At 41.0% G+C, this 71,923-nt stretch overlaps 2 protein-coding genes across 6 annotated transcripts; one reads left to right on the top strand and one right to left on the bottom strand.

Annotated features, from left to right (window-relative positions):
* The first annotated feature begins 843 nt into the window (after nucleotides 1-843).
* On the top strand, nucleotides 844-17,324 carry ASNS (asparagine synthetase (glutamine-hydrolyzing)). Its single transcript, XM_039711725.1, has 11 exons — nucleotides 844-1,888; nucleotides 5,088-5,325; nucleotides 6,764-6,949; nucleotides 7,393-7,494; nucleotides 9,345-9,472; nucleotides 10,229-10,355; nucleotides 11,711-11,817; nucleotides 12,156-12,256; nucleotides 14,039-14,120; nucleotides 14,378-14,533; nucleotides 15,838-17,324. Exons 1-11 carry the CDS (start codon nucleotides 1,640-1,642, stop codon nucleotides 16,045-16,047), a joined length of 1,686 nt encoding a protein of 561 aa, XP_039567659.1. The 5' UTR covers nucleotides 844-1,639; the 3' UTR covers nucleotides 16,048-17,324.
* Nucleotides 17,325-27,687: 10,363 nt separating this feature from the next.
* On the bottom strand, nucleotides 27,688-34,018 carry TAC1 (tachykinin precursor 1). 5 transcript variants are annotated; one of them, XM_039708783.1, is made up of 6 exons: nucleotides 33,894-34,018; nucleotides 33,043-33,180; nucleotides 32,866-32,962; nucleotides 32,240-32,263; nucleotides 30,566-30,619; nucleotides 27,690-28,316 (listed from the first exon to the last, which is right to left on the bottom strand). In XM_039708783.1, exons 2-6 carry the CDS (start codon nucleotides 33,163-33,165, stop codon nucleotides 28,267-28,269), a joined length of 348 nt encoding a protein of 115 aa, XP_039564717.1. In that variant the 5' UTR covers nucleotides 33,166-33,180; nucleotides 33,894-34,018; the 3' UTR covers nucleotides 27,690-28,266. The 5 variants fall into 5 exon arrangements, with proteins under 5 accessions (XP_039564736.1, XP_039564717.1, XP_039564698.1 ...); XM_039708764.1 differs by having other exon boundaries at nucleotides 33,823-33,939; XM_039708792.1 differs by lacking the exon at nucleotides 33,894-34,018 and adding an exon at nucleotides 33,803-33,843.
* Nucleotides 34,019-71,923: the final 37,905 nt, after the last annotated feature.

The following is a 71,923-nucleotide window of genomic DNA, read 5'->3' on the forward strand; positions in this document are numbered from 1 at the left end:
ACAGGGAGATACGGCTCTGGGCCCGGGCAGGACGGGGAGGCGCATGATGAAACTTCGCGGCGTGTTTCAACAGCAGCCTCCGGCGGGGGCGGAGCCGCGGCTGCCGGGGCCGCCTCCTCCGTCCCCCGGCGCGGCGCGGCGCGGACGGCGGCTCTCCGTGCGCCGGCCCGGGGGGATGCGCGGCGGCCGCCGCCGGAGGAAGGGGCGGCCGTGTGGAAGGGCCCGCGGGGAGCGGGAGGGAACCCGCCCAGAGACCGCGGGTTGCCGGGAGGATGGTGGGAAAGCCCAGCTCCATGTGCTGAGGCGGAGGTCCGCAGCGCCATGGCATGTGCAGATGGGACAGATGTGGGAGGCGGAGCAGTGTTGCAGGGCTCTCCTTGGCACGCTTCGCATCCCCCGCGTCCCCAGCTGTGGGCTTTGTGGCGCTCTGAACCTCAGCCCCGGGGCCGCGTTGGGCTGCTGTCTCCAGGGATATCGCTGCTCGGCGGTCCCAGCTGGAGCACACGTGCTCTGGGGCAGGGCTCCGAGGCTGCAAGGCCCGTGTGTGCCTCCGGGGACACCGCGCTGCTCCGCCGCGCCTCTGCCTCTGGGCCGCTGCCCGTGGGGAACTCCGCTCCAAACCTGTGCTCCTTGGGTTTGAAACAGTTCCCTCTTGTCCTGTCACTACAGGTCTGGCTAAAGAGCCTCCCTCTTTGTACAAACCCCCTTTGAATGTAAAGGCAGCAAACTGAAAGGATGTTTAATGTTTCTGCTCAGATGATGTTACTGCTATATATCATACTCTATGACCAGTAATGATTTGTTCTGTTTGTGCTCTATAAATAAAAAATCATAAATAGTCTTGCTGTATCTAAAGGCAAAACTTAAACCTATTTTCTTGCTGGCTAAAATTTGCTTATCATACTTTGAGCAAGCCAGGTTTTATTTCATGTTAATAAAGTCTGCTATTCTTTTTATCAGGTGTCTTGACAGTTAAGTGATTAATAGCCTATATCTTTATCTGTGGTCTTTAGGTGAGTGGTGGGTTGACCTTGGCTGGATGTCAGGTGCTCACCAAGGCACTCTGTCACTTCCCTCTTCAGCAGGATGGAGTGAGGGGCAAGAAAATATTATGAGAAGTAAAAAACCTTATGGGTTGAGGTAAAGGCAGTTTACTTTTAAGGAAAAGTGAAGATCATGCACGAGCAGAAGGAAAAACCAAAGATTTTATTCTCTCATTCCCATCAGCAGGCAATGTCCAGCCACTTCCTGGGAAGCAGGGTTTCAGCACACGTAGTAGTTGCTCTGCCTTTATGCTCCTTTCCCTTAAATCTTTTATCTAGGTGGACATCAGATATGGAATATCCCTTTGGATAGTTTAGGTCAGCCGTCCTGGCTACGTTGCCTTCCAAGATCTTGCCTGCTCCCAGCCTTCTGGTGAGAGGGAAATGTTGGCTTGCATTGATGCTGTGTGAACCCTGGTCAGCAGCAGCCAAAACAGTGCTGTGATACCAGCACAAAACACAGCACTCTGAGGGCTGCTGAGGGGAAAATGAGCTCCCTCTCAGCCAGACCCAGTACAAAGTGTCAGCTCCTGCTTACACTGATCGTGTCTCCATTGAACAGGTTCTCCACGTGCAGGTAGAACACAAGCCTCACAATGTGTGGTATCTGGGCCCTGTTTGGGAGCGATGAGTGCCTTTCTGTGCAGTGTCTAAGTGCCATGAAGATAGCACACAGAGGTCCTGATGCATTTCGTTTTGAGAACGTCAATGGTTTCACCAACTGCTGTTTCGGTTTCCACCGGCTGGCGGTTGTTGATCAGTTATATGGCATGCAGCCTATCCGGGTCAAGAAATTCCCATACCTGTGGCTGTGTTACAATGGAGAAATCTACAATTTCAAACAGGTAAGTGTTGTATACATGGTAAGGCAATTTAAAAAAAAAAATTCTTTTTTTTTTTTTATTTCAAGACTAGTGGATATTCAGAACATCTTTAAAATGTGTTGGATTAGCATATCAGAAAAGAAATGGGAAAATTAGCAAAGAACTAGTATTTAAAAGGAAGTAAATTATCTCAATGAGCTGTGAATCTGTAGCTTGTTTAGCAACATACTTTAATACTGAAAAATCACTTTTTAATTAAAAAGAAGGGCAATAAATACATCTTCAGGTTTATTCAGTTGAAAGTTAAGACACATTCTTCATTATCTCTTGGGGAGAAGAATTTCAAGCCTCTTTCTCCCCTTCTTCTCTCTTCATAATACAAATGCTTTTAGTCTGTCTTGTTCTTCAATTATTTTGGGTTGTCATTCTCCCAAGTTGTTGGGTATTGCATTTTTATTATTGCCTCCCAGTCTAGATGGGATATGTCATTTGAGATATAGTGATGCATGGTATGCATGCTTACGTATTTATATAAAAGCAGTAAGCCTTGAGGAGATGTTTCCAGTATACGTGGAAGTCCTTAGGTGTCTGCAGCAGAAGTCAGTTTTTTTTGTGAGGTTTTTGAGAGCCACCTAAGTCTCTTAGGCACAAAACAAGTAGCAACTCTTACATGGTTCCTAAAGGTGCTAAATGTCTCTGGTGGATGTGATGCTACTGCTCAACACTGTCAGTGTTCCTCAGTCCCTGTGCTGAGATGTCCATGGTGCCTGTTATTGGCAAGATGATTCAGATCATCTGAATTTGATGTAAAAAGCAGCTTAAAATTGTGTCTGATTCTGACATTGAATCATATTTTACACATTGAATCAGGCTGAATCAATGTATAAAATGTGACCCATACGAAGTGTAGCATCAGAAACGTTTGAATAATCTGAGATATTATAGTACTTCTAATGCTAATTTTATAGCATTTCTAATGTCACATTTTTTTAAGTCAGGTCAGGACAGCAGATGACACATCAGTGACGTCAGTAATATCATTGGGAATTTGACTGAATAGCCAGGAGATTTCGTTTTTCCCCCCAGTCTTCAAGTATCTGGCTGTTTGAAGGGTGAGACTTTGTCCTGCAGTACATGTGAAATCTGTTGTACCGACAGTCTGTACTACTTGCAGTGTTTTGCTCTGTGGTTTTTCTGCTGTTGAAAACAGTAAGAATTACTCTCAGTCATGCTACACACAGTCCTGAGGGGACCTTAATTGTACAACACTTGCATTGCCATCTACAGAAACTTGTTTGGTTGTCGTCATTACATTATGTACTCTTTCTTTATAATGAGATTTTTCTTTCAAGTTTATGGCTGAAAAGGATCCTAAGAAAGGATCACTGGTGAAACAGGTGCCTTCCTCAGGGCAATGACTTACTCATTTTAACTTTGACTCAGTTTGATCTAAGACTGCCAATTGTTACCCATAAGTGACAGTTAAAACCAAGGAACTTAAAATGTAAAAGCATTGGTTTTGTGGGTTTTTTTGGCTTGTTAGAGTTTTAGTGAAGCCTTTTCTTTCCCTTTGTTTTGTATGTATTGAAAGGACAATTAAGAGTAGCACCGGAAGAACATGAAGAATATTTGATCTGACTTAAGTCTGACAGCTAATTTCTTCCTCTCCTATTCTATATGCATAGTCACAGTGAAAGGAATGGTTTGAGGAGTGGAGGAAGATGAGGCAGAAGGAAATTCTCTGCATAAAAAAAGCTGAGGAATTGCAGTGACTGCATAAGTAAACCAAAGATTATTTCCAAAGTACTTTAGTCTGCAGAGAGGTTGCATCTATGTGTTTTGATTTGTTCAGTGGTTTTTCTTACACAATGGCTGGCTAGTGCTTCTGAAGACCAGGGTCATGGGTTTGCAGTTTGACACCTTCAGAAGTGTATCCTTGAAAACTTGCCTTAATATGAATTGCTTAAGACTGCATTGTCAGTCTCATTGCCTAAGAAATGATCCTGGGTAACATTTTTGTAGTGGGTTGCCCCTGACTGGATGCCAGGCACCCACCAAAGCTTCCCTCCAAAAAGGGGAAGGGGAGAGAAAGTACAACTAAAGTTTCATGAGCTAAGGACTGGGGGAGATCACTCATCAAATACTGTCATGGGTAAAATGGACTGAACTTGGGGAAATTAAATTAAATTTATTACCAACAAAATCAGAGCAGGGTAATGAGAAGTAAAATAAGCCTTGAAAAAAGAAACTTTCCCTCTACCTCTCCTCCCCAGCAGGGAAACAGGAAATGGTGGTTATGGTCAGTTTATCACATGATGTTCCTGCCACTGCTGAAGGAGGTTTCTTCCTCTTCTCCAGTGTGAGGTCCCTCCCACAGAAGACAGTCCTCACAAACTTCTCCAGCATGAGTCTGTGTCACAGCAGCAGTTCTCCACAGACTGCTCCAGCATGGGTCCGTCTGCCACAGGGTGCTTTCCTTCAGGCACAGCTGCTCCAGCCTGGGTTCCCCACAGTGTCACAAGTCCTACCAGGAGACCTGCTGCAGCACAGGCTCCTCTCTCCAAATGCCAGCAGGTCCCTGCCAGGAGCCTGCTCCAGCATGGGATTCCCACAGGCTCACAGCCTCCTCTCAGTCATTCACCTGCTCCAGCATGGAGCTCCTCCATGGGCTGTGGGCGGATCTCTGCATCCCCGTGATCCTCTGTGGGCTGTGGGACACAGCTGCTTCACCTTGGGCTGCACCATGGACTGAAGGGGAATCCAGCTGTGCCACCTGGAGCACCTCCTGCCCCTCCTTCTCCACCAACCTCTGCATCTGCAGGGCCGTTCTCATCCCCCTCTTCTCTGGCAGTTACATCTGCACAATAACTTTTCTATATTCTTGAAAATGTTATCACAGAGGCATTACTCTCATTCCTGACTGAGTCGGCCTTGGCCAGCGACAGGTTTGTCCTGGAGCCACCTGACTTTGGCTCTGCCAGACATGGGGAAATCTTCTGGCAGCATCTCACAGAAGCCACCCTTACTGTCCCTCCGCTACCAAAGCCAGGCCACGTAAACCCAGTACAACCTTGAACACAAAAGTATCATTTCCTTCTTTGGCAGAAGTATTTATATAACTTATTTATGTGATTTTACATGGAAGATCATTGTTATGAAACAATAAGCAGACAATGTTTGCAAATACTTATTTATGTTTTTCTTTATATTTCTTTTTTAGCTGCAGAAGCAGTTTGGATTTGACTATCAAACATTAGTGGATGGTGAGGTGATCCTTCATCTCTACAACAGAGGAGGAATAGAACAAACAGCATCCATGCTAGATGGTGTATTTGCTTTCATTCTTCTGGACACTGCAAACAGAAAAGTGTTTCTGGCAAGAGATACCTATGGAGTCAGACCACTATTTAAGGTGCTGACTGATGATGGATTTTTGGGTGTCTGTTCTGAAGCAAAAGGTAAAGCCAGTTGTGTTTAGTAGCTAAGTAATCTTAGGTATTTCTGTTGGGAGACAAACTTCTTTGTTGGTCTTTTGTTCTTAGTGTGAAGATAAAATGAAGAGTAAGTTCAGTAATATATCAGCTATATATTAGTTATGTAAGAACTCCACATAATTAAGATAAAAACATCCAAGATGTTTAATTGTCCTTAGTATTTCTAAAATAACTTGCTTGTTTAACTGGAATTTTCTGGAGTCATAGCAGGATTGAACTCAAGGTGTTTTATGTTAGGCCACGGTCATAGTCTATTGACTTAGACTAGCCTTATGCTCCAATAAAATATGTTAGATTTTGGTCTTGGTGTTATGTAGTGAACCAGGTAATTATACCACAAGAACTTCTAAAAACCAGGAATTTTGAAACCCTACTGAAATTTATTGTAGCATTGGGTTATTTCCCAGAATCACATACTTGATTTGATGATGATTTTTTTTCTTTGAGATGACACATCATTGCTCTCTCTTTTAAAGTAATTATCTCTAATCTTGGCACTATCACAAACAAATCCAAACAGTGTCAAAAGGGAGTTTATTGCATAAAATGCACTTTGGCTAAAACTGACTTTCATGATTATTTCTGTCCAATATATTATATATCTATTTTATTTCATACTCCAGTGTAAGTTGACTCTTCTAATAGTACTGTGTAGTAATACTAAGAGCTGCACCATTTCTGTTGTGTGTGAAGAGAGAAGGGAAGTGAATGTTGTGGGGACTGTGTCCTGTAACAATCACACCAGTCCCTCTCTAACAGCAACTCTGTCCCTTTTGAGGATGTCCTCAAGGGGCATCCAGGTGACCAGTAGGTGCAAAACATCCTCTTTCACAGGGGGAATGGAAATGAGGTTTGGCTACAAGTTATACCTGGCATTCAGTTGCAGTGGAGTAGATCAGTCTAGAGCTGATGAGTTTTGAAATTACTAAATATATGTCAATTAAGCAATCACTACAGTGATGTTGTTTATTATTGCAAAGTCCTTGTTAGGTTGACTACACTTAATTTTAAACACAAAATTAATTAATAATTGTCATTCAAATTCTCCTAAACATATTATACTTTGACCTGGCCATAATGTAGTCAGTTAGAAAAATGCTCTTCCTAGTGCTCACAGGGATAAGTTGCTACTTGCCAATTAGTAAAACTTGCTGGTTTGCTTTCTCTGCTATCTGCCTCAGCTTGAGAGGGCTCAGATCTATGTGTACATCCTGCTGGAAACAGAATTGTGCTCTGGCCAGGACTGATGGTGACTCAGAAGGATACTTTTTTAATACCAGATTTAGGATCCAGATAAAATATTTTTATATAGTTTTAGTAGAGAGGCTGTTGAGTGAGGTATAACTTAACCATTTTAAGTCAAGAACTCTGACATTTTTCTTTTTTCCCATTTTATGTGTAGGACTTATCAACTTAAAGCATTCAACATCCTTATGTTCTAAAGTGGAACCATTTCTTCCCGGTCATTATGAAGTGTTGGACTTAAAGCCCTCTGGCAAGGTTGCATCAGTGGAATTAGTAAAATTTCATAGCTGTAAAGATGAACCACTCCATGTTGCATGTGATACAGTGGAAGCTCTGCCTTCAGGTAGTACAGCAAAGATTTTGCTACTTGCTCTGATTTAAAAGTGAAAAAATCGTAATCTTGGAATGTAAAATTTGCATTGATTGGTTTTAAAAAGTACCATTTAAGAAAAAAAAACCAATCTGTAAGAACATTTAAAATGTAAGGACTTTAGAATTGTTTTTGTAGGCATTCATGTACAAATATGGACTCGAGTGTCCTTGTTATCGAAGAACATTCAGACAAATTTTTTTTGTTTCTGAGTTAGCATCATCCAGCTAAGTCTAAGTAACACTTTTGGACATTTTTTAACCTTCTTTTCTTTTTTTCTGAGCAGGTTTTGATGAGTGTCCTTGTTATCGGAGAACATTCAGACAAATTTTTTGTTTCTGAGTTAGCATCATCCAGCAAAGTCTAAGTAACACTTTTGGACATTTTTTAACCTTCTTTTCTTTTTTTCTGAGCAGGTTTTGACCTTGACACAGTGAAAAGCAACATCCGTATTCTCTTTGAAAATGCTGTTAGAAAACGTCTGATGGCTCACAGAAGGATTGGCTGTCTTCTGTCAGGTTAGTAGCAAGAACCACAGTGATTCTGTACCTTTTCTCTCTTTTGCCCATCCTCTAGTATTTAAAGGAAAGTATGTTGGCTCTTCTGCTGCAGTGTACCTGGAGTGATCTGAATCTTCACTTGATTTTTAGAACAGGCAGCAGAGAACTTGCTAGTTTGGAATAAAGTTTTCCAGGTTACAAGTATCTTGAAAGTCTTATGTTTTTAAAGTTTACTGTGGGCTGGGATCTTGGCTTATTGAGACACCGAACATTTTTAAATAAGACAAATATAATATTCCTGTTGAAAATCACTCAATATTCTTAAATACATGAGTTTTATGCTTAGGTTGGTCTAAATGAAAATTAATTACTACATTCGCTTTGCACAGATTGAACCTAGAAGAAAGCCTTAGCATGTTTCAGAAGCAGGAGAATTCTCACTTGTCAACTTTGCTTTAGTCTCTATCCTAAACTTCCTTAATTTACCATATTACAGGAGACCATCTGGGCCAAAATTATTTGCTACACTCTTTTGCAGATAAGGTAACAGCTTGTGTTACAGGAAGTTGTTCACTCACTTAGCTGATCACTATTGTGATCAGATAGTTCAGTTTTACAGAGGTAAGGCTCTGTAACCATGGGTCTGACACCTTATTGCCTGTGTTTGTTTGGCACTCGGTACTTGTGGTTAGAGTTCTGGAATGCTTTTCATGCATTTGCTGGGCAGCAGTAATTACACTCATTTGTCATGAATCCTATTAAATGTGCATCTGAATGAGAGAGAGCTGACCAGGAGATGCTGCTGGACCATTTCTTTACTATGCAATCATAAAATGTAGGAAGAAGGTAAATTAAATAGGAAGATATATAGAGTTGAAAGATCTCAGTTTCAGTAAAAAGCTTGTTTAAACCCCATATTTCAAATATCAAATTAGAAGGCAGTCAGCAGCTCCTCAGATGCACATGCAGGAAGCAAAACTACATGCCCATGCTGGTATAAATAATATCAGAGTATCTCAGGGCTTCACAGTTTTGTGTATGCTTGGAACATCACAGAGAATAGCTTTTGTTTCTAATCACAGAGGGAATTCTTCAGTGTCACAGTGGAAAACCTGGATTTTATTTTCCTGATTTCTGCATCCTGAGCACTCAGTTTTATGTGCTCTCCTTTTCTCAGAATTTGTGTGTAATTTTAACAGGAAATATTTTTTCTAGATAGCATGTCCACAAAGGGGATCAGGGTGGGAATTGATTCTAATGCACTTAGCTGAAAAAACACGTGCAGACTATGGGAAACAAAGAGAAGAGGCTTTTGCCTCATGCTTTTCAGAACTGCAGGCAGATGTGGGCAAACAGGTATCCAAACTGTTCAAATCTTTTCACTCCCCTCTAGAAAGAAGAAAAGAAAGAATGAAGGAGAGTGGAACCCTTACACTAAGCATTATGTTACTTTCCTTACAGCAAACAAAAAAAAAAATCCATAGTCCTATCAGTTGATTGTAAATTGTGTAGGTAAAAGGAAGAGAGAGAGTGGTTTTAAAATGGACATTATAAATCCCTTTTAGTAGAGCTGAGAAGGGGCATATTCTCTAGTAGTAATGTGTTCAGTGTACTTTCTGTTTATCCTAAGTAAGGAGTTCCACTGATGCTTCTGACACCAAAAGTAATGATAACTGTTACTGTCGTTGTTCCACTAAAGTTGCCTGATTCTTTTATTAACATAGGTAAATGTGCACTTTTAAGAGAAGTACCTTGTATTCACACAGCTTAAAAATGAAGCCCACTCATAGGATTCCAGTATCTAGATTCCTTAAGGGGGAAGCAAAACATAATTCAAACATCTAATCAGATGATTTTTTTGTTGGCAGGGGGCTTAGATTCCAGCTTGGTTGCAGCTGTTCTTCTGAAACTCATGAAAGAAATCAACATCAATTATCCATTACAAACCTTTGCAATTGGAATGGAAAACAGTCCTGACTTACTTGCTGCCAGAAAGGTATTTTAAGCATTGCTTTCAGTTTGTTCTGAGCTACTGAATGCTAAACAGTGTATATTAATGGTGCTAACTTCATGGTATGGCATTAATAGTAACACTGAAAATTCATTTATTGCTATGATGTAAATCAGTTTACAGTAAATAATTTAGTACAACGCTTGCTGCTTAATCTTACAAAAGAGGCAACTGGAACCTTTCCTGTTTTCTCTTGGGTTTGGAAAACTTTCATGACAGAATCCCCTTGCTTTGTTGTCAAAAGGATAGTACTTTGGACATGTCTCAGTTCTGCCTCTGGGCTTTAGGGTAGGTCTCCCTGTTATGGTTCCTATACTAAAGCATTTGTGTATATGTTAAGTATTGTAAGTTAATTATTACAGTTTTGTACAAATCTTTTGGCATCTGGGGTACTGTGCAGGCTTTCATCACTTTTGTGATGCTGCTTTTTCTCCTAAGGGCAGATATCTGGAGTATTTAGAGCTTCTATAGATTCTGTTAACGGTTTAGGCAAGCAGCTGGATGATCTGTTGCAATCATGATTGAACACTGTAATTAGGAAGACTATATTCTCTCTGGTGAACATACCACTGCAAGTCAGAGGTCTGCTAAGTAATGTCTTTTCTTGGCCTAATGTCATAATTTTCTTTGTAGTAGAAGAGAGCTGGTGCTTTTGCAAAATGTGTTTACTTTAAACACAATATATGTTTGTAAAATGTTTTAGTTGAAAAGTGATGCATTATTTTGACCTTTTGCAAACAGGTAGCAGCACATATAGGCAGTGAACATCATGAAGTAATACTTAATACTGAGGAGGGGATTCAGGCAATTGAGGAGGTTATCTTCTCGTTGGAAACCTATGATATAACAACAATAAGAGCTTCTATTGGTAAGATATTTTTAATGGCAATCTTTGGTTTATATCACCCAAATAAAATTTTATGCAAACTTACATGGTCATCTACTAGATTGCCAGCTGGCACAGAATCTGGGGACTGGGACTCCAAAGTTCTGGTACCCAGACTTATCTGTGATACCACACTGAGTCAAAAGCAGTTATTTACAAGTCCCCGACTGCACAAAGCAACTGTCAAGAACTGTTCTTGAAGCTTTGAGATGAAAAGCAATAGTTACATGAAAAAGAAATGTTAGATCTGCAGGTCTAAGTTTTCTGCTCTAGTAAGTATGTACCTTGGAGGAAGGGAGAAATTCACAGGTTTTCTGAGGTACTGAATATTATGACAGCAAATCATGGTTACCCTTTCCTTACATAATTTTGATACTAATGTGAAGTATTTATTATTGCCCTTTGGTAACATAGGTTTAGTAATGCAGGTTCTTATAATGTACACTTGATTCTGAGAAGTGAAGGGAGTCATCAGCAGCTTCTAACAAAGCAGTCCCAGTCTGATAAGAGGGGAAAACTCCTAATCCAATGGAACCTTTTGGGTAATGCAAACTACAGAATTTTACCCAGTTAATCTTGTGTCATCATAAAAGAGTTATGAAGCCAAATAGGCAACACAGTTTTTGAAACTGAACTTTCTGGGTGGAATTGCCTCCATGAAGATGGGATTTAGCAATGTGAAGTAATGAATACATTTCTTTAAAAATTAAAGCATTTTACTAAAGCTTTTTATTAAAAAACTTCAAAACTTACTTTTTTCTGTCATTTTTTCTTTGAGATTTGCTGCTTGGTAGAATAATTAATTAGATCATTTTCTTTAGATTTGTAATACTTTTATTATAAAAACATCCCATTCAGAAAGATGTATTGAGTGGAAGGCATAATTCTGTTTTATAAAATACCCTTTACAAAATAAATTGAAAAAAGGGCTTCATCCAGTTCAACTCAGAGTGGCAGAGAGTTAAACAGCAACTTTTGCTTTTCCCCAAGGCTAGAAGGTTTCTTCAGCACTGTGCTGGAATTAATCACGCACTTAATTTCAAATGGAGTTAGAACAACTCCTCTCTGTGTTCCCATGGGAATTCTCCAGTGTTCCCAGGATCACAAGTAGACACATCTTTCTGATATTTTCAGGGCCAAGTGTAAATACACAGTTTAGATATATTTGCAGCACCAACTTAGTGTGGCTGTTGGTGGCTTTGAGTAACATCCTTTTTGTTGCTACAGAAGGAAGTAGTATCAGAGACAAATTTCTAAAATGCTAAATTTTAAACTACTAGCTGCATATAGCATCAGGTATGTGGATGTACTTTAATCACTTTATACTTTTTTTTAAGGTATGTATCTTGTCTCCAAGTATATTCGGAAGAAAACAGACAGTGTGGTCATTTTTTCAGGAGAAGGATCAGATGAGCTGACACAAGGTTATATATATTTCCATAAGGTAAATATATTCACTACAGAATGCCCTTGAGTTAGCTGCTTCTTCTGCCTTTCAACAGAACATCTGTAATACCTCAAGGTGTGATGTTCAAGAGTTGTTATAACTATATATTTGTTGAGTTTTTCTTCTGGGGCGGCATAAAATCCAAGGGATTTAATCACCTAAAAATAGCTTTCTTAATCTTCAGCAGTTCCTGAGAATGTTATTTCTTGTGTGTATTTTTTGCTGATTTTGAGATCACTTGGTGATCACTGCAATTCAAATGCAGGACAGCCAGCAATGATTCCCTCAGTGCAGCTGTGTTCCACCTGTGTGCTCCATGCTATGTTTGTTTTCAGGCACCATCTCCTGAGGAAGCTGCAGAAGAGAGTGAGAGGCTTCTGAAGGAGCTCTACCTGTTTGATGTACTTCGTGCAGACAGAACTACTGCAGCACATGGGTAAAACGTATTTCCTTGCATGCTGAGCACTCATAATTTAAAAGCAAAATAAGATTAGGCAGGAAAAGACTGCTGAGGATTTGTATGCCAACATGAAGTTGTTGGCTTAAGGAATTTGAGCAACAGTAAAGCATACTGCCAAATTTAATCTGATCTGTGACTATAGGGCTCACTGTGTTGCCAACTGAAATATTTTTTTGTCTAGGTCTGTACTGGTCTTTACAGAAGCAGTGAATTAGAAATACAAATATTCAGAATTAGGGAGGGAAGGCAAACTTGTATTTGATTTTGGGGTCTTTGGACATTTAGACAAAGAGAAATCTTGAATCTGATGATCATCAGAACTAAAGCAACATACTGAAAAAGGTATGTGCATTAGGTAGCTGTCTGTAATAAAGAGAAATTAGGATTCAATCTGTGTAACTGATACCTTGAAGAATCTCCAAACTGAGTGCTGTAGAAGATAGTACTGTTATACTAAACAGAAGCATTTTACTAAAAGAAATACGTTAATTAAACTGAGAGCAATGTTGGAAACTGTCTGTAGGTATGAAAAAATGGTATCTTTGGCAAAGCAAACAACTTATCTGTTGGAAAGCTTTTGTTGTGTATTGATCCTGCCACAAAATTACTTGCCCAGCTTTTTACAATTTTCTTATGTTTCTCTTTACTAGTGCAGAAGACCTGCCATTTGCCTTATAATTTGTTTTGTGCCGAAAATTTTCACCACACTTTGAAGGCTGTGTTTAATACCACGTGCTGGCTGCTTTTGTTTTTCTTTGGACCTGCTGCACACACTGTTAGGAAGAAAGAACCCTTGTATGAACAAATTAGAACAGAGTTTAAGAGTTCAGATTTATGGAGAAAAGGGAGAAGAACTAAGAGTAGAGAGGAAAGGATGAAACTACCATTTTCAGTTAGGAACAAGAATAACTATAAGGAACAATTTGCAGTGCAAATCTTTTTAGTATATGGAGAAACTGAGCCCTCAGTATTTGATTACTGAATACTCAGTATTGGGTTAATTTGGGTTTTTTGTAAGGTGGGTATTACCTGAAGTAGCTGCTGCTTTTTATCAGAGTAGAAACCAAAGAGACGATGAAATTCCTAGGATGCAATATAACATCTCCTTTCACTTATGAAGCTGGACAGCATAATGTCTCTTGAGCAGACGCACTGAGAGGGATTCTTTCTGCTGAAGATGCAGTTACTGTAATTTTGTTGCCTTCTGTGTCCTTAGAAGCTGTGGTACATGAAAGCAGGAAGGCTTTGTATGTATATATCTACCAGTAGTGTAGGAGAGAACTCGTGTGAATGCTGTAGGGCTCCTTTTTGTTGTTTCTTGACAACACAAACAAATGTGGATTTCAGAAATGACAGCAGAAGTCCTTGCTTGGTTCTATCATGTGTTTACAAATGCTGATGCAAATCCTAGTGAGCAACTTGATAGTTCTCTGAGAGGAAGAGGGTTTTTAAAAATGTGCTTTTGCATACGTTTTGCAATGGTTGTTGCAGATCCTATAGACTGTAGTCTGTAAATCCAGGGCATATGGCATTATAAAACATTGTAGTCTTTAATTTGTGTAGACCATATACCTCACTTCACAAATTGGTGAATTAAATTCAGGTAGTTGTAAATATGCAAGTGAAATTTCTTCCAAGTAAAAGCAGAAAACCTGGTGTTTATGTGAAAGACAGGGAAAGCTTAAAAGCTGTGAAATTTGTAAGTAGATGACTTGTTGGATTAATTCAGTATCTTTTCTATTTATTTCCCCTGCTTAGCCTTGAACTGAGAGTCCCATTTTTGGATCATCGGTTTACTTCTTATTATTTATCTCTGCCAGCAGAACTGCGAGTCCCAAAGGTACATAAAACTAGGGTGGGATCCAAATGTAAGTTTACAAATTCACTGATACATGTTCTAAGCATGACCAGATTGCTGAGTTCAATGGTTAAGTTCTCCACCCAAAGTCAAGCATGCTCTTAAATATTTTACTGAATTGTTGGGAGCCCTTTTCTGAGCAAAACTTTTGAAAAGAAATCAGTTTATAAGTCTTTAAATCCAGATCTTTACACTGCAGTTTCTGAGACTCATGACATTGTTTTTTGTTCTGCAAACAGAATGGAATTGAAAAATACCTTTTAAGATTGTCCTTTGAGGATTCCAATTTACTTCCCAAAGAAATTCTCTGGAGACCCAAAGAAGCTTTCAGTGATGGTATAGCATCAGTAAAGAAATCCTGGTTTTCCATTCTTCAGGACTATATTGATCAACAGGTAGAATACCACTTTTTTCTTTCTCTCTTAGATATTTTAGATATGGTTGCCAGTGTGAGGCAGCTCACATGCTTAGTTGGGAGAATAAATCTGGATATGGCAGTTAACTTGTGCAGGAGTAAGATAAACCTTAATCAATATTCTTCTAGATGTCTGAGTTGATTAAAGACATTTGTGATCCTAGTTAGAAAGAAATGGTAGACCCTGCCAGAAATGACTGTATAAGGAAATGAACATCATTTAAGTGTCTGGATTGCAAATTAGATTGTGTATCAACAAACACAATTTCTGGATTACAGACAAAGCAGCTGCTTCAGCTGAAGGCACTTGCATGAACTTACTCTGCAGCTGAGTAACAACATAATGACCTTATAATGTGCTTTCTTGTTTGAGTCATTCATTTTTCAAAGCCATCCCCAGCTATGCCTTTTTGCTTTTTAGAGCCTCTGTTTGCATTGTTAACCAGGGAAGACTTACAGCATTTTGACTCTGTACAAAGGATAATCCTCTCTGGAGTGCAGTAGTTTAATCATGGGGAGGAAGGAGTAAAACCCTCTTTACACCAGAGCTCGGTTACATGGAAATACATGTAGGCAAGCCTGTGGATGGGAGCTTGTCTGTCCTACCTCCAACTCTTTCTTCCCCATTTTCTTTCTGTCTTCTCAGGCAAGAAAGTAGTTGGGTCAGGCAACAGTGTTCTGCTGCCTGTTCTGAGCCTGTACTGCTGTAGGAGCAGCAAATCTGTTTCACAGACATGAAAAGTTAAACAGCATGATGGCAGCAAAAACTGCTAATTGAAATTGCCTCAACAGATGCAACTATTTATCCTTCCTTTCTCAGCCAACTTAGCAACTGCAGGTGTCTTTGCCTCTGTATCCCAGCTCTTCTGTTGCTAGGAGCCTGGTTACTGGTGTTGATTTTAACAGCCAACTCTTCCCCAAGCTACAAAAACAACCTAGGAAGCCACTTACATGGGCAAAATGACTGCTTTGAGTTTTTGCACTTTTGCAAAGGAAGGTTAGGAAAGAAGTGTCTGTGACCTTACTGACAAAGGTGGTTGTGTTCCAGAGAAATGGGCTTCAAATGTCATGCAGAGAAATACCAACAGCCCTGGAAATGTATTTACATATTCATAAAGATCAAGTGAGCTGGTGACACAGGTTTGTTTGACCTGTCAAACCTGTGTCTCTAGAATAGACTTTTTTTCCCCAAAACTGTGGATGTTTAGTTGTTATTGAATCCTTGTATATCTTAAAAAGTTGAAGATATTTGTAACTTAACTTGAGTTTTGCTTATGTCTGTAGGTTGATGACCTTTTACTGGAGAAGGCAGCAGAGAAATATCCTTTCAATCCTCCTAAAACAAAAGAAAGTTACTACTACCGCCAGATCTTTGAGAAGCACTACTCAGGGCGGAGCAGCTGGCTGCCCCACTACTGGATGCCAAGATGGGTTAAAGCCACTGATCCTTCTGCACGCACATTGAAACATTACAAGTCAGCTACCCAAGAATAGACAGTTCAAATAATCCCCAAATAAAAGTGCTGCAAGTGTTTTGTGTGCACTCTGCTTTAAGAAAACCAAACAAATTATGCAAACCTAAAGCTTAAATCATCTTTAAGATGTACTTTGACAATGCTATTGGAAATGAAAGCTTTCTGTTCTTAGTGTACTATTAAAAACTTATGCTGCTGTACCAAAACTTTGTATTTCATGGGAAAATACTTTCTGAACAAGGGATTACTTTATTTGACGGCTCTGTTCTTTATGTAACCTTGATTGTATTAGTTTTCCTTGAATTCATTTAATATATTTTAATGTGAGCTCTGTTTTGAGGACTTGAATCAGGCTGAGGGATGCAAACTGCTGCTGTTGCTCTGAGCAAAGGGGAGCTGGACTCTAGCTATCTGGTGATTTGTGTTCCTGACTGAGAGACTTGGAAGTATCTATGTTATTCTATTCTGAATGTCCTTCTATACACTCCTGAAAACCTTGGTCTGGTTTTCAAAAAGTATTTAGATATTCATAGCTATGCAGAGATGCTTTCTAGAGTTTTTTGAGATGGTGCTGGGTCTTAATTATATGAATGGCAATCTTATTTGTTACTATGAAGCTACCAGTTGGCTGTTCTGTAAATATACCATCAGTTGAAAGATATTGTGACTGTTATCAAAGAGTGTAATGGGTAAGGGAAGCCAAGTTATGTCTTTGTTTCTAACTCAAGGACTTCAGTTTTTATAAATGTATTTATTATTCTTGAAAAAATAGAGTGTTAACTGCGTGATGTGTATCAGTCTGATGGAAATTGCATGAGTAAGTATTTTAAGAAATTTTTCATTTATTGTGAGAGTTTTCCCACCTCTGTGATGAGGAAAGGTCAACTGTTGCTGCTGAACTACAAGTGGCCAACTGTGTGGGTGAACCAAACCTGTTAACTATGGGTTGTAGTTGGACAAAGCATCACTGACAACAGTGGGATCAGATGCATTGCTTGGAAAAATGGGGGGAAAACTGCTTCAGAAATCACAGGAACTTCTGATACTCTACTGAAGAAACACCTGAATTTTACCCAAGATAACTTTTTATTAACTACTTAGCCATGTGGCTTACTTTTGTGTAGGTAACTTAAGTATAAAGGTGGTCAAAAAATACATATGTGTGCTGCAGATTGATTTGATTATCATCATGCTCTTTATGAAAACTAGTCTTCTTTATTGTCCCTCTTGACTAGGAAACCAAAGCCATTTTTTATTTAAAAGATAAAATAAAGCTGTTCTGATTTAAAGCCTTGACAAAATGACTGGTTGTCTGTTTGTTGCTCTGCTGTAATCCTGCATTGAATCTCTATCCCAGAAACTTTACTGAAACCTTTTGGTGGCACCACAGCACTTGTGAGCTGTCAGTAATATGTTCCTGCAACCTTCTTTACTTAAGGGCCATGTGCTTGTCTTTTTGGATTTCTTTGAAACAGTTAAGAATATTTTGATTTGAGAGAGGAGTGTAGAGTACATGGTTAGGTACTGATGTGTACAGGTAAGATTTACTACTCACTGTAAACTTCCAATTCTGTCATAAGAAAAGAGTATTTGCCTGAAGTGAAAACAGGCTCAACATATTTTGGGATCACTGCTCAGATGCACTTTCTGCTGCAGCATTGCAGCATTCAAGGAAATTCAGCTAATTTTCAAAAAATTCCTGGTACATGGGAGATTTATATATCAGGACATTATTCTAGACTGATGATTTAGTTATTTTACCTTTTTACTGATGTGCACAGGAAGAATACTGTGCTTGCTGCCTTGTCAATGGTCTTGTGAGTGTTCATTCCTTCTCTTTTATAGAATTCTGCAGCCTTTTTTGTTTCTGTGATGCTATATTTTCTCTTTTCTTTCCATTTAAAATAAAAATTGAGGCCAAAAAAAAGACAGAAAAAATTTAAGACAAAAACATGCACCTACCCAGGATCGTTTGCTAGCTGCAGCCATGATTGTAGTTTGTCACAGGAAGGAACAGGATGCAGAGGCAAGGTGCAATGCTGTCTTGTCTAGTTTTACTCTAGCTTTCTTCCTGCTGTGGTGGCCTCTTTTCTCACTCTGCTTCTTTTGGATAAAATTAATCTGCATGGTTCTGACAGCTTGAATGTATTGGTTTGAGTATTGTGTCAGGTGGGGATGGGAATTGAAGTTGGTGGTCCTCATGGGGAAAGCAGAGATGAGTATTTGCTTGGCTTGCAGGACTGATGGAGGCTGAGAGAGAACCTGGAGGGTTCTAACAAAGTAGCTAAAAAATGTAGGGGTTTTTTTGTTGATTTGGGGTGGGTTTGTTCGGTTTTGTTTTAATTTTAATCAATTCAGTTATTAAATTTTGTTCTCACAGCAATCTTTCTTCCTTTTGAGAAAAGAGAAGTTAGCAGTTCTGAAGAGAACACTGCAGGGTATGAGACCTTCCAGGTGCTTAAGGTTGTGCAGTGCTCCCCATGCCTTTCATCTCTTTAATAAAGCCTGCATGCTGTTTTAGCCTCCTGTTGGTGTCTTGTGTGGAGCCTCCGTGGCTGTGCCACATCCCAGTGCCCCTGACAGTGGCTCTCTAGAGAAGTTCCCCGGTACAAACCAGCATGGAAGATCCAGAGAGCACTTGGCAGGACTTTAGGAGCCCTGAGTACATTGGTCAGGTTTTTTTAATATGGGATGGTTTGAAATCATGTAATTTTTTTTAAAACTCTGTTTATAATCACAGTAAAGTATAAAACCAGCCTATTTTAGAGTCTTTGGAAGGGTGGACTTATTTTTTTCTGATAGAGACCTAATTTTTGGCTCCCATTAACAGAAGTTGTGGAAGCAGGATTTCATACAAGGCAAGCCTGTGTTTGAGCTGGCTATGGAGCAGTGTCTCCAAAGGAGAGACCAGCTGAATTGTGGGAGAGGCTGCTTATTTCTGTAACAAGTTATGCTGTGTGTTCCTCAGTGCCTTTCCATGGGATAGCCAAAGCACATGCACCACCTGCACCATGCCTGTCACAGTTCCTCATTTTGGAACTTTGGGCCATATTGCTTTTTATTTATGTATTTGCAGAGACGTTGTGGTTGATGGAAAGGCTGCAGTTAAGAAAGTCTTGGTTTTGTGTAAGCCTGTCTCTGGATGCAGGTAATGCACAGAATTGTAATTGTATTTTTATTTTAATGGAATAATTTAAATTTATTTTCATTTAAAGGAGTAATTTAATTTTTTTATTTAAAAAAATTTGCTTGTTCCCAGCAAAGGGACAAAGAAGAACGAGGCAGAGAGGTGGTCTTTGCTGCTGTGCTTCTCTGCAAGTTGGTAGGGGTAGTAGCTAGGGGAGGTGGTACATTAACAGCTGCTTTCTAAGACCTGTTTCTGGTATTTCACCCACTCTGTAGTGCCACTTTCCGTCTTTTTGTTGCCTGGAAACTCTTTGAACAGGAGAAAACTAGCTGGATAGCCACTTTTTTCCAGCACTATGCTCAGGTTTGGACCTTTCAATCACCCTATGAGCAGCAGCAAAGTATGTTGACTGCCCTGGAGCCCGCCCGACTTTGTGTTTCTCCCGTGCAAGCGAGTGGGGGCTGACTGCGCCCCTTGTTCTGTGTCCCGGGAGGCCAACAGGCAGCCGCCTTTCCCCCAGCATGACACGAAGAGTCTGTCAAAACTTGAAGTTGCTTCCGGGACGATTTCCTAATTTTTTCACGAAATTTTCTTTTTCTAGCCGGCAGATGGCAGCCGCCAGTTAGCGCGTCCGTGCGAATGAGCTCCTCATCGCTGGGGAAGATGCGCTCCTTCCTGCTCTCTTTCTGCTTTTATTATCTTCCTTCACAAACGATTGTCACTGGGATTTGTGCGTGAGCCTCGTGGAATTTAATAAGTACTTGATTAGAATAAGGATAAAGCCACGCATAAAATAAAATGCTTTCAAATTGATCTTGCTCAAAAGATGTTGTGCAGAGCTTCTCATGCTGGTGCTGCAGGTAAGGTGGCAGCTAGGAGTTGAATTGTATTAGTATTGAAGGCATTCAGTATTCCATTTAGAGGTAATTCAAAACTAGTTGTATTAAAAATCAGTAGTGTGTGAGCTAGAATAGGTTATAAAATGTCAGTTCTAGGGAAGATAGAAGACAATGCCAGACTAGGGAATGACAATCAGTAGTGTGTGAGTTGGAATAGGTATAAAATGTCAGTTCTAGGGAAGATAGAAGACAATGCCAGACTAGGGAATGAGCAATGTTAATTTTACCTCTGAAGTTGTTAGGAATTTTCATTTTTCCTTTTTTGTTCATGATTAATATAAGGATCACAAGATTTCAGATAGTCATACAAAGAAAACATTAAGATAGAATCATAGAAAAAAATGGGTTTGAAGGGACCTTAGAGATTGTCTTGTTCCAATCTCCCTGCAGGGATAGACTTTCAGTAGACCAGATTGGTCAAAGTTCCATCCAACCTGGCCTTGAACACTTCCAGGGATGGGACATCCACAACTTCTCTGGACAACCTATTCCAATGTCTCACCATCCTCACAGAAAATAATTTCTTCCTTATATCTAATCAAAATGTACTGTCTCCAAGCCATTCCCCTTGTTCTATCACTAAATATCCTTGTAAAACATCTCTCTCGTAGGTTCCCTTGGGGTACTGGAAGGTGCTACAAGCTATTTTCCAGCCTGAACAGCCCCAAATCTGTCTTCAAGGAGAGGTACTCCTGCTGCCCTCTGATCATCTTCATGGCATCCTCCAGACTTGCTCCAACTGCTCCATGGCCTTCCTTTCCTGAGGGGCCCACAGCTGGGTGCAGCAGTCCAGTGGGGTTTCTCCAGAGTGGAGTAGAGGGGACAATCCCCTCCACTGATCTGCTGGCTACACCTCTTTTGGTGCAGCCCAGGAAACCATCAGCTTTCTGGGCTCTGAGCACACACTGCTGGCTCGTGCTTGTTCACCAGCACCCCAAGTCCTTCCCCTGGGGGCTGCTCTCAAGCCATCCTCCACCTCCCCATTTATGCTTGGGCTTGCTCCGACCAGGTTTGAGGCCCTGCCTTGGACTTCATGAACCCACCTCTCAAGGCTACTAGGAAGCTTTACATCAGAAAGGCTTAGGTAATTTTTTTATTAAAAACATTATTTAAAAAATACAAATCTCAATCCATCCTCCACCCAGCCTGTATTTATGTTGGGCTTGCTCCGACCAGGTATGAGGCCCTGCCTTGGCATAATTGGACTTCATGCACCCACCTCTCAAGGCTACTACGAATCTTTACATCAGAAAGGCTTAGGTAATTTTTTTATTAAAAACATTATTTAAAAAATACAAATGCATTATAAAATTAAGTACATCATATAAATTTGGAAAGTTTTCCTGTTTATGTAAATGGTCAATCCAGTGTTCTGTGAACTCTGTGATGATGAGCTGTGTACACCTGAGCATCTAGACTCGAACCCTGTCAGGAAAAACATCCCCTAGTGATCACAGGTGGTGTAATGGCAATGTGGAAACACACACAGCCTTTTGCCTACTCCAGTCATGTTCTGAGAGAGGTCTTCTGCCTTTTTTTTCTTTCTTTTTTTTTTTTTTTGTGCATGTGTGTGTATGGTACAGGGTGCTTAATTGATGAATTTTCATCAAGGAGAAGATAGAGCAATTGTGTCCAAAATAGTCCTTTAGAAGATTATAACACTGGGCACTTAAAATTAATTGAACTGACCTTAATTCCTTAACCATAATCATCTTGCAGAGGCCAAGAGGAGAGTCAGGTTGTCCTGGTTACAAAAGCTGCCTCCATTTTTGCTACTATCAAGGATAGAAGTAATTGTCTATATTAATAAACTGTCTTACTTAACATATCACCACTACTCTTGAAGACTGCCTTTAACACCTGGGGCAAAATGTATATTAATACAAATTACTTTTGATTAAAACCATTATTATTTTAGCACAAAAAGGAAGGGGGTGGTAGAAAGGAACATTCTCCTTTTAAATATTTAAATACTCATTATACCAAAGTGATACAAATTACTGGCTGACTGACAACTTGCTAATAATAGCTTAAAAATGCAAATAGAGCTATTATCCCAATTGACACTAATTGGAACTCCTTTGGCAGCCTGGGAGGGCAGGACAGGAAGGTTTGATTGTTTCCTCAAGCTGGAATTGGGCTGGTAAGGAAGTGTGGGGAAGATGTGCAGTGGATAAACAGGTTTCCATCTGCAGACATCAGAATTCATTATGCTGTATTTCAAGAAACTGCTCTGAAGTGCTGTCTTGTGCCTAGGTACAGTTTTGGTGAGGTTTGTGGTGCACTGGGTGGGTCTCACTCGTGCAGGCTTTGCCCAGGCTGAGTTGTCACAGTGGGAATCCAAGCTGTAAATGCTCAAGTCTCACAAAACAGCTGTGATATCTTTTGGGTGTTTTGAAAATTAATGTTTCAAAATTCACTGAATTATATATTTTTTCTAATTCAGTCTTAGAATAACTACACTGCATGTATATATTCCTTCAGTAATTAATGTGTATCTTCTCCAGGCCAGGTTTGCTTCCATAGCATGTTGGTACACACAAACACAATGTGGCTATTTTTGTCCAAGTGTTATAACTGTGAAAATTAAAGTATTTCTATATGCCAAAATTGGATATCTGTGATCAAAGATGTTCTGTTACTCAGCTAGATGTTTTTAATGCTAAGTAGTTCATGAAAATAAAATGTTGAAGGTGTATTAACATGTATTGGCACTGAGGCACTCCAGCTCTGACTGAAAATACAAGGCATGAATTTATGAAGCTCTTTACCTGCTCCACACAGTTCCACTCTCTCTTGCCTTCAGGTGGTGTCTCTATTGTTACATTTGTTTGACTTGATGATCTTAAGGGCCTTTTTCAATCTAAATTCTTCTGTGATATATTGGTGCAGGTGTATCATTTAACTCTTTTACGGCTGAAAGAGAAATGTAGGAGATGGTTTAGATAGGAAAAAAAACCAGACAAGGTACTTTTCCCTACCCCACAAATATTTTCTTAGCATTTAGCATTATTCTTTATAATTTGTGAAGTTTCTCTGCCCTGAAGTGGCTGGTTAGGTACATGGTGTGCACTGCATTTCTAGCTCAGCCACTGTTACTTCTGGCTGAGCCATCTCACCTTGCTGGGCTTCCTCCCTCCAGGCTTCTGGGAGAGCATGAAGCACCATGAGAGATAAAGTGTTTTGTTGTCTAACAGTCTGTTCACATTTCATTTCTTCCCTATGCAGTAAGTGGGAACATGTTTACTTTGGAAATGGATGTAGAAAACAAAAGGTGATGGTTTTTACACACTTTCTATATACCTCTCTTTAAAAAGGAGTTTCTGAGGTGGTTTATTCTGACAGAAATCAGATATCTATCAGGAATGGAGCAATGATAATTTTTAATAAATATCAAAATGATTTTCACACAACCTCTCCAGCTGACAATTTTTTCAGTCTCAATATCAAAAGTATTAAAATAATAATGCACAGAGTGTCTTTTTTTTCTTCCCTAAAAGATGTAGGTTCAAGGATATTTGTTCACTTGCTAACACCAAAAACAAAAATTTAAAAATTGCTGCTCTTTAAGTAACAATTATCTTCTGTAAAGGGAAGTGAGCTCTTTTGCAGATACCACGAGGATATGAGACTGTATCCTGGCACAGCACAGCTCCAGGGAAGGAGCCTGTGTGCTCTTGTCCTGTCACTCTGACATGTTTGTCAGTGCAGTGTGTCACGTTATGGCTAAGGGAACTGCCTGGGCTCTTCAGAAGAGCATTTGGTCATTACCAAAGTTTGCACTGGGACTTGCTCGGTATCTCTTTGGATAAAGCAGTCAGCCATCATTTAGGAGACAGAGCTTAAGGGACAAAGATTGCATTTAAATGATGGCTGTTGGCAGCTCTGAAGGAGCTGTTACTGACATACTCTGAACAAACAGAATTTTAAAGACTCACTTTAATAATTTTCAAAAAACCTCTTGGTGTTTTCCTGCTCTCTCATGATGGCTAGGGACTGGGTTCCTGCAAGATCCCTATGCCCAGACATTACCAGATCCTTCCTTTTCTTTTGGTTAGGACCATGCTGAAAAATACCAGTCTCCTGGCATGAACAGAGCACAGATTTGCCTGTGGCATCAGAATTAGGCAAGCACTGCAGAGCCTGAGCTCACCAGATGAAATGAGGTATGGGGGGCCAGACCTCCTTCCCAGCTCCCCATTTCATGGGCAGGGTTTGTGAGCAATGGCTCTGGATTTGGCTTGCCAGGTTAAATTTGGCTGCATTTCCACTGTGGACAACCAGTCTCCATGCAACAGCAGAGAGACGGAGATGATGGAGAGAGCTGCTGGCCCTTTGTGTCACTCTTGGGCAAGACAGGCTTCTGAGAACCTGTCTTCAACATTGCTGTTGGGTGAAGGGGAGAGCCTGTGTAGGGAAGACAGTGCCTCCCAGAAGAGCAGCCACATGTCACAATGCAGATGACTGATGCATTTCTGGGGGAAAAAAAAAAAGCAAAAAGGGTGCTAAGCATGTTGGAGGTGGGCTGTGATGTCAAACTGCCTGTGGCAATCCCAGTGGGGACAATTATCAGCATTGGGTTTACACTCTGTGCTGATTTCCTAGAAAGACTTTTATTGCTTTATTTAAAGCTTACTTGCATTTTGCTGCAGTGTTATTGATTAGCTTATGCAACATGATGGATGTCAGACTGCTGCCACCAAAAAGAGCTCAGTCAGTGTCACAGTGGTGGCTGGCTGTTGTGGAGACACTGAGGGATTTGGTGAAAACCTTTCCAAAGTCTGCTGTGGAGCTGGAGAGTGGGCACTGCCCAGTGATCCAAGGCAGGAATGGCCTGAGGCTGCAGGCAATGCTTTAAACACATAGAAGTGTTTAAAAGCTGATGGAGCCCTACAAGGGAGATTACAGACCACAGAAATTATTTTAAACTCCCTTTGACATACTCAATAGTCTATAGACTATATTGCTTAAGACTAAAGGCAGGTAAAACCAGACACAAAATCCCTTTTTCTGTCTCCAGGATCCCAGGATGCCTGTGAAGGCAAATATTGTTGTGGGGAGATGTTGGGAGTGCATTACTTAAGACTAAAGGCAGGTAAAACCAGAATCCCTTTTTGTGTCTCCAGGATCCCAGGATGCCTGTGAGGGCAAATATTGTTGTGGGGAGATGTTGGGAGTGAGTCTGTGGCAGGAATGGACAGCTGGACTGGATGCCTGCAGATGTGTGCAATTCATGCACCCCCGTCTCTGCCCTGGCACAGCCCCACAGCCCCAGTGTGGCATGGCCTGGCTGAGCCATCCCTGCCAGCACTGAGATCTGAGGAGAGTTTTTTAATGTATTGTTGGTAGAGTCAGTTGAAATATTTCAGGCTATGCCCTTTGGTGTGTTTGCTTTATTTCTAGCTTGGAATTTATGTCTATACAAACATATAAATCAATGCTAAATTGAAACTTGTCCAAAACCCAGATTAGCATAAACCTGACATTATTTTGCCACCAGAAATTAAAATGAGTTGTTTAAAATTCCAGATTGAAACCACTCAACAGACTGACATGTAAAAGAAGACTATTTTGGTGACAGAGGCTCAGCTTTTCCTTCTAGAGTAAATTGTGGTAATGCCACTGACATGCTTGAGGGAAAGGATGCCAAAAGGATTTTGACAGGTGAGGAGTGAACTTGTGTGAATTCCATGATGTTCAGCAAGGCCAAGTGTAAGGTCCCACACCTGGGTCAGGGCAATCCCAAGGACAAATACAGGTTAGGCAGGGAATGCATTGAGAGCAGCCCCGAGGAAAAGGACTTGGGGCTCTTTGTGCAACTCAACATGACCCAGCTCACGTCCCAGAAAGACAGCAACATCCTGGGCTGCACCAAAAGCAGTGCAGGTTGCAGGGAGAGGGAGGTGATCCTGTCCTACTCTGCTCTGATGAGACCCCACCTGGATCCAGCTGCATCCAGCTCCAGGCTCCCCAGCAGAGGAAGAACATGGAACTGTTGGAGCAGCTGCAGAGGATGGGCATGAAGATGATCAGATATTAAATTGAAAGAGGGTAGTCTTAGGTTGGTTTTAAGGAAGGAATTCATTACAATGAGGGTGGTGAGACTCTGCAACTTGTTGCCCAGAGAAATTGTGGATACCCCATTCCTGGAAGTGCTTAGTGTCAGTTTGGTTGGAGCTCTGAGCAAACTGGTCTAGTGAGAGGGCAGGGGGTTGGACTAGATGATCTCTGAACCCTTCCAACCCTCCAACCCAATCCATTCCATGTTTTTTTTCTAGAAAATTCAGTCCTATCTGTTTACTGGATGCTGTTATTTAGTATGTGTGCTGTCTTTCAAACACTTAAAGCCCGTGTATATTTGTGGGCTTTGCAGTGGTTTCTTCTGCAGGGAGGTTTTTGAGACATGCAGGCTGCAGGGAGTGAATGGTGAGGCTTTTTCTTTCCTCTCTATGTCTCAAAATTCAGCACACACAGACTGTGAGCTCTTGTGAGCACCAGGGTCCTCCAGGCAAGGGTGAGAGCATTTTAAAGTTTTTCTTTCTTTCTACCCTTCACCAAGCATTATTCAACATGATTTCCACAGTCCTTTTGCTGTGCTGCTAGCCCAGCAGTCAGCTTCTCCTCCTCACTGCGCTCTGTGGGAGTTCATACAGAAGTTTATCAGCCTGAAAATTAGCCCTGGGAAGACAAAGAGCTGCCAGAGTGCCAGTACAACCACTGTGTCTCACATCAGTGTGGTCCCTCCCACGAGCCACCTCAGCTTTCCCACCATGTAGCCCCCACCTTGCTAGATCTGGCTTCTACCCAGCTGAAAGTGGGATCTGTTTTAAGCATGGGCAGGCTTGGGTGCTGCTTCTAACCCAGAAGGAGTGAGGTCCAGCACCCACCTGCTCCTAATGGGGGTAGTTGTGACGATGCCTCAGGTAACCTTGAAAATGGATGTGTACGAGTTCATTTCCAAAATGGAAAACAACAAGCAGTGAATCCCTTTGTATTACTTAGTTTTAAATTTAGTTTGTATACACTGACTGTTTTTATTGGTGATTCATCTGCAATGAAAGTTTGCATCATAGCATCAGAGAAGTATAGCTCATAGCAGGGGCAAAGAAGATAGAACTCCAGATGCCTTGGCATCTGCTGAGATGGATGTAGCATTTCAGGCTATCCTGGATGTATTGCAATCAGATATTTTAATTAAAAAGATAATTACAGTCACATTTTTTTTCTTTTTATATTGCATGGATTCACACCCACAGGTGCTTTTATTGTGAATCCGAGGGATAGAACTTATTAAGAGCTTGGCTTTCAAATAATAAATCTACAACATTGGATTAATTCCACAGCAAATTATTGGAGCTGGGGGATACATCCTGCTCTCTCCATTCAGTAAATATGCTTCCTAATTTCCATCAGGTTTAGAAGGCATTGCACCTTGTGTGACCTGGAGCAATCCCAGGAACTCCTATCTCCAGTAGCAAATCCCTCAAACCTTCACCAAACACACATGAGGAGGTTCACAGCCTCCCTGCAAAAAGAAAATAATTTGATATTTCTTTCCAGTCTCAGACCACTGTTGCTATTTCTCATTCCAGACCCACATGGGAAATAACTCCACCACTATCACCAAAGGAAGTATGTTGCAAAAGCCCCAGAGTAGTTTTTATTTAAAATGTTACTATCATAAAATTTCAAACTATGAAATGAAGACCTTGGATTCCCATTCAAACATTACCCATTCCCCTTTTTAAAATATATTGATGCATAATCACAGGAACATAAAACATGCTGCAATGATACAAATATATTTTTTCATACAGAAATTACAGTGCATAATAAACCATGAAAACAAATTGAGGCACTAGACTGAACATCAGTTCTCTTCTGCACTAGCTGTGAAGCTGATAGACTCACTTTCAATGAACAAAAGAATACTTGCTTGTTTAGTAAACATGACTCTACAGGTCATTTCAAACATGTGCTTTGTTGTGAGACATCACCAGGGTTGCTGGTCCTTTCAGAACCACAGCACACCTACACAACACGTGTCACTGCCACAATATGAAAAATAATGCTTTTATTGAATGTACAACTCAAAAAAACCAAACCCCTTCAGTTATTAAATAAATAATTATTTCATACAGTGGTTAGTTTATATTACACTGCATTGGCCATTAGAACAAATGAAGTTTAATAAATATCACACAGGAACGTCTCATTTACGCCTCCGTTCGTAATTCTGTGCTATGCTCCCTTCAGAGGACCCTGCGAAAAACAAAGCAGATTGAAGCACAAGGTACATCCTTGCATGAACACCAGCAAGCACAAGAAGTGTCAGAGACCTGCAGCCAGCTGGCACCACCAGGCACCAGTGGCATGTTTGGAACAGGGACCAGGGCTCCTGGCCCATCCCTGAGCTGCTTTGGTTTCGCTTTACCCCTCAGACTACACTGTCCTCCAGAAGGCTGAAGGTCTGAGCAGTGTTTTCCACCTCTTGTCTGAGCAGTGTTTTCCACCTCTTGTCTCCTGAGCTGCTTGAAGCACCATTACCTCAGAGCCCCTCTACCTCCCAGTAATTCATCTAACTGCTGGGATCTAAGCCTTCAGGCCAATTTGTGGTAGAAGGTTTCTGCACAGACATATCCACCTTCATTCCTGTGCAGTCAGCTCTTTGCCAGCTCTTTGAAACTCTCCCTGTCCACAAGCCCTGCACACAGGAATAATTTTACTGTACACTGTGGCAGGAGCCAAGCTCCTCGGACATACTCAGACTACCATGCTGACAAGCTGCAGGCTAAAATAGTTTTTATGTTTAGTAGTGGTAGATCTCTCCTTCTTGCTCATTTAAAATGAAAGTAAAATCTAGAGAGCCCTTCTTGAGCAAGGCTGTCCCCAAACCAGGGACGGAGACACCAGCATCCCCTTACCCTGCTTTGGAACCTGAGGCTGTAAATCAGCAATGTGCTCACACCCAGAGGGACAGCAGGAATTCCTGCCCATTACCAGGGAACTCAGGGCTTTCTGCAGAAGAGAACCACAGCACAGGGTAAAGGTCCTGCCCAGTTAAATATCTTCCAAAAGGGAGAAGTGAGGGTAGTCCTAACACTTACTATTCCTGATCTTGCTTTGATTACACAGTCCTTAGGACCCACCTTCTCCTCTGGTGGAGCAGAAAAAACTTCTTATCATTTCCCCCTCAAGCCTCCCTGCAGAGGCAGAAAAGCTGTGAATTCTAGTTTTACCTGCCAGACAGGTGTTACATAGCCCAACAGAGTAAAACATCATTATTCTCTTTTGTCAGAAATACCACACAACAGTACCCTAACTATACCAGCAATTTAGAAATTAGGGTAATAACATATTTGCATTTTTTAAAACATTTTCCATATTTCACATTCTCATATTAATGTAAATGTAATCCCAGTGGAAACTAAACCAAATTTATTACTTACAGGCTATTTATTTTTGTGATAGCAGATATATTTACAGGTATTATGCATTTAATAGCTATTGCCACTGCAGAAAATTGTACAAAATTATTCATGATACATAGCAATTTGCAAAATAATGCAGAGAGCAATATTACTAGTCTTGAAGGGAGTTTAATTGAAAATAAAAGTTACTGACAACCGTAATTGCAGAATATAGATCACAGCATGTATCCACATAATGTAAAGGTGTCAGCTAGTAATTTAACTTTTATCATCCATTTAACAAAACAGTGAGAACTATTTCAGAGACATGAAATACATATTAGGGTTTTTATTTTTTTAATTCTTATCCTGGAGAATCAACTGATACTTTATGGTTCACAGTGAGGGATTTCCTCAGAGCAGCCCTAGAGCACAGGGAAGGAAGGTAGAGCTATGGAGAGTCTCCAGTTTCCCACAGGGGTTCTGCACATGAGGGGAGAGGAGAATTCTGCCCTGTATGGACACTGTGGGAAAATGTATTCACAGTACCCATTCAGAGTTTAAAATGCTTTAGGTGAAGTCAAAATCTGAAAGAGACTGTGAATGTTAAACAGCCTGATCTGCAGAATGAGGTGGTGTTAATGGCAAAGTTCTGTTCTTTCACCTTCTACTCCAAGTATTAGGAATAAAGGTCTCCAGAGAAGATATCCTTTTACCCGATGAGATCTGAATTTAGACCACAAGTTAAGTGACCCCTGCATTTTCAGCCTCCAAAGTTTTCTGGATACTTCATTAAAATTTAGGTGTTTTGTTTTAATAGCACTTTGGTGACCAGCAGAACATGCAAGGACAGGACAGTCATGAAAGTGCTCTGGGGAATTCTACCCAAGTGGCCTGCAGCTCAGACTAGCCTGGTCATTTCAAGCACTGAAGTGAACTCTGAAATATCTTGGGTAACAAAGAAAATCCTGATTCTTTTTCAGGCAGCTCTGGATCTACACTACATGGAAACTGCTTCTTCCATCCGCTGGGAGAGAACAAAGAGGCAACGGAATGAAGAGGCTGTATGTCACCAAGTATCAGATTTAGTCAAATACATACCAGAATTTAAAGATCTTTTGCCCATAAGTCCAACAAAGGAGTCTGTTTTATGCCCTGAAAAAATATATTTAGGGGTGTTTTAATACATTTAACTAGGCAGGCTTTTAAAATAACAGGTTCTTGCAAGGAAGACAGGGTCCGAAACTGTTTGTATCACAGACCAGTTGTTTACATCACTCTCAGACAACAGAGAACAAACAGCAGTCTGACGAATCAGACTAAACAGGATAGACCAAGGCACAGGCCAGTTAGTGCACATCTTCTCATTAGCTTAGATAGACCTTTGGTTTTGGGGTTTTTTTAAAGTATAATGGAAAACCAACGGCACTGACAGTACAAATCTTATTTCTCTCCCAGTACAATTCCTACTGTGATGAGCAAATTCACAAGAAGGCAGTGTCTTGGTATAGCCTGCATCTGTGTGGTGCATCTCTTCTACCTGTTGTTTTATTTCTGTAACGTGGAAGGAAATCCTCCCTCACAGGTCAGGTGGAGCCCTTACTGGAGAGGAAGGCAATGGCACTCTCTGTCTGGACACGTCTGAGCTAGACAGTCCGGCTCTATTTTTGGAATATGTATAAGTTCAGGTATTACCTACCTGTCCCCTTAGTAATTCTCAAGACACTGGAAGCATAGAGGATAAATTACTCCAGGTTTAGGCCCACAGTACTTATCAGGTTATACTAGTAGCTGTAGTTTCAGACAAGGAAGGAAAATTAACTGTTCTTCTTTATCTAAACTGGCTTTTGAGTCAAACGTAAAAGTTTCTCTTTGGAAAGAATTTTGCTTGGTGAATTCATACACAAAGCAAGCTACTCAGACCTCATGTATTAATTCAAGCTGAAGCAGTTTCAGAAAACTATATTTTTTTTTACTTTAGTCAGATGGTAATTTGGTATGAGCTTTGTATCAAACTCCTTATTTGGTCTTCCAAAACATAACCTCAGAGAAAGCATCTTGTGGTTAACAGAATACTGGAACAGTTGCTGGCCTGTCACAGAATATAATATCTGTGAATCTTCCAGTTTCTCTTTAAACATCATGAGATAATTTGAGAAAATAGAACTACCACTGTGCAGAGCAAGGTAACACCCCAGTGCTGATAGCATCTCCTGCTTGGTGTTACACAGAAGCAGAGCAAGGCACACTTACTAGTGGGGCAAGACACGGCTCTTCATATGGCAGCACATCATCAAGCAGCCCCTCCCGTGAGCAGGAGTCTGATTGTCAGCCAGTGCTGAGAGCACAAATACAGTATCTCACGTGTGAGGACATGGGGGCTCCCATGAAAGCATTCTTGGGGACTTGGGAATTCATTATTCTAATTTTCCAGATTTTGCCATCTTAATTGCTTCTCTCAGAGTCTGGCAGTAAGCCTGCCTTGCCAATGAGAAAGGCTTACAAAATCCCCCCTTGGGAAATAAGAGAGAGCTGCAACATCCGCACATTAATATGGATTGAAATCTCAAAGCTTGCAGCAGCTCAGATGAGATACAGGCTCACAGTGGCACTGAAGGGGAGGTTTCAATTCTTTAATAGATCATTTCTCCACCAGTGGTGCTGCCAGTCCCTAGCTGAAACCAGTTGCCTTCTAAATAATCCTGTCAAATACACTATTCTCTATTTGATTATCTTCTAATGATTACTTAAAATATTTGTATTTTTAAAACTTACTTTTGTGAGAGATCTGGCCATATCCTGATTGGAAGAGGAAAGGAAAGAGAAAAAAGACAAAAAAGTTGTTAAAAAAGGATTGCATACACGCATACACATATGATGCTACTGCAATGCTCTGAAACATCAAATACAAAAACTAACCTACACATATTTCACTTAAGGAAATTAGGGTGATGGTTTACAACTGCATTTCTCTTTGAAGAGACCAAAAACTTGTTTCAACTTAACTCACACAATTTAGATTAGTTTAGCTCCAATTTCTTAGATCAGTTTTTGGTTGAGAAAATGTGTAGAAAGCATGACAATAACTGTGTACTCGACCAGTTTCCACACTTTGGTGATTCAGTGGCATGTATGCTGACCTATGAATTACCATGCTATCCCTCACTGAGATTGACGTGTTCTAACAGGTACACGCTTAAGACTTTAAAGCCCTCTCTTTTCCAATCAGTGAGTTTATCTCATATAAAACTTGAAAGAAACAACAAAGCAAAAAAGCCTAAACCCAAAGCACCCGCATGGCACCCCAAGAAACAGATGTAACACATGAATCCCGAGCGATAAGCGTGTAAGGTTTGGTCAGGCCCTGGGAGAAGAGGTGAGCAGCCCCCCGCCCCGCTCACCGGCATCCCGCTTGCCCATGAGGCCGAAGAACTGCTGGGGCCGGGGTCTCCGGGCCATCCTCTGCAGGAAGTGCTCCAGGGGCAGCGGCAGCTCCTCCTGCGGGGCGACAGCGGGCACAGCTCAGAGCGGGCCCCGGCCGGGGCAGGGCCCCTGGCTCCGCACCCCGCGGGGCTCACCTTCGCCTGGTCACCGTCGGACCAGTCGGACCAGTAGCTGAGGTCGTCGCTGGCTCCCATCTCCTCGCCCAGCGCCTGCGACGAGGCCAGGAGGAGCACGGCGAAAGCCAGCGGGAGCCTCATCGCCGCCTCGACGTCCTGCGGGGGCACAGGTTGGAGCCGCGGCAGCCGCGGGTGGGAGCGCTCAGCTCTGCACACACTGACACAGCCTGCGGACACACAGCCTGCGGACACACAGCCTGCGGACACACGTACAGCCCCACCGCGCCCAGGTACACCGGCACCCCGCCCCGACTGCTGCACACCCCTCCGGGGAGACACACACCCCACAGCCAACGCAGCGGCACGCAGCACACAGACAGACACACAGACACACACAGCCAGCGGTGCCCCCTCACACGCACGTACCGGAGAAGACTTCAACACACCCTCACACGTCCATGCACATCTAGGATTCACACATTCCCCAATACACACAGGCAGACAGACACATCCCCCTCAGACACACATCCAGGTACACATGCATCCACTCACGAACTCATACAAAGAGCTACACACCTTAAATGCTCCCACCCGCGTAGGCACGTAGCTGTCCACACACACAAACACAGAGACACATGTGTCCAGAGGTGCACACTCATCCCTTTGCACACCCAGACACGTAAGGACAGGCACAAAAACATGCTGGCACGTCTAGGCAAACACGTGCGGGCACACAAGCACGAATAGGCACCCCCCAGCGAGGCACATACGCACAGACCGGGACAAAGGAGCACGCACACCCCCTCGGAGCCGCAGGACAAGCGGACCGCTCGCACACAGGCGCGGCCGGGCTCCCGCAGCGCACGCACCGTCCGCAGCCGCAGGGCGAGCGCTGCTCTCCGAGCGCATGGGCCGGCCGCGGCAGCGCTCCCCGCTTTATATGCCTGCAGACGGGGAGGGCCGAGACTGCCTCATTTGCCTAAATGCAATTACCCCCCGTTTTATCGTCCCAGCCCCGTGACAGCCCCCGCCCCGGCGAGCAGCCCCCGCCCCCCGCTCCGGCGGCGCCGGTGGCTCTGCCCGGGCGGGCGGTGCGGGCTCCCCGCGCTGCCCCCGCCGCAGCCCCGCGCCCCGGGGCCAAGGCGCGGCCCGGCCCCGGACCCGGGGTGAGGGCGTGGATGGGTGTGAGGAATGCGGGTGCGGATGTAGGGGTGCAGGCACCGCTTTTCGCCCCTGCCACCCCGCCCCGCTCCCCCAGGGCGCGGAGGGCTGCTCTCCGCTGCGGGCAGGGGCCAGCGGAAAGGGAGCCCCGGCGGCCAGGCAGGGGAGCAGCCTCCCGTGTCCGGACCACTTCTTCCCCCGGGTCTGTCTCCCCGTGCCGCTGCTGGGGCAGCCCCAACCGGCACCAAAAGCGAGGGATGCGCGAAGCGGAGGAGGACCCGGCGGGTCTGGGGTGTGTGCGGCTCAGGGGCACCGCTGGGCTGGCTGCTGTAAGAGGCGAACGCCTGCACCGAGAGAGTACCGAGCCAGTCCCTGCAGCAGCACATCCCTGGCGTCCTTCCCCTGTGACAGATTTGTCTATAAGATTGCACTTGAATAAGAAAGTTTGTGTCCCAGTGAGCTAAGGGTCACTCTTGTCGGCATGGGCTGCTTGAGAGTGTGCTCGAGAAAGAGGGATTTGGAGAAGGGACTTCATGCAGCCCAAGCACCTGCACTGGGCACCTCTGTTGAGAGCTCGAGCGTGGGTGGAGAGAATGCTCCTCATTCTGACTATCAACAAGCAGGCAGAAACCACAAAGAAACCATCAGATTTTCATGCTGCACCTTTGCAGCATTCCCTTTTGGCAGAAACCACAATGTTTATCAACTCTGAAACCCAAACCATCAGATTTTCATGCTGCACCTTTGCAGCATTCCCTTTGATGTGTGAACTTTGTAGTCTCTTGAAGAAAGTTGTTCTCTTGTCGTTTTGTTTATTATCTTGTTTCTGTTTACTATAGTGACAACAGAGCACTGGTCAGATACATCAAACCAGGCTTGCCAATCCTGCAAATGTTCCTGAAGCTCATGTCGCTCAGAAATCCTGAGAACTCCCACCTTTCTATGAAGTCATTTTCTATCACATGGAAAGTACAAATTTGAACTGAAATATCCTATCTGTTCTAATTCTCTAATTCAACATTTTACCAAAATGGATGTAACCATAACTTGACCTATGAAATTACAGGGATTTTATATTTTGAGAGAGCAAGAGAAGAAAAATTAAAAAGGGGTCCTTTCCAGTCTTCAGACTTTAATGAATTCAAGTACTTTATCTAAGTACTTATCTAATAGTTTGGGTGGAAGCGAAAAACTGATTGATAGATCAAGCTCACTTTCTCAATTTTAAAATAAATTGGCTGTTTAATCTTTCTTTGACCTGCAATAGCCAGACATTGCACTATGAACTTTTCAGCAAGTGAGCAGATTTCATGGCTAATGAGCAAAGCTGATTCCTAGGAAGATTTTCTGAGCTAATTTTTTTCATGTGAAAAGGATGTAGAAGGCTCAAATAAGGAAGCAAGCTGAAGCTTCTGCCTTGGTGCTGCCCAGTCCTTATCATAGTGATGTACTAGAGCATGCTAAAGTGCCCTTTTTGCACAAACAAAACCCTGTTTCATATATTTATTCACAAGGTTCTCATAGATATAAAGCTGCCTCTTCCTCACACATGATATTTGCAACTTTATATCCGAGTAACCTTGTGAATAAATATGTGAGCTCAAAGGCAGGTAAGGTGTCTTTGGTGAGCATTCCTTCTCTACCCATTCTCAGGGCACAGACCCCACTCTCTATTAGAGTTAGACCTTGTGATTTCTAACAACCAGTGTAAAGATTTTTGGTTATGAATCAAGAGATCATTAGATCCAAATGACCCAAATAAGGGTTAATATTTCTTGTGGAACTGACACAGAAAGCTGCCTTCAGAGTCCTTATCCAGAAATTTCCTTAGTAAGTGTTAGGAACTGGACTAAAGGCACTTGTTGTGGCTTGAATCTCAACACTAATGGAAAACTATTTGGGAAGCAATTGCCTGTGAAACACACCTCAGAGAATTGGTTTTTCAGTAGGCTTAATGTGATACCTCCTGTGAAATGTTTATTTGAATTTTATGATGATGTTTTGGTTTCCAGTAAAAAGTCTGATCATTGAATGATGTTACATTGGCTGCTATACTGTTATCTAGTGATTCTTATACCATTAACAAACAGCTAATGTGTGATGGGAACATAGCAAATTACATATGCCCATGTACGATTTTGTGCAGAGTACAGATTTGAATTTTTTGACTATGCACAATTTCAGAGCATTTGACATGAAATGAATGCATCTGTCTTTGTTCTTCAGTGGCCTTGTGCTATACAATTGCATATTGTATATTTAAACCTAGAGCCTAATTCTTGTGTATATTGAGATGTTTTTTCATCACTTCACCAGAGACACTCAAGTAACAGAGACAGTTTTAGAAGAGTTATTTTATGTTACTTCAAAAATTAGGGATGAATTGCAGTCTACCTGAGCACAGTGATCCTCTCTGTACATACACCAGACCTCAGCTCTTATTTTGATCATTACAAGAAGACTGGAAATTTTCTTATCCAAAGATACAAATTTATAAACATTGGAAGAGAGATCATGATTGATGACCTCCTAAATTTTTCATAGGTATGTGTCTCCAGGGTAAATAGAATGATTTCAATTGCAGATGAGGGCTCTTTGTAACACAGTGATTTATTTTGCCACTGTAAGATTATTTATTTGCAGTGCATCCAAGTGGCATTGGAAAAAATAGCAGAACTCACCATAGCATCCTATTTTCTAATTAAGTGTGAACAGACTATTGAATTAATCTTTTGGCTTGTATTTTAAATCTTCCATTACAAATTTGTCACCTTCAATTTTTCCTTTAATGAAGGCTTACATTTTCAGAGCGTATGCTCGTACATGTAAATGCATATGAGGCATATGCGGTAATTATGCATCTCTCTATCTCTCTCTCTTTTCCCCCCTCTGCATCTATAAAGAATGAGTTCTTATTCTTCTGTCTGTGAAATAAAACATTCTACGTTCAATTATATTGTTCTCACTGGCAGGCAAGGAGGGTAGCAGTGAGATTTCCATGCCACAGGAATGCCCTTTCCTGGGCAAGCCCAGGCAGAAGCAAGGCTGATCTTACAGTTACTGAATCGTCTGCTAAGAGCTAAACATGCAATGTTGGTCTTTAATTCTCACTTTGAATAGTTAATGGGTTTCCTCACTCTTCTTGTTCCTGTCATGTTTTACACTCCCATCACTGCTTTCCATCCCACCCATCCACTATTATCGCATCTTATCCAGAGTGAGTTTCTTTCACCCTGATCTGAGGCTCACTTTTGTCCACACTAAGTTAGACACAAAACTAGGGTGTGGGACCAAATGGAAATAAATGTCAGGGTATTAAAATGCTGAATGTAAACCTACAACATGAATGTTGCAGAGGTTATCCCCTCAACCTAATATCTCTAGAGTCAATCATCTGCAAGGGAAGTAATTGCAGTCCTGTCAAGCTTCTTGGGCTCGAGAGAGAACATGTCCTTGGAGGGGAAAAAGCACTTACTTTCATCTGTTTGGAGATCTCTGGGAAAGAAAGCTGTAAAAAGCCATCTCTACATCTGCAGGATCTCTGGGGGAGTTGGTAAGGAGAAGGGCCTCTAGAGACATTTCTAGATGTGCATCATTTCAAAACAACCGTGAGAAGAACCGGACTTGCTACCTGGAGATGCCTTGCCATAACTCTCCAAATGGTTTTCATAAGAAAAATTGGGAGATACAATATTTGCTAAATATTTGTTCAAAAAGGCTAACAGGGAATGACATTAGAACAGCACATTTCAATAGCAAATACAGGACAGTATTCCTCTCACAGTGTCTGCTGCTTTTAACCATAAAACCAGGGGTTATTTTCACATTTGCCATCACCAACAAAATGGCCAGGGACAACCATGAAATACTGTACAAAATATTCCCAAAGCTGAGGCAGACTGTGAACATCACTGGTCTGAGCTTGACCAGGGAAAATCTGCAATTTGAACTCTCCTCACAGAGCAAAGGGCTCAAAGCAGCCAAGGGACAGAAACTTGAGGCTAATTAAGTTTGTCACTCTTGGAAGAAATGTTGCTGGCATTGCTTTGTTCTGATGCAGAGACCCTGTTTTTTGGGGTTTTTTTTGTTTTGTACTTACTGGTTTACAAATATATTTATAAATCAGTTGATTTGTTTCAAACCAAACCTTCTGAGTCTGAAGCTCACTCTGTAAGGCTTTTTGCTTCAGTTGTCCAAGCTGATTTGTAAACTGCTTCACAGTGACCTGTGAGGGTAAGGGAGGATTTAGACTTACTTCATCAACAGGTGAAAGCAAAACCCTGGCTAATAATCTGGGCTCAGCACATCTTCTGCAAAGCCTTTCTGTAGGAAGGACAATCTTTTCTCTGAGACTGACCTCAGCCTTAGTAAATTTTGCGGATGGATCATCAAAGGCAGGTCCTTGGCCTGTTTTCAACACCTGAGTATCTTCTATCTGATCCTGCCACCAGAACCTGTCCTCGTTGCACTGACCTCTGGCTGGCTCCAGCTGTGCACAGTGGTGGTGGTGGACAATGGCTGGAGCAAGAGCCCAGGACGTGGAAGAGCTGTGGGAATACACAACAGCACATCTTGGTTATCTGGGAAAGCCATGGACATACCACTGTCCCACCCACTCTCTTTTGATCCCTGTGCAACAACAGCCCTCAGTGGCTGGGCACAGGCCTGGGTAGCCTTGCCTTCCACCCTCACTTCCAGACCTTCTCCTGCAGGAATGATGAGGTGTGTTTTACACTGGCTCTTTCTGCCAATTCCCCACAGCATCTCAGTGCTCATTGCAATGGCAAAAAAGGAATAGCTGCTCATGGCTGCTATGAGTTCTGATTAATTGAAACACTTTCTTAACTTGAGATCAAACACTGATGAATCATCCTCTTTTTTATGCTGTTTTAGAAACTGGATAATTTATATGACTATACCTTCATTGAATATTAATAGTTTTCTCAGCAACTCAGTACATTTGAAAAACAGATTCAGAAATCAGCAGGATAAAAGGGCACGCTTTTGGCAAAATTTAAATTAATTCTAATATTACTACAACTACCAGGTTTTTAGTAGTAAAACAACTTTTACAAATGCATAACACTATCTTCATTATTGAAGACTTGTTGCGTCTCAGTGTATCTCTCTTCTCCCTCACATATCCTCAACAGAAATTCATAATATCTCCATAAGTCTTTGAAGTCCCCAAAATCTCACTTATAATTTTCTACTTTGTGTTTACTTCACAATTTTTAGGAGACTTCATTCTAATTCCTAATACGTATTTGAAACCCTGTGCAACTACTTGTAAAAGTATATTGGCATTTTTGGAACAAACACCCAGAAATTTTGTGTAACAAAATTGATATAACATTGTGTATGGTGAGACAAAAGTGAAGTAAAGAAAAAGAAATTGCTTGAGCGTAGAATCAGTGGAAGATGTAAGGGGTTCAGATGCCCAAATAAAATAGAAAAATAAAAAGATAGAGAAAATGAGAAAATAGCAAGACAATTTTACTGCTTTGATAATCACTTGAAATAAAATATCTTTCTGTGTCCTGACTGTCTTGTCTTCCAATATTGAATCTTATGATATACCCCTATTTTAAAAAACTGTCAAGTTCTAAAGTCATGTCTGTGACAAGTTCATTTTAAAGTAGGTTACTTCCTGACAAATCCTTCAGCTGGAAAGATAACAAAAAGTGTGAAATGAATTTATAGGAATTATTTATTACAGAGAAGTTCAACAGAAGTAGCTGCCTAACCAAAGAAGGGCTATTCATACTGGAATTCAAATGTGTGTCCTGAGGAGGAAGGTGACAGAATTGCTGGTGGATGCAATGGAAACTCAAGACTTTTTCATCAGATTGCATGTGAGCGTATTTTACCTGCTTGTCGCTGTCATCCTTTCCCACTCACCCCACGCTGACTCTGAGCAATTTTAAACCCTTGTCACGTCTGACGCAAATGCTTTAACACAGGCTGAGCCCCACCATTGTTGGCAGGGAAGAGGGAGGGACATCTCCTCACAGCAAGTCTTGGGGGACCACCTCCGTGCCCAAAGAAACTAAAGAAGCTTTCTCTCACCCCACAGTCCCCACTGCTTGATGTAAAGTCCTTAATATGGTGGGATTCATGCTTAGATAATTTGCATATGTTTCTTCCAGTATTCCTTTTGATGTGCATGATGAAAGACTTGAGGGCTCTTTGTGAAGGGTAGAGGAAAGAGCATGAGCATTACAAAACCTTGGGTTGGTCTAAGGAAAGAGAACTCCCTGTTGAGTGTTTTGGCCCTGCCTGCTGTGCTCTGTGGTGCCCTTAAAGTCAGAGCTCTGTGAGAACCCTCTTCCTCACCCCCCTTTTCATTCATTCACATCTCACCCACCACTGATTTTGCTCTGGAAGCACCCATGCCTTTGGGAGAGTCCTCACTTTTACGAACCTTGTAGTCATCTGAAATGAGACAGTGGTCTGCCTGATACTTGCTAATTGCTGTCCAATTAACTATTCAGACAGTCTTAAGAAATTAATTCTTTGTAAGTTTGAATATAAGTGGTCAAATTAAGAAGGTGAGAAAATCAAGTCTTCTAGGAATGCCTACAAGAAAACATCACTGGGTCATTACTTGGCTAGAAAAAAAATCCTTTCATCCCTTCAGGGAGTGATGCAGCAGACTGTGTCATTCCCAAATATAAAGCCTGCATTCCACCCAGCCCTACTCAAAAAAGGGTTGAATTCCTGCACTCTGCTGAATTCCTTGTTTTTCTGCTCACTTGCAGCAATAAGAGACGGTTCTAATCTAGGTTCATACCATTCTCCATTTAAAGCAAAACTGTCATATTTTAATTAATCAAGAAATGCATGAGGACTTTTCTCAGTGGCCATTAAGACCCATGCTCTGCCTCCATGCCATTGCTTTCACAGATGCATTGTACTCTGTGTACACAAATAGTTTTGGTAGCTTGTATTGATTATAAAAGTGTACCCTGAACAGTTTCCTAGACAGTTGATTTACCCATCACATCCATAATAATTAATTCAGACAGAAATTATGAACAAAGTTGCAACTGTGCTGGCTCCCACATGCCAACTTGCAAGTTCACTTGGCTCTCTGTACCCACAGCTGCACACAGAGCTGGGGGCACTGGCTGTGCTGTGCACAGGCAACACTGTCTGTCTGTGGCCATGCTTGTGAAGGAGGAATGGCTATTTAGTAAAATGTGCTTCAGTTGGCACAGTGTTTGTCCAGATAGTATAAACATGTCACATGCCTTGCATGTGTTTCAAATTGTGGAAGTCTTCCTGTATTTTCATATGCAACTAATTATAATTATTATAATTATTATTATTAAAGAGGATTTAGATACATAAAAACATAAAAATTCCAGTGTTTAAGTTTTAGTTGTTTACTAGAGTACTTCAAGGAATGAAATTCAGGTTCCTATTTCTCCTGACCAACACCAGGCACAAGCAAATGCTTGAAAACAGAGTGCAAACAGCCAATGCACAGTCAGACCACCTGGGGGTAGTCAGTAGAAAGTGTGGAACACTCCTGTCCTGCCTATCTTCAAGTTAATAATCTCATCAGCTGCTTGTTCTTCCTTGAAAGCAGAGATGTAAACCACTCCTCCAAAGAGCTCAAGGGAACTGGTCTTTCAAAACGACAGGAAAGATGCTGCTCATTTTAACTAATTTGGGAAGTGGATTACATATGGATCTACCAGAACTGGTGTACACTCACTGCACAGTGCGTGAGAGGCAATGTGTATTGCTCAGTGATTCATTCTTAGCCTTGGAAAAGAAGGATGAAGGCATCAGCATCGACCTTCACATAAAGCTCTGGTTAATGAAAATAGACAGAAAGGTGATACCATGCTTAGCAGAGCTAATGGATACACTGGGGTACCTTCATTGCAGCAGGGAAAATACTTTTCTGACAGTATTAGAATGATATAAGATTTATGCCAGAATAAAGATACCTTCTCTAAGGCAAGATGTTGAATAAACATGCTCCAAGTGAAAGCTGGAGTGGTGGACATTTTCCTCCCCATCTTAGAATGTAGACAGCTTGTGCTTATAAAATGTTCACATCTTTCTTGAGTAGCTCATCCCAAGTTTTGTGCAGCAAATAACGAGAAACATGTTAAATATGTTTGGACACATCAAAGTTAAAAATATTACCCAAAGATCTGAGGTCTATTACCTCAGGACAAATTATGTATTCTGTTTTTCATATGTTCTCAAGTATTCCATTAAACATTAGTAGTTTTCTACACTTTTTATACTTTTCCCTTGATATTTGCCTTAAGAAAAATGGAAGATGACAGCATTTGCTTTCTGAATCAAACTCTGTATTTTCCTACTAACTTTTGAAAGTGAAGGTTTGTCTCTGGCAGATTGGTTCGATTACAATTCTTTTATCTACAATTATCTACAATTCCTTTATTAACATACAGCCAAAGTCTACATACATGGTCAAGCGTACAACATGGAAAACAAACAACAGGTGACAAAAAGCTTTTTCTGTTAAAAACATCAAAAAACTCATTTGCCGAGGGCTAGATAATTTCACCATCATTATTAATTCTACATTAGAGGCACTTTATCTCTTTTGTACCTTTTTAGACTATATTTTTACCCGTTATTTAGGTGTGACTTTCCACAGAAGCAAAGCAGAGATTAGCAGACTGCATGCATAAACACCACTTTAATCTCCTTGATGTCAAAACATGCATAGATTTATCTGGTGCTTTCTCTTCAATGGAGATGAGTCTGTGATTTTTTTCTGTAGCTGTGCATCATGAACAGGGGCTCTGATACTACAAGCAGTTCTGTCTTTTGTGCTCCAAGGGTCTTCACAAATGCCATAGCTCCCACATGCTCCCAAGACCTGTGGAAAAGGATGTGAGTTCTGTGCCTGAGGAACAGAAGGTGGCAAACAGAACCAAAGTGTGAAGGCTTTCACAAAGCAGCCACATGCAGCCTGGTGTACAGAGAGTGTCTTGTGTGTCCTAAAACTCTTAAAGTTTTGTTGGTTTCTTGAGAAAGGAAGATGCTGATAAGGGGTCACCAAAATGTCAAAAATCACCTATAAATGAAACCCCTTCTTCAGTTGTGTGACCAGTCCTGAGGATCAGCACTTGCACTAGACTGAAGAGTTTGGGACTTGGAGAAAGTTTTGAGAGATGCTTCAACTTACACTGATTCCATAATCAGAAACTAGTGTCCCAGTCAGGCTGCTGGGTGGAATCTTTGCTGTAGAAAATGATCCCCTTCCATCTAGTGACACACAAATAACTGATTGAGAAACATAAGAGTATTTGCTCTCTGTCTACCCATGACTAAGAACGGAAGATCAGGCTCGCTGTCCATGACAGAATTTGAATTTATCCTAGAATTGAGAAGGGGTGGACTGGATGACATCCAGAGATATAGTTCAATCTACATTCTTCTCTGCTGGAGAGGGTGATGAGCAGCACCGTGACAGGGTGGAGCTGTTTTGGGAAACATGGCTTTAAATCCCTTTTTTCTTGCTGTTCACCTGCAACCATTGTCCCACATGTCCCCGTCGACATGGTGACTGCTGAGTGAAGAATGTCCTATTTTCACCCTGTCACTAGAGCAATGGTCTATATAGAAGGATCTGTTGTTGTTTGGTGCTGGGGTTTCTGAGGTAGTAAGGATCTGCTTCTTGATTTTGGCTCAACACTTTAGTACATCAACAGAGAAGCAGTCAAAAAACAACAAAAAAACCAGTCAATTTAAATTAAGCTATTTTTTTTGGGAGATAAACAGGAAGATGATGCATGAATAGTGAACCTGTGAAGAGAGCTCAAGATAATGCTGTACTTCCTGAGCAAAGGGAGGGGTGGTGGGCAGTGACTTTTTTTTGCACTTTAGGTTCAGGACTTAGGCCACAAAATGTGCCACCTGAGATCAGGGCTGCTATCGTATATGTACTCCGGGGAAGGGAACTATTGCTTGTCCAGGGCTTCTAGTACAGTCAAGAGAGGGAAATGGTTATGGGGACTATTTCTACTCACAAGGGGAAAACAGATTATTTGAGTCATTTATCACTGCCTATTATATAGTAATTCCACTGAAGCTGTACATGGTCTGAATATAACATAATGTAGCAATAGGGTAATATAAAAATAACAGATACATGATTTTTTTCCCCTTCCTTTCCAAAAAGGAGCTATTATATTTATAATTGCATAGAGCAATAGTACTTTTCTGGTTTCTTCAAGATTCATGATGCAAATTTCCTGCTCTGTTCTCATGCTTTTCTGACTGGCTTTATTTCACAGCTGAGCATTCAGAACCATTTTTGCTTAAGAAACACTCCAGGGTGGGATTTGTCCTATGACAGTAGGGATGAGCTGCCTTTCCACAGGAGCCCTGAGTTTGTGTCTTGAGTCACCTTGTGATGCACACTGTGATGTACCACAGGACTGCCAGCAGTTATCCACAACAGGCACCTATTTGCATCTTCTGTGATTCCTCTCCCACATCCTGGTGATGAGCACTTGAGTTTTGCTGTCAGACAGAGTTGGTATATGGCTAAATTATGTTCCTGAACATTGCATCCCAAATCCAGTAATATACACATTGCCTATGTGATGGTATTTTACCATAACTAAACATTATATGGATATGTTTATACAGCTTTAGTCCTGTCTCAAGGGTGCTTCCAGCATCCTAGAGTTCTTAATCAAGGTCATGTTACCTATGGAATTCAAACACTAGAGAGCGACTACACCTTTCATTTTCAAAATTACAAATTCCCATATTCACTGAATGCTCCAATGCCTGACCAATTTACCCTTAGGGATGAAAAATAACATTTTCAGGTTTCTAGAAGTAGAATCAAGACAAAATGATATTGAAATCAGAGTGAATAGGAATAGTGAGGATTTGATCCTATTAGTAGTGAAATGTTTCTCCTTCAGATATTCAATTTTTTTTAGTGATAGGAAGAAGTGTTTTCAAGCACATTTGTATACTACATCATTCTGTCAGAAACCACAGTTTTAGAAGATGAGATCTAGAAGACTGTGTCACGTAAAACAACCTTACCTATGACACTCTCACTAGAGAGAGTTTTATACATCATTCTGTCAAGTGCTGACAAAATCATCTTCCTGATACAAGCAGGATCTGGTGAATGTTTTCACTGGAAAGGTTATATTTGAATAAAGTACATAAAAATTGAGGGCAGTAAGGAAAACTCATGAAATCATAAGCTGCTTGCCATGTTAGGTAAGCTGCACAGTTTACTGCGCTGTGGTAGGACATTATAAAATTATAAAATAGAAGCACAAATATGTTCAACGATTTTTTCACTCAAACAATCTGTCCTGGTGAAGAAAGTTAACTTATCTTCAAAGCTGCATTTGCTTTTCCTAAAATATGTTGCAGTTTCTTCCTCTCAGTGATGAGCCATGCAGTGTCTAAGCTGTCACTGCCATCCAAGTGTCTCAACTGACTGAAATGACTGTTCAACATTTAGAGCAAAGAGGGGAAAACATCACTCTCAAATAAATTTTTCAAGGCCATACATCACAGTCAAGATCGGGAGTTGCTCAAGGAGAAATTCTGCCATGAGAAGATAAATGGACAAGAAGCACAGCAAGAAAAACGGACAATTTCTATACTGATCCAAAACACCTGGGCTGCTTAAAAATATGAAGGTTATGGGAACTCATTGCAAGTGTGTTGAGAGTGTCTGTATAATAAAGGTGATGCACAAAGGCACTAAGCAAGCAGTTTTGGATTTATGCCACCAAATCATATTTGAATTGAAATGGGAATTGGCAGTGGTGCTATGCTGTTGTGACCATCTACAATGTGCCAAATGCACCCATACATAGCATAAAATTGCTTTATCCAGGGTGGACCCAGTTTCATTTAAAAAGCATTTAAATTTGGGGTGTGGAAGGCCTTTTCTCCCCCTTCCTCCACCTCTACCACTACCAAACAATCTCCTTTGATTAAATTATTGCCTCCATATTAACATGCTATCCATAGAATTTCATTCTCTTTGCCAATTTTTCACCAGCATTTACATTTCATAGTAAAATAATATGCAGGATAATTAATTTATTAACTAACTCATTCTCAAATTAATTCTGGATTTCTCAGCTTTTGAATCACTAAAACAATAGAAAAAAAGAAGATAAATGCTTTCTTATTAAACTTGTTAAAAGACTTACTTTTCATATGTAAAATAAAATAGCTTTTATGTTAACAGGTCTGTTATCTTGTCAATGAATAAAGGATTTATTGGCCTAATATCCCTTTTTGCTCATAAAAGAATAGATCATATGAGAAATGTGATTTGGAATGAGTAATAATTTATTAGTTCATTGTAAGTTTTAGCTCAGCTTCTTAGGAAACAAGGCTGGTGTCATCATCAGGTCTGTGTGTTTCTGCATCAGTCCTTCAGCCCACTATGAACATTTCTCAACGTGACAGTCACAATGCCAACCAAATATGGTAAAAGTAATGACTCCTGAAAGATTTTCCTCAAATTTCAGGAAGACAGAGTGCCTGTCTTAACAACATGGTTAAAACCACTGCTCTGCATTGGTGAGAAGGCCACAGAATGTGGCTGTGGAAAACTAAAATAGGACAGAGCCTAATGAAACCAAATGCATGTATTTGCCTGCTCACTAAACAGTTTGTACAGTTGGAGAGCTCCATATTCTATCTTCAGACAGCAGACTTATTATTACAAATAATAAAAATATATAAGAATCTTTTCCATCTGGTTTGAAGCCATTGAGTTCATAATAACATTTTGGGAGACTCCAGGTGGATGACAGGCAGAAGATCTAGCAGTTTTTCAGGCTGTAAGAGCTAAGCAAAGGGGAGATTATGACAGTTTTCCATAGAGACATGGATATGGATATGGACTGGTTTTGTGCTACTGTTGCCAGTACAGTAAGCAGGAGGCAGGTTCACAAGGAAATATATATCACAGGGGCAACTTGCAGACATGCCTTCCTGGGATGCTGTAAAAATATTTATTGGGTTCATTAACAACCAGCCATGCTTCACAATCAAAAGGGATCCAAAAATGTATTGAGAGCTCCAGGATGTCCTTGAGATACAAGTTTCCTATGTTCAGAAGAGTGATTGTCTCTATTTTTGTCTCTTTTCTATCTGCTCCTGTGTTTTGGGAATTGGGGTTTATATTACACAAAATGCTTTCCATTTATGTTATTTAGATTTGTTCTCCATTAATTACAGAAGTATATTTTTCTTGATAATTTTACTGTTTTGCGAAGACAAACTGCTTTAGATTGATTTATTCCCACTCATGATTTGTGTAAGATATCTGAGGGTGTCACTTCAGAGACACTCTCTTACAAGTTGGAGGCAGGACATCCATTTTTACTCCATCAGCTTTTTCTAACTGCTCAAACTCTTCCCTTGTCTGTCTACGTGACACATTGTCCACTGTGCTCTTTTGGAGAGACAATCAGCGTGTGCCACTTCTGCTAAAGGATACCTGTGGTGCAAGCCCCTTTGAGGGAGCCTTCTCTCTCTTGTAAGACCTGCCACCAGGAGACAAGGGAATGATGTCAGGCAGAAAATACAGCTAATTTGAGCAGTTGTGCAGTTTGCACCATGTGCTGCTGGTTCCCATGTTCCTCAGACTGGTCTCAGATGCAGGGAGGGGATTGACTTGGAGGATGCACCAGGAGCTGAGGTTCCATAGTGACTTCTTACGGAGCTTTAGCACCTTTTACAAGTGGGTAGGTACTGGCTTCCTCCTCCTCCTCTCCTCTCCTCTCCTCTCCCCTTTCCCTTTCCCTTTCCCTTTCCCTTTCCCTTTCCCTTTCCCTCTTCCTTTCTTCTTTTACAAGACAAAAGTGAAGCTGGCCTAGCCAACCAAAAATTTTGTGTATTTGGGAAAATTAAAGATCAGCAGTGTAGGCATGCAAGGGATAACACTCTGGGAATATTATCCTCCTCATCAGGCTGTTCCTCCTTCCCTGATGGGTAAGAATGGAAGAAAGGATTCTGGGATGATGCATCTTTGGTCTAAGCCAGTGTGGCTCTGATTTTGTGATCTGAACACAGAGCAGTAACTGTGGGAACCATCCCCACTGGTGCATCTGTGTGACAGTTTCAGGTTATATGACAGATTCTGGGGCTTTTTTGATGGCATCTCACAGCAGGGATAGCCCAGCTGTGACTGTGAATGCAGCTGTTTTCCATGCCTCAAGAAGCAAGAAGATACCAAACCATCTGTAGAAAACAGTGCCATTTTCTTTCATATTTTTAAAATAATATGTCATGCTATATCTGAAGGATCCAACCTGATTGTTTAAGCAATCCCTGCACACACATTATGAAGGATATTAGCTGTCCTGATAGATAGAAAAGAGTAAATAGTACAGTAGTCTTTATTTATGGAATCAGCCTGTGCCAATGATTATAATTGTTTGAAGAGTGTTTATGAGAGCAGTTGGAAACACTAGACTGAACAGCAGATTATTTTTCATTTGACTGCATTTATGCATGTAAGCATATCTGTGCAAGTACTTGCATATTTACAACCCTGGAAGGCTTATTCTTCCATAGGAATAAAAAATATTACTCATTTACCATTCATAGTCACCATACTAAAGTTTCTGCCATTCAGATAAAATGGTGAGAACATCCCTTAGGTCAGGTTTCAAAGCTAATTAAATTAGTCTAATTACATTAAGCAGTAGGAAACTCTTAAGCATACGAGCTAGGTGGGCTAGTCAGATAGAGAAAAATCTTCTTTTCCTTTGGCAAGTAGACATTTAAAAATCCAGCTTCTTTTGTCCTCTCTTTCTCTTATACAGAAAATTGTGCCTCCACAGAAATGAGCTGACTGCAAATAGTGATTAATGGTCATAATATGTAGAGAGCTGTGTTACTCATAATAATATTAGGCTGTAAAAATAATGGTTAAATAAAATCTAGAAGCAATTTCTTCAGCTCTTGAAAGTGAAGCTGTACAAAGAATGCTAATACCTGTAGGCCATGGTTTTATCCAGTGAAATGTAGCTCTAAATGCGAGGAAGGAGAGCCTGCTTTGTGTGAAATTTTTTTCTTGAAAGCTACTGCTGGGCAGTAAGGAATCGAGTTAGCAGATGTGTTTGCGAGGCCTCACTTGGGAAATGAATGTGCTGGTGTGGACATAATTCCAAATGAGCAAAGGGACAAGATGAACAAGACTATTAATATCTGGAGAGGAAAAGCATAATAAGGTTGAATAGCAACTGAACCTGGATGGAAAAGCAAATGAAAATTACATGGTGTTTTAGGAACAAGATCCTTAATAGTAGCATTATGTAAAGACAGATGACTGTATCTTGTTTCATTTTTAGGTATTAGACTAATCATGAGGCTGTATCAAAGAGCAATGCCTTGACTGTCAGTTTTTCCCTCCCATACAAATAGCTACAAACACACACCTACATGCTCACATGAGTGATGGCAATATTGCTGATTAACATGACAAATTACAAGGCACTAATACAAATTGTTAATACATGGCAGACAATTGCATCTGCATTAAAGGTATTTTAAACATATCAACATCATGCAATTATTTAATCTATTTAATCTATAGGAAAAATCTATATCCTATAGGTTGAAGCTATGTTTTAGACAGTACTGTCTGTAGCAAGCATAGGGATATCCGTAACACTGATGAACCTTTGGTTGTTTGTCAGGATGCATTCTATGCTTTACTCTAAGACAGAAACTAATTTACAAACCATCAGGCTTTATCTGGATTAGAAAACCCAGTTAACACAACATCAGGCAACCTAAGAAACTTTCCTCCTATTATTTAATGTCTTTTTTTGAGAAAGCTTAGTCTGGCTAAATTCTCATTTCCCAAGCAACATCAAGATACTATTACAGCCTGGTTTCAACAGAGTCCTGATACAAGAAACTCATAATTTCCTACTTGTCTTTAAAGACAAATCTTCAAAACCACTCATTTTCTTAACAGGTTCCAGAAAATGGCTGAATCTATTACCATTGTGCTTTGTGCCCCTGGAAGAAAGAAGGAAGAAACTTCAGTAAAGGCTTTTTGCATTTTTTTCATGCTCCTTTTCTTCTGTCAAAGTGTTATATTATTTGGACTACAGTTAGAAGCTCCATTTGGATTACAGTCATTTTACAAAGCCATTTCTTTTTTAATAGAAACACTCTGAAAAAAAAGTCATAAACTAAAAAGAGAAAGAAATGCATGGAAAAGACATGCCTAGTGCAGTTTTGTGATTGTTACAGAAAATGTAGGCTTTACTGGAACTGAAGTAAAGATATGAGCTATGTCAAGAAGCCCTGGACAATTATTAGAAGATGTAGTTTCATCTAATATTCATTACTGGACATCTAGAAATAACTGTGTTTACCTAACCTCCAAATGGAAGTCCTAAAAGGGAAATGAAATCTCAAAGAACTGGTTTCTCGTTTCTGACAAAGATGAGCATTTGCAGCTCCTGTACTACTTTTAATGCCCTACAATACCTCCTCTCCTAATTCAGATCTCTTCCCCATTTTTTTATTCTTCCAGTTGACTTGTGTTATTTTTTTCAGCTTAAAACAAATGTAACAGGTATGGAAGTGAGCATTTTCTGCCCTCTTCCAGAATGCCACGTACCTGTCTGTAGAAACTCAGTTAAAGGAAACCAAGTTGCTTTGAAGTATTGTCCCATCTGGATTAACTGCTCATAATAACAGCCCTTTTTTGAGTATTTTTCATATCTCCAACTTCCTCATCCTTTTTTTTAAGTCATCACATGTATGTCTAACAGCACAGCAATGGGAAGTGTTTGAATATCTCATGAATGTTAACACACACTATATAATCAAAGAGGATACTGGTGGGTTATGTGGATTTCCAGGCTGCACCAACTCTAGCACTGCACTCACCCTTCCAAGTTGCACAGTAGGAGCTTGGCCTGATTTACAACAGAAATTGCATGGAAGTGCCAGAGCAGATCTGCTGGAGCACCATCAGGGCACATCCCAGACTTCAAAAAGGAACGAGGGCGAAAAGGATGCTCCCCTTCCCTACAGCACTGACAGACAAATGGAAAAGCTGAGCTGGGGCCAGGAACACCAGAAAACTCTGGGAAATGTTAAAACAACTGAAACTGTAGCTTTACATGGGAAGTAGCAGGAAAAGTTAAAGGTAAGTGCTGCCTGCTGCACGGCTTATAGCACAAAGTACAAGATGATTGTCTGGGGCTGCCAAAGGTTCAGCAGCTGCATCCTCCTCTCAAAGCCCTGAAATGCAGCCCTGATGGTGGGACTGAGACAGCCTTTGGCAAGCAGAGCTGTGTTCAACACTGAGAAATAGAACCGTGTCTTGCATTTTGGATGGAAACGTTTGTCAAAATATGGTTTTATTGTCGCTGCAGTGGAGGCTGAGGCTGTTGCTTAAAACCCCATCAAAGTCCCATAAAAACACTGAAGAGTGAGAGATATATTTCTGTTTAGAAACGAGCACAACTCGCAACCAAATGGACTGTCTTTTCCACATCATTAATATGTACAGTTTTACACCTATAACACCATTCACAGCCAAAACCACTGCTCATCACACTTCATTAATATTCATAGATGCAAGCCGAGTACCACAACTCACAACTGCTGTCTACTCCCAACACTTCATTAATATTTACAGCTCTATAGGTGATTTAGTCAACTTATAAATGTTCACAATGGTAAATCATAATACTAAAGTTAACTTACACTGTGCCCTTTCAGGCTAAGTAAGATCTTAAAATAAAAGATATTGGGATATGAATTAATGTTATTATCTGCAATGGCTTCCATTCTCATACTATTTAGCTTTGTAATTCATATTGTATTGAATAAAGATTTTTCATGTGCAGCATAAAGACTCCTTGAAAGGTAAAACTGAAGCAAAGTCATGTCTGTGGCCTACTATGGTAGTAAAAGTTTTACCAGAAATCACTGGCATTTTCATTATGAATCCAGGCATACTTAGCAGATGCTACAGACGGGATTGTGTTGGTGTAATACAGGAACAAATTATTTGTATGGATAACTAATATTTTATGTAAACTTTAGTGTCCTACCAAGGGTCATCCCATGCATTTTTATTTAACAGTTAGATATTTAGTCTAAACTAGCTCCCAGAACCCCTCTGCCCTCAGTGGGGATAACCCAACACCTCTGGAGGACGATTTGTGCCCTCTACGCACCCACTTTTCTACTCTCTTATGAAAAACTAAAGGGTCCATTTCCCAACTGCATGAGGAAGCTGTGGGATGTGGGATACAGATTTGGGGACAGCCACAATTTGTGTGAGGACAATGTTTCCTTATCTACTATATATTTATATATATGTATTTTTGGTCTTCTAAAAGTAGCTCACAATTGTCTTACATGTAGATCAATGTGGCAACAAGCAGATGTCTTTTTAATAGTTTCAGACTAATAAAGTGAGTAATAGAACTCTATTTCAAATTCACAGCCTGTATTTCAAATTCACTGTATTTAAAAAATTCCGTCTGCAGACCGGCAGGCTAAGGTCATGATCTCCAAAAATGTCACAAAATCACAGAATATGATAGGTGGGAAAAGATCTCTGAGATCACTGAGTCCAACCTAAGACTGAACAAGGGGATGCCCTTGTTAACCAGACCACTGCACTGAGTGCCATGTCCAGGCTTCCCTTAAACACCTCCAGGGACTGTGGCTCCACCACCTCCTTGGGCAGCCTGTTCCAGTACCTAATCACCATTTCTGTGAATCAATTCTTCCTGTTACCCAGCTTAAACCTCCCCTGGTGCATCTTAAGGTTATGTCCTCTTGTCTTGTCACTGGTTGCCTGGGAGAAGAGAGTGACCCTCACCCAGCTTCACCCTCCTTTCAGGCAGTTGCAGAGATTGATCCGGTCACCCTGAGCCTCTTTATCTCCAGACTAAATAACCTCAGCTTCCTCAGCCACTCTTCATAAGGCTTGTGCTTCAGATCCTTCACCAGCCTGTTCCATGCCCTCCTTGAGTTGAGGACCTCCACGTCTTTCTTGATTTGACGGGTCCAGAACTGAGCACCATGGCATCACCAGTGCCAAGAGAAGGGGAAGAATCACTTCTCTAGTCTTGCTGGCCACAATATTTCTGATACAGAAAAATTATATTTCAAATAACTTTAAAATATTTCTCACACCTTGAAAAGCCTGTAACTTTTTGTATTCTTTTTCCTCCCCTTTTCACCTTTTGAAAGACATAGACATAAGTCCCAAACACCTTTATGTAGTTTCAAGATACTTTAAAACAAGCCATGGAGGACAAAAGAAATGTAGCAGAAAAAAATATGTTTCATTGTTGGCAGCAGCTCAGCAGAGGTTGGAGGTGCTGTTAAAGGAGAAAAATGCAGCTGATGGACCAATGATGTCCCTTGCCTTGCAGGGATACAGAGATTTGCACTGCAGCTGGTCCCTTTTACTTCCTACAATGCTCATCCCTAAGCCATGCAAACTCCCGAGATCTGCCCAAGTGGGATGTGATATAAGTTGTCAAATCCTGCAGTAGCATAATGATGTTTAAGCTACCAGGCACTTTATGGTGGAGATGTATTAGTATGCAAAAATTAGCTAATGTACAGAAGCTACTAGTGTTCATCTTTTTATACACTTATGCTTTCAAACTGAGCATCTATTCTCCCACCCACCCTGCCTCTTGGGTGTAGAAAAGAATTTCCTTTTCTAAAAAAGGGAGTTTTGGGGCATTAGTTAATCTTACACTAGGACAGCTATTGTTCCAAGTGCCTAATATTTAACTGGGGAAACAGACTGAGACAGAGAAGAAAAATAACAGTAGAGCTTTAAAGACAAGTAACAAACAGTGGTTCTCAGCTCAGGGCTGCTCCCTATTCACTTCTCTAGAAGGGCTCTGTGGGGTCTGACCTATGGCTCAGTGTTGTGGGAGTGCTCCAGCACCCACCTGTGTGGGTAAGGCATCCCTACCCATGCCTTACATACACAGACATATAAAAACACTTTGTTCTTGTAAAATTCAAGATTCTTGTAAATGTTCAAAAATATGTGTCTTTGCTCCACAAGTTAACATTTACATTCAAAGGAGCCATCTGCTGAGGCAACTTTTATCTCTCTATGAGGTGCTACTTGGCCTGAGAATCTATCCCCAGCTCTCCTTTGAGGTTTTTTTAGCATTTTTGATTTATACTTGGCAGGAATCTTGAAAGGTGGTGAGCCATATTCTAAAGGTTGGAGTAAAAGTGAGGAGAAGGGAGCTTTCTCCTCAAAGGATTGTCTGAAGACTCTTCCAAGCCAAATACCAGCAGCTACACGTGTCAGTGAAATGTACAGACGAATCAGTGGAGAACAATGAACATTTCTGACTACACCTGCCAAATGGCTCTGCCCATAGGCAGCAAGCAGCACTGGAGACAAACAGGAAGAACTATTGAAGAGTCATTCTAATCCGAAAGCAAACAAGTTGCACAATAAGAGTCACATCACCTGATATGATGAGAGGATGGGTCTGGGTTGTAATGCTTAATTCTAAGTCTTCTGAGTGCTGAGAGAATTGCATCTGTTAAGCAGACATCAGGAACACCCAGGCAGTCTTGTGTTCTTAGCTCCCACCTCACGTCTCTACTCAGTGCATTGTGGTCTCTTTCTTGCATTGTCCAGGCTGGGCAGGGTGTGGAGAGAAAGGAGTGGGAGCAAAGCCTTGGTGTTGTGCTGCAGCTGTGGAGTGAGTCCTGGAATGTAAGACTCATGTTCCAAACCCCCTTATGAATGCCCTGATCCTCAGCTTGAGTTTTGTGTTGCATTTCCACATGAGAAGTTGCATGCTTGGGGCAGGCTGTGACAGGACAGCAGAGGTTTGAGAGGTGTGTCACCGGCACAATGGCTCTGAAACCTGAGCACAGCCCTCCCAAGGAGGCCAGGATCTGCTGCAGAGTTACTCCATTTTGCCTTTCATCTTACATGACAAATGCATCGCTTGTAAGGTTTTGCAAAGCACCTATCAGAAAGCAAACCAAGAGTCTCTGTGAGTTTAGGGCTGAAGATGAGAGTGGCTGAGAACATACTCTCAACTAGAAAAGCTCAGTACTGGATTTGGGTATCAGCCTCTCACCATTCTCTGTGGCCAGAGGAGAACTGACCAACCTTGGAGCGCTCCTCCTATTCCAAGTACTGGGAAGGTGAGCAGGGAACTGCTCATAATAAATAATTTTGAAGTATTTAATGAGCTAGAGAGACATTTCCTCGGAGGATGATTTATGCTCTGCTATCTCTGCTGTTTACTTCCAAATGGTGTCTTAATTGCTTTTCTCCTACTTGTCCCTCAATTAAAGCCTCTCTTCACTTTTGCCTTCATTTTCAGTACACCACTTAATTTTCCTTATTTACTTTTTAATTAGAGTCTGGCACTTTTTGCCTTCTGTAAGCTCATTGCATTGAAAACTCTATCCTTCACTACTGTTTCTTAGGACCAGGAAAATGAAATTTGTTTGCTCCAGAAAAAATTAATTTGACTCCTTGTTTTGTTTCCTCTCTGCTAATGAAGCCAGTATGGTTTAAATCCCTGGCTGCATAAAATTATTTTCTGGGATCAGATATCCCTTCTTCTGTATGGCAATGCAGGTACAGTAAAATTAATTCTCATCCACTTACAATGTTTTCTGTAGGATAAGTCAATATCTGCAGTAATAATTTGTAGGATTTAAGCAGCAGCAGTAGTATTTCATAGTTTGTCATAGATTTACAATTTTTCCAGTTTCTTTTCTGCTTGTGTCCCCTTGGCTATGTGCAGCAGATGTACCTGTATCTCTAGAATAAAAAAATGACATAAACATGTAATATATTTATGCTCACTGAACAACCAACCATGTGGAAAAAAGGAGTAATGCACTCATTAGCATGGCTTTTAAGCAGGTGCAATTTTTTCATGTCCTCGTAGGTCTGAACCATTAATTTGATGTGATTTTTTCAAGTAGCACTCTATTTCTATCTGTTATCCACATCATCAGTTTGTGAGTAGGTATCAGTGAATGTAATGACTATTGCCTCTTTTCCAATTATGTTTAAAATATCATCACACAGAAAATACTACATTTTGGGTTTCCAAGGGGCAGAGCCTAGCCCACCACTGTGAATGGATTGCCCCAGAGCAACTCCCTTTCCTCCTCCCTTCCTAAAAACCCAGCCCATTTCTAGTGTCTCTGCACCTCAGCAGGGAGGAATGTGTTTCAGTAGCCTGGAGTATAGTCTTGTGCACTACCTGATGGTGTGGGGAAGCTCACAGCCACCCAGTCACTCCCCTGGGGCATTAAATTCTTCAGCAGATGGCTGATCACAACACAGAAGTGGAGAGAAACCTCCCAGGAGACCAGCTAAGTACGGAATAATTAAGTCTATGTTTAAATGTCTGTGTTGACAGTACACTCCTTCCTCACCAGCTGCTGATACTGCTGAAGTCCAAGACCATGCACAGCTCAAAGAAGAGTGAACAGGAAGATTTGAATTCTATGGAAATGAAGGAAAATATCCTTACTCTGTCATTCAAAGTGTTAATAGCATCTCATAAGATAAGGCATATCAGGGACATCCCATATAAATAATTTATCCTTGGTGCAAACCAACAGTCTCATGCTTCTAAAAGTAGAGGCAGTTATTTGTGTTCAGACACATGATGAAAATCATTAACTTTTATGTTTGAATTCTTTGGTGTACTTGGTGTATTTTTAGGACTGAATTGAAGTAATTTCAGTCCTAGAAATACATTTTGTATGTTGGACTTACCAGTTACTTAATACCTCTCAAAATCTCCAGGATATATTTGTGTGATTACTAAGGTGCAGGTTTGTGGTATAGTTTCATTTGGCCGTAATGGAACAGTAAAAAAATAAGGCACTAATAGCTTTATGAATATTTATGGTAAAGTCATGTAGCTACTATTGATAACATATTATTCTATTTTGTGAGTGCTTTAATGACTTAGTAATTTATTCATGCAAGCAGTTGAAACTCCTGGGTGTTTCACAAATATTTGCATGGATACCTCCCTGCCCTCCAGACCCAGGTCCCACTCTAGGTTTGTCCTTTAAATAAACCATCCATTTGGAGAGTAAAAACACACAACTGGGATATATCGCTGAGATGTTTTACTTAAAATACATTAAATATTAAGCAGTGAGTGCCATGCAAAAAGCATGCTAGTTAGAACTTGGTGAACCATCTGAAATCAAGCCCAGTCCACAAAAAAAAAAAAAAAAACAAACAAAAAAAAATCACAAGGAGGAATACAACAATTCTTCAAGTTATTTATTTCATAAAAAATTTAATCAATCTGTATCCTGATGAGCATGCAAGTCATTCACACACTGCCTGACAACTGATTAAACTACAAAGGATGTGTCAGACACACTCTGCTGAATCCTCAAGTCTGGTTTGCATTGCATCCTCAAGTCTGGTCACAGTCATTTCAATCAGACCAGCAACACTTTGTTTATAATTTTCACATGCACATTGAAGTGTGATTATGGGGGTAATAGAAAGGGTTTTGAAAGCTGCAATAAGGGTGTTCACTAAGCTGATCTCCAGCTTTAATGAATGTGTTAGGATGTCTGCTGGAATTAGTGATTTTCAGAGTTTGAGATTATAAATTGGCTTCAATTAAATGAAAATGCTCACTGCTAAGATATGCTGAATCTAGGAATAATTGATTATAAAAATTAAGTTGTTCCAGAAAGAATAATTTAAGAAATCCAGTCCATTTAAGATCTTCTGTTGCCTGCCAACAGTATGCATTGAAAAAAAAGAACAAAAAAAGGGTAAGTTTCTTAGCAAGATTTCCAGCCAAAGTGCTGATTTCTCATCCAAACCTATGACGTTGGCAAGCACAATAAAACCCTTCCAGGAGATGGATGGTATATATACCCTTTCTTAGAGAAAAAGAATATAATGTTAGTTACCATATTTCAAAAAAATATATAATTCCCCAATCTACAGAATCTTGCAAATTATCTTCTTTTGCAACTTTATGCAGTTCTTTAGGTCTGTCCTCTATGCTTAATAGTCAGCTATGATTTTAGTCAGCTTCCTGTTGTGATACATTAGAAGGAACTGTTGGATCATTGTATTGCTCCAGAGCAGAAAAAATTACTTTGGTTTATGGAAAGCTGCACATGATTCATCTGGTTAAATAGATGATCAACTGGGAAAATAAATAAAATATAATAAAATATATCCCTAGACTGAACCATGTATTACTGTTCTTTACTCTTACTGAAACATAGCACAAAAGCAAAATAAAAGCTCAAAGATTTGGAAGAAAAAGTACAGCCAACAAGTGAAAAAAGTCTTTGCCCTAAAGAGCTATTTTTCCTCATTTTCCAATGCCATGTCCCAGGCTGGGCCACAAACCCCATCCTTCTCTGAACATACACCTCAGTAAAGCAAAATCACTGTCCTGTGATCATGTATCCCGCAGGCCCACACTTGGAGGCTCAGAATTGTCCTTGCAGGCACCTAAAGTTACTCCAGCCATCCATATCCTGCTCCCACGGGTCTGGCCCCATGTCCTGAGCTGGAGACACAGGCGCCAGCACTGGCAGGATCCTGGCAGAGGATGTGGTACTGGGACAACTGCCCCTCCTGGGTTCAGTGAGCATTAGTAGCTGCCTGTGCTCATCTGCCAGGGAAGTCCCTGTACCACAGCCATCCTTTTCTGGGATACTTTCTGTTCTACCAGCATTTGACCATAGCCTGGGATCTCCTGCTGCTGACAGAGGCACACCCATGGATTTGCACAGAAAATTCCTGCCCTTCTGTAGCTTTACAAAATATGAAAAGGAAGCTTTGTCCACTGTGAAAACAGAGGGAGATGGTAAGGGAACAAGAAGTACTCTTTGAACAGAAGAACTCATCAGTTTTATGATAAATATGTTTTAACTTTGAGAGAAAGTTGCAGAATGGACTTACCATTTTCCTTGTTTTCATTTTACCACCCCAGTCCCTGACACAAACACTGGCATGCATTTTCTAGGGACTAACATCAGATGATGCTATTTAAAGCAAAATATGGCAAATATTTCCAAACTCATCCTTGTAAGTACTGTGAGCATAAAAAAACTAATTCTGAATGAGTCTCCCTCTCAAGATTGAGAGCAGATCCTCACCAGTAAAAATTCCTGGGTGGGCCCTAAAATGACTCACCAACACATGAAGCAGTGTCTTTGTGGGAAGAAATTGTCTTCAGATCTAATTTGGTTTACTCCTTTCAGAGATGCAGGCCTGCAGTGACAGGAACAGTGGTTGCACTTCAGAAAACAGCTGGAGGTAAGGGAAACTGGTGCTAGGAAGGTTTTAGGAACCAAAACAAGAAAATGGATTGCTTGTGGGCTCAGCATGCACAGCAAACACTGTCCATCACAACTGAAACCTCTTCCCTAAAGTGGTCTTTCTTCTGAGCTCCCTGGCTCCTTCATTAGTTGGGCAATTTAAAGCTACTTTCAAGAAATTTCAGCATTAGGTAAGAAAATGTTATTTGCCTTGTAACTTGTTTTTGGATGAAGAAGAAAAGATTGTCGTGACAGAATATGAAGAAAGAGTGTGAAAGTGCCAGCTAAAAAACTAGTCTTGCCAGAACCAGTCTCTGGAGAGAGGGGCGCTGGGGATGTGGTGGAGATAAAATTACAATTGCTCTGGTAGAACCTGTGTCAGGAAAAGGAGTGCCTATCAGCTAAGGTATTACTAATAAACCTTATTTTATTAAAGTACCTAGAGTCAAGGCATCTCACAGAAACTTGCTTCTCCTCTGGTATGAGTTCATCCTGGTGAGAACAGGGTAGCATGAGTGTCCATACAGCACAGCAACTGCTGCCAGCTGGCTCAGGGCAGATACTCTAATTTGGAACATTTTCCCTGTTTCTAATTTCACTGCCCAAAAGAATTCCCAACAACCTTGGAGGATCTTGCTGGCTTGCTACAGAGCTGCTTTTTGGGCAGATGGCCTTGATGTCTTGTTGCCCAGAGTTACTGACCACACATCTCCTTGGGCTGTGTTTGTCTTTGGATGGCTGGCGATCAATTTTCTGAGCCAGCAGAAGTTTGTCTTTCTGAAAATATGAAGAATAAGAATTCAACCAAGTCATCTTTCTGAGACTGGTGGCCTAAGGACTTTTGCTGCTTTCCTCATGACCCAGTAAGGGTCCACAGAAAGCTTTGGCTCATGAAGTATCAGAGCTCAGGGGAGCTCGGAGGGAGGCACCCAGGACTGCAGTGCAGCTTCAACCTTGGAAAGTGTTGATAGTGGGTGTGAGGAGCTCTGCCCCCATGCCATGGAGGTTACCATTATCACTCCACAGCAGTGCTGTCTTAGCTGCCTAGTGTCACCGCAGGCCCCCCAGTCAGGTAATAATTAGCATTGACTTCATGATTGTAGAAGGATAATCAATCACTTTATTCTACTATACCATACTATATTATACTGTACTTATTAAGAAGCTTGTAACACTTACAGACAGTTTGATACAGCTTTGATCTAATTGGTCAATCCATCTAAACACTATCCAGTGTCTGTCAGAACCCAGGACATCCCTCTGGGTGCCCTGGATGGCTCAAAATCCTGGCAGGGGCTTGGAGACCCTGGCAGGAAGCCAGACACTTGGGATTTCAATCTTAACCCGTGGAGCAAATTACCAACCTTAATATGAAGAATTAGCATAAACTTTAAGTAGCATAATAGTAGTTGTCACCGGGTGAAAAGTGGAATTTTGAAGATTTTTGCTATAGGGGTTAAGGAGGCAAGATGGAGGGATTTGGGCATTGTCCTGTTCTTTTTCCTTCTTCTTCCTAGCCTCCATCTTCTTGGTGATGGTGGTACTCTGGGATTGGTGTAAAGTAGAAAGTTACAGTCTAACATAGATGATAGGTATTGGAAAATAACTGTAAATAAAGTACACGTCGTTTTTAGTATAAAGAGATAGCACTGCCTCAGGGCAGTGCAGTGTGCCTTGGACTGACCTGCTGAACAGGCCTCGATAGGCCAGACAGAAAAAGTTTCAGATAAGAAATAATAAACAACCTTGAGAACTACAGCCAAAGGCTTCTGCCTCCTTCTTCGACAAGTGGGTTGAGGAAAAGAGACTTTTAATACATCTCAGGGTCATCTTGACCAGAGGAGATCCTGACAGTGTCTAATGAAGAAATGACCCTTTGGTAAACAATCTCCATAACACATTCTTCATGTGCACAACAACAGGTGCAGCAAGTGGAGATAAGAATTGTTTCTCATTCTTTTCTCCGGTCTTCTCACAGCCTTCCCCAGGAAAATGCCTGGGGAAGTCCTCTGTCGCTCTCTGTGGCCAGAGAGCAGCCACCAGTCCAGCTAATGATAAGGGGGTGTGAAGCACCCTAGAAGTCTCCAGTCCCTTTGTCAGTGTTATGCCCAGGGGCTTGGACTAATCTTGTTGCAGATAACTTTGATCCTTGGAGTACTGAAGATGTGGGAAAAGGACTAACATGATTGACTTGCACGCTGTCATTTACAAGAAGCAACATATCTTCACTATGTGTTTTCCACTGCACTTGAATGTCTTCACATCCTTTTTTAAGGATACACAGAGCCCTCAGTATTTATGTAATTGCTATAGTCTGTGTCATAAAAACTGTTCTGAAAGAAGATATATCCAGTAAGCACAGGCATGAGGAAGCTTTTGTTGTTCATTTGTTCACTAGGGAGGACGAAGTAGTGCTTGGAGAATTGCAGCAAGTTAATCTCAGAGAGATTTCTAAATTTTTTTTTTCTTATATTATGAAAAGTGGTTCCACAGTATGGGAAGTCAGAGTGGACTCTTGTCTCACACTGCAGTAGTTGCAGACTTTGCTTACTCATTTTGGAGGCAATATTACTAAATTGAGGCAAAATTGTTTTGGTTTTTATGTTTTGAAATGTAATTTTTGCACTTTTGCCATCAAAACATTATGGTGCCAAGTGAGATAGCTCCTCTAAAGAGAAGTTGCTGCTGATCTGCTTGACAAGGAAAGCAGAAACACCAAGATTTCTGGGAAGGAATTTTCATTTTAATTTTGTGTGAACTCATACTAAAACACAGATTAATTTCATTTTTGCAAAATAAATGCAAGTTTGTCAACTGAAATTTTTAAAATCTTTGTTGTTTTTTGTTTACATGGCCTAGATTTTAGAACAGGGAAACCACGTTCACTACTTCAGTGCTAGAATATACCCATATGACAAAATTTGTTAAACTAATATGTAGAAACAAAGAAAACACAGGTAATTACTCTAATTTATGTCAATTCACCTTTGCAGAATTGTCACCTTGACTGGAACAGTACTAATTACTACATCTCTTCAGCTTTCTGAAGAGAGAATAAGATACTTAAATTTCCTCTAAATGTATAAATTTGATCAACTAGTTCCATTAAACAACAAATTGAATTGAAAATATGAGGATTACAGCTGTATTTGGGATAGAGAATTAAAAAGTAATTCTGCAAGACAAATGGGCTTGAGTAAGTGCTTCCTTCAAAGAATCAATTTAAGCATTTCTGGAGAGGTTTTTTGGCATTATATCTCTATTCTGAAAGGAAGGACTGTGCCCTAAATAGCGTGTCTTCAGGACTGTGCAATGAAGGGCTAAATGGTAGAGAACCAGCAATGCTTCTTTTGTTCACTTTAATGTAAAACACTTAAAGAAGAAGTGTTTAAGCAGTTTGAAAGACAGAAATCTGCCATACTGCAAAATGTTGAACCTGTTCTCCCACAGTTAAAAAGTTGTGAAATCTTTAATAATATGGACATTTTCACTGTGACAGCCACTGATGTGGTAATATGTAAGTAGCTCACCTGTTTTTAGTGATATATTTAGAGGCTACGCGCAATGAAGAACTAGATGGAAATAGTTTTAAAAGTGCAGCAATAAGAAGCCACAATTTAGCTGTGAGCTCTGCAATTACAGTGTTTTGCATCAGCTGTTTACTGGGTCACTGTGTTTGTTTTCTCTAGGCTAGTGAAGCTCCCTGTGTTAATTTTTCAATTGTTGCTGTTATTTATGGGTCTAGATCCTCAAGGAAACTTCACTGATGACCTCATTTTAGGTGCCTCAATGAGAGCATCAGTGTGCATCTACTGAGCCAAGCTTGGGCACCTTCTCATCTCCACCAGTGATGTGGAGATCCAGACCCCCAAGGGAACGAATCTGATTCTCAATGGCTAAGCAACAGCTGAAGTGAAAAAGCACCAGAAGGGTTTCAGTGTGGAGTGGAACACAGTGCCTGCTGATGCTGTTTTCAGGCTTACCTAAAACAGAGGCCAGGCAAAGTGGAAAGAATAAAAGCAGATATATTTAAGGAAGGGTTTTCAGGTCTGCCCTTTCATTAAGGGCAGATGAAGCCTCCCCTTAGGGGCTACACCCAAAATGGACAATGGCCATGAGTTTTTCAGACAGATACAAGTTCAGTCCACTTACATATCAGGGGTTAATCCTTCAATTACAGCTTCAGGTCATTAAATCACACACCCCCACTTTTCTCATCCCCAATTCACTTTTGTTTATACATTTTGGGGCCTGAGGCAGTTGGGTGTCCTTGAATTTCAGGCCTAGAGGGATTGTTTTATCTGACCCAAATGTGAAGAGAGTTAACTAACACTCTACATGGAGTTTAGAATCATACACTAATGCAGTGCAGGATTTGAAAACTCTAAAAACTAAAATCCTAAGGCATCACTGGCACCTCTTTTGTGAAGACAGGCTGATGTGGGGTCCCAGCAGCTCAGGGGCTCATGAGATACCTCTGCACTGCTCTGAGATGCCTTCTAAGTCTTACAGACATCCTCACGGACATTCCTGATGAGGTAGCTGAGATAACTCCCTGCTCAGGGTCTTGGCTTCTCATTGTCACAAACCTGTGCCTGCTAAGAAGAGCAAGGAGAGTACAAGGTACTTCAGCCATAGCTGTGACTTGTCCAGGAAGATGGAGGCCAGGTCCAACTGAACCTTGGAGAGTTTATGTTCTGTGATGGAGCCAGTCCTTTGCCTAGAATAATTTTATAGAATCATTTTAATTGTCACAACTCATTACTTTTGATATATTCCCACAGGCAACGACCTTAATAAAGGTTTCTTAATCTATGGAAGACCTCCATTGCCCAGATCTTATTTAGAGAAGTCAGTCTCTTCAGAGAGGTATTTATTTTTAGTTTATATTAAGTATGTTATTCATGTGCAGTTTATTTCCCCCTCAAATATACTTGCAAACATAATGGCCACTGGCACACCTAAGAGATGTCATGAAAGTCCCCTAAAATGTAGAGAGTGTATTATATGATGGGAAAAAGTAGGAATCTCTTTGCTTTATTCATAATACCAGATACTACTGAGTTGAGCAATAACTACTTTAAATTACTATTGTACTTTATTACTAGTAAAGAATAGTTTAATACATTTTAATATATGGTTTTAAAACCAATGGGTATAATGTGTAAAATATTTTGGGTGAAAAAAGTGTATCTTGTACTAAGAGAGAAAGTGCTGAAAATCATGCGAGGATGTTATGGTAGCATTTTTGTCTATTCCAGAATAAGAGTGTGGATGTTGAGCACTAGGCTGTGCAGTTACAGACTGTAAGCAAGACAAAACCTGCTTCAGTATGAAAAGCCATTCACAGATCTAATTGCTAGACTTACTCTGAAGGACTACTTGAAAAACCTCTCAGAAAAGGTGATTTGTCTTTGACAGGCCTGAAGGCACAGAACCTTACTGATATGCCATCAGTAATGGAGCATTCTCAGGGAAGCCAGTGATATTTGGGGAAGAGGCTGCCCAGGGCAGGACAGTGAGGTGAGTACCCTGTGGCTCATGGGAGGCAGTCCTCTGGGAAGGACAAGGGTAGGAATGCAAAGGAGGAGAATGTCCCAGGATAGCAAGCTGCCTCTGCAGCTGGGGCTGTTTGTGACCCTGCATGCAGAAAGGAAGGTAGGATTCAGTTTTCCTGGGAATATAGGGTGGTTTATGCTTTCATCCCTAAAGCCTTTTTTCTGTAAAATTCACTTAAATGCAGATAGCATTTCTCCCTAATGCTAGGTCTAATGTCTTAGACCTCGTCTTCAAAACATGACATCACTTCAGTAATGGAGCATTCTCAGGGAAGCCAGTGATATTTGGGGAAGAGGCTGCCCAGGGCAGGACAGTGAGGTGAGTACCCTGTGGCTCATGGGAGGCAGTCCTCTGGGAAGGACAAGGGTAGGAATGCAAAGGAGGAGAATGTCCCAGGATAGCAAGCTGCCTCTGCAGCTGGGGCTGTTTGTGACCCTGCATGCAGAAAGGAAGGTAGGATTCAGTTTCCCTGGGAATATGGGGTGGTTTATACTTTCATCCCTAAAGACTTTTTTCCTGTAAAATTCACTTAAATGCAGATAGCACTTCTCCCTAATGCTAGGTCTAATGTCTTAGACCTCGTCTTCAAAACATGACATCACTTCTGCAAAATTTTAAGATGAGAATGGATGAGAGACTCAATAAACTGGGGCATGATATTGTGCAGGGATACCTGCATGTATCTGTTCTGCATCAGGGTGATGGTGATCACTGGTGCAGGATTCTTTCTGGGTGTTACTGAAAAAGGCTCAGCTAACAGCACTGCAATAAAATAGCTATTTTAATTAAGTAGACTAAAAAGAGGAATACAGGTAACAAGTAAATACAACCCTTCAGATACCCGGGATCCTGCTCTTGTGCAGCATAGGACAGACCTGGCTGCTTTTTCCCTTGGCACACTGCATAGATCACATCCGCAGAGCCCGTCCTCCTTCTTCCCACACAATGGGACCTTTTTATTGTTTGTAACAAACAAGACCTTCTCCTGACAGGTGTCTCTCATAACAACCACCAGAGTGAAGTACAGGTCAGCACTGGATGTTCCAGCAAAAATTCCTTATGTCACCTACATATGCCGACTAACATCTGGGCTTCTCAAACTCTAATTTCAAGGTTCAATAGAGCCAATATCACTTTCCCAAGGTCACTCGTTCCTTTAGTGCAATGTCTTCCACAATGGTCCTAATGCAGTATTGCAACATCTACCAGAGGAGTACCTAGACAAAAAGGAAAAAAAAACCCTAACTTTTAATGCAATTAAGCATTGTTTTCACATATAATAAGTCATAGAAAATACCCACCCCAATTTATGTCACACAGGTTCCTCTAAGAGATAGGTGAGAAGGACCTCACTGTCCCAGAGCTTAAGCCTGCAGCATGACAAGGGATCAGTCAGAGCTCAGTGGTTTTGCAGCACTCAGATTTTTTGGTAGATTGGATAACTTCATAAACTAAATGATCTATCTAAATTTCTTATAATCTCTCCGATCATTCATCAATCTGCGCAACCTCAACAACAAGAAAATAGTGGAATTTACCCAAGGGAATATTCCTTCAAACACCAGGTCAGTAACCTGAGCAAGTCCTCCCACTCTAGAAAATGTCTATGAGTGCTTTTGACATGCTGAGAGTGGAGTCCATTGAGCTGTATGCACACTTAAAAACCACAGCAAACAGCAATGAGAGATGAGTTTATGTCTTTCCTGGTGAAAATCCAGAGTTACTATTAGAAGATATTTTCATAAAGTAAAGAGCTGGAAGCTTAGACTGGATCCCAGTGGGTGTGCTGAGGCAGAACTGGGTGAGGGTCAGTGTCTGACCTAAGCAATGAAACCCATGAAGTTGTATAGGAATACATATTCTTTAGCTATATTATAGCATCTATTTAACTTGCAGAAGGTGTTTCGTAAAAAGACCTTGGAGCACAAGCCTATTTTCTTTTCAATACCACCAGGACAAACCCATCTTCAGCAATTTCCTCTGGTGTTATGTGAATCAGAGCATGACAATGAGTGGCCTATACTTAGGTATTAAAAGAACAAAAAGATTTTCTCCTTTAACAAAGGGTAAGAGACAATTTGGCAATTACAGCTTTTTTCTCAAAAGAGCCAATTGTTACTTGAAGAATTTTGGATGATAAAATGCCTTTAATTAAACCTGCAGTCTTCAGGTTGGCAGGCTTCTTTTGAGATGTAAATGAGACCCTTGCACCCAGTGTGGTGCTACTGCTACTGCATTCATCACCTAAGATAGTGGACACCTTCCTTGCAGTTGCCACTGCAATTTTCCTAGCGAGGCATCAGCTTCAGATTGAACAGTGGTATTTTACAGCAGAATATCAACAAAGCTGGCAGCACCTGTCAACAATCTTATATAAAAATCAAGCTCAGAGCCCAAATCAAATAGTAGAAACAGGACAGTTTAATGTGCTAAAAGATACCCCTGAGACATATGCATGCAAGGGAAAATGGAGGAAGGAAGAAGGAAAGACCATTTGGAAACCCATCAGTGTTTCAATTTTGCAAAATAGGATTTCTAATTTTTGCATGCTCAATGCTATTTTAGAATACTTGTGATGAAGGGGGAGTCTGTCAAATCAGACAGGAATTGATGGGTCTGAGGAAATTGCTTTTCTAAACAAGATTGGAACAAAAAAATTAAAAGGAATCAACTTTCCTTTGCCTGTCTCCTTCCCTCTTTCTAGCATATGAAGTATAGCCATTCAGCATTTTAAAAATTGTCTGCTCACACTAGATTTCCTGTGTTAGATCCATTATGGCCCTGCCCTGAATACATCTTTTCTTTAAGAGAAGACAAACATCCTTATCCACAAGGTCTCTGCCACCATGAAAAACTTTAGTGCAGGTATAGCTTTTTGAACCCCTGAACTCTCTTAGATAGGCTCACATATTTCTGGGAGCACCAGAGGGTTTGGAAGTCCTGCTATATGCAGGACAGCAAGAAGATGCATGCCCTGTATTTGATAGGATTGCCAGCCCTTTGAGGGAGATGATTGTCCTATTCTGCTCTGCACTGGTGTGGTCTCACCTTGAATACCACATGCACTTTTGGATGAGATAATATAAGAAAGATATTGACTATTAGAGAGTGTCCAAAAGAGAGCTAGAAAATAGTGAAGGGTCTGGAATGGAAGCCATATGAGGAGTGGCTGATGTCATTTGAGGTCACTGAGCTCACTGCAGTTACAACTTCCTCGTGAGGGGAAGAGGAGGGGCAGACTCTGACCTCTTCTCTTTTGTGACTGTGTGATAGAACCAGAGGGAATGGCATGAAGCTGTGCCAGAAGACATTTAGGCTGGATATTTGGAAAAATTTCTTTATTCAGAGGGTGTTTGAGCACTGGAATAGGCTTTCCAGGGAAGTGGTCATAGCACCAAACCTGAGAGAATTCAAGCAGAGTTTGGACAATGCTCTCAGGCACATGGTGTGACTCTTGGGGCTCTACTGTGCAGGGCCAAGAGTTGGACTTGATCATTGTGGGTCCCTTCCAACTCAGAGTATCCTATGATTCTATAATTCTGTGTTCTATGATGTTAGGTTTATCTCTTCCATCCCTGGAGTGCCTGCTGAAGTAATCAGCAGCATCAGCCACTTGCTGGAAATGGGTGATTTTCTATTGTTTGCAGGTGCATCCCTATGATTCCTATGATGCTATTTATTCTTGAGTGCCTATTGGGAATTCCTGAATGCCCAGGGAGCTGGGCTGAAAGCAAGACAAAATTAGATGAAAATCATAATCTCTCTGTCCTCCTTACCAAAGTGAAGCAAGATCAATGCAGCAATATTTTCTGCTATTTCAAAGCAGCCAGCAACATCTCTATTGCTTTTATTGGTAATTGTCCAAATTTATGACAAACTGGCATTATGGAAGAGTAAATACATTATCACAGCAAATACATGTCAGACTTGCTGAAGACATGAGGAGGAATCAGTTTGGTGGCCTGGGGCAGTGCTTCTGGCTGCTCCATGAGTTGTTGTTGAGGCTTTTCCTCAGATTCTAGAGATGACCAAAATGTGATGCCTGGGTCCAGCAGGTGCTAGGAAAGTGCCCTTTCTTCCTCCTAGTGTTTGATGTAGGCAACAGACCTTTGGTAGCAAGGTGGTTGCCCTAAGCTGGACGCAGACTCTTTCAGGGGCCTCCAATAGACCAACCTCAGGGCATACCTGAGTGTACCATCAAGGCTAGTGGCACCTCTGGAAAAACATATTTAAGAAAGGGTGAAACCACCATCTCAGAGAGAGAGGTGAATAAAATAAAAAATAAAAAAAAAAAAAGTGAAAAGCAGCCCTGCAAACACAGCAGTGAAAGAAGCAGGTGTGTGTGTGTTTTAGGCACCGGAGCAAAACCCCCTGCAGCCTGTGGAGAGGGCCGTGGAGGAGCAGGTGTGTGCTTACCACCACCATCTCAGAGAGAGAGGTGAATTAAAAAAAAAAAGTGAAAAGCAGCCCTGCAAACACAGCAGTGAAAGAAGCAGGTGTGTGTGTGTTTTAGGCACCGGAGCAAAACCCCCTGCAGCCTGTGCAGAGGGCCGTGGGGGAGCAGGTGTGTTCTGAAAGACTGCAGACCACAGAGACTCAGACTCTCCCAGGGGATGGAGCAGCAGAGAGGAGCTATTGTGATAACTGGTAAGTGATCCGCTGTCCCCATCCTAAACCATAAATTTGATCAGCCTAATTTCTGCCCATGTCCAGTTAAGGAGAAGTGATAGCAGCTAGGTGGGCATCTGACAGCTAGCCAGTATCAACCACATTCCTTTACCAGGAATATTTCATTGTATTCTTTAAATCAATCAGACATATAATGCTGATACATTGGGAAAAGAAAAATAAAGAAAAAGAAAAAGAGATAATTTAGAAATACCTTAAAATGCAAGACTAACCTATTGCTTCCATATGGACTCCACTCCACTTTGGATAAAACGCACGGACAGAGTGTAGTGAGTAAGGACAATATATTGTCAAAACAGGCATTTTGGGATTTGTAAAGACCCCCCCAGTCAAGATGAAAATACTTTATTCTTACAGGTTTTTTTGAGGTGGATGGATTCTTCAGCACTTGCCATCCCTTTCACTCTGCTCATTTTGATCTTTGCCAGGAAGCTTTCTGCATTGTTAGGAAATGTCCCACCTGCCCAGCATGTCAAGGATGGAGCATGGTCTTTAGTTTCATTGAACTTGATAAATATCTACTAGAAGTCTCAAAAGCAGAAATGTCTGTTCTCTGAAGCCTGTAAATGGCAAGAAACCTTTTCCTATGTGGGAAAGAACAAAAGGGTTCTTTAAAAAAGCCTTATTTTCTTCCTAGTAAATACTGAATGAAGAGATGTTTTCTTTAATGTAACCTTTAGCTTCAGTGTGCAGTGATGCTTTTACTCAGCTGGCAGCTGTTTAAGTTTTTGGCTATGCTTTATAAAAGACAGGAATGTACTTGCAAGGGTGGTGGGAAACTGGCATTAACCTCTCTCTGGAGAAAAGAGAAAGGTTTGTGCTCCAGAATTACACAGTGCTGCAGTTTAAGTAGGATGACCATCATATCATTGTTGGAACAATCATGAGGGGGTATTAAAAAACAATAAAAGATTGTGGCTATTGCTTTTTTATGTGAAACACCAACATCTTTCTAGTTAAGGCTTCAGATGGGTCGGTTACTGAGCAGCCAGAGATACCTTAGCAAAATTATAGACTAAAAGCAGGCTGAACACAAAAACTTGTGCTAAAAATTGGCTGTATACCCTCAGGTCTTTAATGAGGAAGTGAACTGTAGGGGTAGACTGAAAATAAATGGAAAACCAGTCAAAACAAGTCTTATTTTGGAAAAACTATGGCTCTTTCACTGCCTTGATACCTCTGTGATTTTATCAGATTTTTAAATAAATATTCAGTAGTATTTTAGTACTTTCTTAGGTGGGCCTATTCATCTTGACCTAATGTCTAACACCTTATTTCTTAATTAACTTCATCTAGTTTTCCAGATAGCAATAACAAAGTATCCTGGGCTGAGAAAAGAAGCTGTAATTAAATAATCTGTTGGCGTCATGGACAGTCATGAAAAGTGGAAAACTACAATTAGATTATAACCATTGTCTCTCAATGCAATCTGGAATTGATGGCTGTTTCCATATGTAATTAATGTCTATTATTATTTAGAAACCTTGGGCCAGGCCCATTGCAATTATAAACTGGTGTTTCCTTACAGACTTCAAAGGACTACAGTAGCTCATATTGGCTGAAGAATTGGCTTAGACTTTGGTGACTTATTCTGGGAACAGTGATGAAGTATAAACCCCTCGAAGAGGACAGCTAAGCAGTATTGGCAGAAAGATACATGGCCTTGAAAAACCACCTTTGTCTGGCTTAATATTGAGTTTCCAGTACCTTGTGCACTTTTTGCCTATTTGTACCTACTTGTACCTGTGCTCCTGATATGCAAAACTCCCTTTCAGTGTTAACACTGAGCCTGTGTCTAAAGATTTTGAAAAAGATGAAATGATGGTTGGTCTCTTCCTCCAAGCTGCAATCCCTAGGCAATCTCCATTATATGTTACTCGAGGTCCTTCTGTTTCACTTCAGTGTGTGATGCTTATAAAATGGACATACTAAGTTGATATAAATTTAATGTCATATAATGAAAAAAATTAGGAAAATTGCAACTTTCAAGCATAGTTTGATAGGCAGTGAATATTCACTACTCTCACCAGAACTCAGTGAGAAGAGTAAATGCTCAGGACCTTTAAAGTTCCAATTTTTTTGTCCTTGATAATCTTTTTCTGTAAGGTCATTATGCAATTGATCAGATTGTGTTTCAAACAAGACAGAACTCACAGAC

This window comes from Passer montanus, unplaced genomic scaffold, assembly GCF_014805655.1.
Source record: "Passer montanus isolate IOZ18808 unplaced genomic scaffold, ASM1480565v1 scaffold10, whole genome shotgun sequence".
NCBI lineage: Eukaryota > Metazoa > Chordata > Aves > Passeriformes > Passeridae > Passer > Passer montanus.

Bases quoted from the DNA above. Each gene is read 5' to 3' on its own strand.
- TAC1 (XM_039708764.1), bottom strand. From the start codon at position 33,933: ATGCGCTCGGAGAGCAGCGCTCGCCCTGCGGCTGCGGACGGTGCGTGC. The intron at 32,963-33,042 runs GTGAGCCCCGCG...GTCGCCCCGCAG, and splicing joins CCGACGGTGACCAGGCGAAG to GAGGAGCTGCCGCTGCCCCT. The intron at 30,620-32,239 runs GTAAGTTTTAAA...ATATTTTTTCAG, and splicing joins TGGCCAGATCTCTCACAAAA to GGCATAAAACAGACTCCTTT.
- ASNS (XM_039711725.1), top strand. From the start codon at position 1,640: ATGTGTGGTATCTGGGCCCTGTTTGGGAGCGATGAGTGCCTTTCTGTG. The intron at 6,950-7,392 runs GTAGTACAGCAA...TTTTCTGAGCAG, and splicing joins AGTGGAAGCTCTGCCTTCAG to GTTTTGACCTTGACACAGTG. The intron at 14,121-14,377 runs GTACATAAAACT...TTCTGCAAACAG, and splicing joins CAGAACTGCGAGTCCCAAAG to AATGGAATTGAAAAATACCT.